At 44.6% G+C, this 65278-nt stretch overlaps 1 protein-coding gene across 1 annotated transcript; it reads right to left on the minus strand.

Annotated features, from left to right (window-relative positions):
- Positions 1-29221: 29221 nt before the first annotated feature.
- Positions 29222-60529, minus strand: LOC311136602 (protein Wnt-11-like). The gene is made up of 6 exons (XM_084170794.1): positions 60319-60529; positions 58637-58832; positions 54543-54787; positions 46866-47143; positions 41844-42136; positions 29222-30320 (listed from the first exon to the last, which is right to left on the minus strand). The coding sequence occupies exons 2-6, from the start codon at positions 58717-58719 to the stop codon at positions 30146-30148; spliced, it is 1074 nt and encodes a 357-aa protein (XP_084026920.1). The 5' UTR covers positions 58720-58832; positions 60319-60529; the 3' UTR covers positions 29222-30145.
- Positions 60530-65278: the final 4749 nt, after the last annotated feature.

Raw genomic sequence — 65278 nt, forward strand, 5'->3', positions numbered from 1 at the left:
GACATGTCCACCAACTGGTCGAAGGTTAGATTGGTGTCCCTGTAGGCCAACTCTCGTCGAACGTCCTCTCGCAGGCTGCACCGATGGTGGTCGATGAGGGCCCTCTCATTCCACCCCACATCCGCCGCTAGAGTCCGGAAGTCCAGGGCGAACTCCTGTGCGCTCCTCTTCCCTGTCGGAGGTGGAACAGACGCTCCCCCGCCGCTTTACCCTCTGGGGGATGATCGAAAACAGCCCTGAAGCGGCGGGAGAACTCCGCGTAGCTGATGGTGGCGGCGTCTATTCCCCTCCATTCGGCATTGGCCCACTCCAAAGCCTTGCCGGAGAGACAGGAGATGAGGGTGTAAACGCTCTCGTATCCCGAGGGCGCCGGGTGTATGGTTGCCAGGTAGAGTTCCACCTGAAGGAGGAACCCCTGACACCCGGCTGCGGTGCCATCATATGCCCTCGGGAGCGAGAGCCGAATCCCACTGGACTCCGGAGCTGGTATGATGGGGCTGGCCGATGGTGGTGGTAAGGTAGGAGGAGGTGTGGGCAGGCCTTCTCTTTCCCATCGGCGCAGAGTGTCCATGACGCCTTGCATGGCGGAGCCGAGTCGCTGGATCATGGCGTCCTGGCTGCTGACCCGATCCTCCAGTGACTCGGTCACCGCCGCTGCTCCTGCTGACTCCATAGGTGGTGTGTTATTCTGTCAAGGCGCTGATGTGGATGCGGTGGTGAAGTCAAACGCAGGACACAGAGGAATAAGTCAAGACGACTTTACTAATCACCTCTATAGGTACACACAAATAAACGACCTCAAAAACACAAGAGGCGAAACAAATACGCGAGTGCGTAAAATCACACGAAATGCCAAGGTACCGAACCTATACATACATGACAGGCGGACAATAACACACAAAATACAAACATAACATAGGGGAACTTATAGGTGACATAATCAATACAGAATACGAAACAGGTGCACTAACTAGACATGACAAAACAAACATCGAAAACATCAAGCGGTAGTAGCTAGTACTCCGGGGATGACGAACGCCGAAGCCTGCCCGAGCAAGGAGGAGGAGCAGCCTCGGCGGCATCCGTGACAATTACCTTCAGAAGTCACATAATTAGTTAGATTGCACACAGGTGGACTTTATTTAAGTGTCACATGATCTGTCACATGATGTCAGTATATATACACCTGTTCTGAAAGGCCCCAGAGTCTGCAACACCACTAAGCAAGGGGCATCACCAAGCAAGTGACACCATGAAGACCAAGGAGCTCTCCAAACAGGTCAGGGACAAAGTTGTGGAGAAGTACAGATCAGGGTTGGGTTATTAAAAAATATCCGAAACTTTAAACCAGGCAAGGAAGGCATTAATCAGAGAGGCAACAAAGAGACCAAAGATAACCCTGAAGGAGCTGCAAAGCTCCACAGCAGAGATTGGAGTATCTGTCCATAGGACCACTTTAAACCGTACACTCCACAGAGCTGGGCTTTACAGAAGAGTGGCCAGAAAAAAGACATTGCTTAAAGAAAACAATAAGCAAACAATTTTGGTGTTCGCCAAAAGGCATGTGGGAGACTCCACAAACATATGGAAGAAGGTACTCTGGTCAGATGAGACTAAAATTGAGCTTCTTGGCCATCAAGGAAAACAATATTTCTGGCGCAAACCCAACATCTCTCATCACCCCGAGAACACCATTCCCACAGTGAAGCATGGTGGTGGCAGCATCATGCTGTGGGGATGTTTTTCATCGGCAGGGACTGGGAAACTGGTCAGAATTGAAGAAATTATGGATGGTGCTAAATACAGGGAAATTCTTGAGGGAAACCTGTTTCAGTCTTCCAGAGATTTGAGACTGCCAAGCTTATAGAGACATACCCCAAGAGACTTGCAGCTGTAATTGCTGCAAAAGGTGGGGCCCCGTGTAGCGCAGTTGGTAGAGCATGGCGCTTGCAACACCAGGGTTGTAGGTTCGATTCCCACGGGGGGCCAGTATGAAAAATATATATGTATGCACTCACTAACTGTAAGTCGCTCTGGATAAGAGCGTCTGCTAAATGACTAAAATGTAAAATGTGGCTCTGCAAAGTATTGACTTTGGGGGGGGTGAATAGTTATGCACGCTCAAGATTTCTGTTTTTTTGTCGTATTTCTTGTTTGTTTCACAAAATACATTATTTTGCATCTTCAAAGTGGTAGGCATGTTGTGTAAATCAAATGATACAAACCCCCAAAAAATCAATTTTAATTCCAGGTTGTAAGGCAACAAAATAGGAAAAATGCCAAGGGGGGTGAATAATTTCATAAGCCACTGTATACTGGAGAAATAGAAGTGCAGTCAATGTAAGCAAGCTAATCTATGCTCCTTTAACTGTTAGCTCCAAGGGTATTGTCAGCAATAAACATATGCCCATAGAATTGAATTCCACTGTTTGCACTGAAACTGTCTGCCTTAGAAAGAAGCCAACTGTGGGCAGCCCAGTCAGTACCATTGGCTCAAATGTAAATGTCACTTACATGTCTACCTTCGATCAGCCTCTCAGAATAGTACTAAAAACATACAAGCAACCCAGAAAATGACAAAACATTTCTAGGGCTGTCCCCGACCAAAAAAAATCTTGGTCGACCAAGAGTCGTCTGTTCTTTCAACCAATCGATTGGTAGAAATCTGAAAACGTGTATTTTTCCATATATAGACACATCCTTTAAGCGAACTGTTTGATGAAATAATTAAGACACACACAAATGACTAGAGGGAGTCCGACGACAATTGATTTTATTGTGCCGGGCCTGGCTCAGACTTGTTGCACTGTGTTGGGAAAAAAAAGACAGCAAGTGACTGTGTGACTAGCACCCGTTGTCTCTCTCTCATCTGTGTTGCAGAGACCACCACAGAATATCAACAGTGTGTATCGCGCTGTCCGTGTTGCTGAAGCTGCAACATATAGTTGATGTCGGAAGTTTACATACACCTTAGCCAATTACATTTAAACTCAGTTTTTCACAATTCCTGACATTTAATCCTTGTAAAAATTCCCTGTCTTAGGTCAGTTAAAATCACCACTTTATTTTAAGAATGTGAAATGTCAGAATAATAGTAGAGAGAATGATTTATTTCAGCTTTTATTTCTTTCATCACATTCCCAGTGCGTCAGAAGTTTACATACACTCAAGTAGTATTTGGTAGCATTGCCTTTAAATTGTTTCACTTGGGTCAAATGTTTCGGGTAGCCTTCCACAAGCTTCCCACAATAAGTTGGGTGAATCTTGGCCCATTCCTCCTGACAGAGCTGGTGTAATTGAGTCAGGTTTGTAGGCCTCCTTGCTTGCACACACTTTTTCAGTTCTGCCCACACATTTTCTATAGGTCAGGGCTTTGTGATGGCCACTCCAATACCTTGACTTTGTTGTCCTTACGCCATTTTGCCACAACTTTGGAAGTATGCTTGGGGTCATTGCCCATTTGGAAGACCCATTTGCAACCAAGCTTTAACTTCCTGACTGATGTCTTGAGATGTTGCTTCAATATATCCACATAATTTTCCTTCCTCTATTTTGTGATGTGCACCAGTCCCTCCTGCAGCAAAGCACCCCCACAGCATTATGCTGCCACCCCCGTGCTTCACGGTTGGGATGGTGTTCTCCGGCTTGCAAGCTTCCCACTTTTTCCTCCAAACATAACGATGGTCATTATGGCCAAACAGTTCTATTTTTGTTTCATCAGACCAGAGGACATTTCTCCAAAAAGTACGATCTTTGTCCCCATGTGCAGTTGCAAACAGTAGTCTGGCTTTTTTATGGCGGTTTTGGAGCAGTGGCTTCTTCCTTGCTGAGCGGCCTTTCAGGTTATGTCGATATAGGACTTGTTTTACTGTGGATATAGATACTTTTGTACCTGTTTCCTCCAGCATCTTCACAAGGTCCTTTGCTGTTGTTCTGGGATTGATTTGCACTTTTCGCACCAAAGTACATTCATCTCTAGGAGACAGAACGCATCTCCTTCCTGAGCGGTATGACGGCTGCGTGGTCCCATCAATCAATCAATCAATTTTATTTTATATAGCCCTTCTTACATCAGCTAATATCTCGAAGTGCTGTACAGAAACCCAGCCTAAAACCCCAAACAGCTAGTAATCCATGGTGTTTATACTTGCATACTATTGTTTGTACAGATGAACGTAGTACCTTCAGGCATTTGGAAATTGCTCCCAAGGATTAACCAGATTTGTGGAGGTCTACAATGTTTTTTCTGAGGTCTTGGCTGATTTCTTTTGATTTTCCCATGATGTCAAGCAAAGAGGCATTGAGTTTGAAGGTAGGCCTTGAAATACATCCACAAGTACACCTCAAATTGACTCAAATGATGTCAATTAGCCTATCAGAAGCTTCTAAAGCCATGACATCATTTTCTGGAATTTTCCAAGCTGTTTAAAGGCACAGTCAACTTAGTGTATGTAAACTTCTGACCTACTGGAATTGTGATACAGTGAATTATAAGTAAAATAATCTGTCCGTAAACAATTGTTGGAAAAATGACTTGTGTCATGCACAAAGTAGATGTCCTAACCGACCTGCCAAAACTATAATTTGTTAACAAGAAATGTGTGGAGTGGTTGAAAAACGAGTTTTAATGACTCCAACCTAAGTATATGTAAACCTCCGACTTCAACTGTAATTCCAGCCATTTCTGACTGAAAAGTTGTTACCGAAATCCCTCATTTGTTTAGGAAAAACTTTCCCTATTCCCTCAACCCTTGCTCTCTTTACGTGGCACATGTATGCATCACATGCATGTGACCAATAAGGCCTGACCTATAGCATTTCATAATCACATCAATAAATTGGTTATAACAAACTCTGAACACAGTAACACATGTGACTGCAAAATGGATGCACAGGACTTGACAAATAAACTTGAAAAGGGGCAAAACGGGTTGCTCAGGAAGTAAAGGGGAAGTCAGATGTGTGGAATAAATTTGACTAGTGGAAAATACTGTAGATCAAGAAAAGGTAAGGAGCAACCGCTACCTGCATATTATGTGTACCAAACAGGTGCTGTTAGATTACAATATAATTTTTCTGACCTTTTGGAACAATATAAACAACACTAAATAAATTATAAGAGTACCAGAGAGTATTTTTGTAAAGCCTTTATTACAGCAAAGACTAAAAACAGTCGCATTCTGTCATGCCTACTCCCGCTATCCCACTCCGGTGCTCGACTTCCACCTGTCCTGGCAACCCACATTATGCACACCTGGCAACCATCATTGCGCACATCTGCTGCCCATCGTTACGCACACCTGGATTTCATAATCACCCTGATTACCCTCCCTTTATTTACGCCCTCAGTAGCCTCAGTCTTCAGGCAGTATTGGTTTTGTTTACGTTCAGTACACTACTCCTGTTTTGATTATCTTCATGTTTCTTATTATTAAACTCACCTTCTGCACCTGCTTCCTGACTCCCTGTGTATACGTTACACATTCATTCGTGAATGCAATTTCTGAAATGGAACGGTTTAGGCCTATTTATTGTTTACGCAAATTATTCAATGGTCGCTTTGTTATGCTTGATTGCAGTTAAATTGCAGTTAACATCATGAATGACTTGTATACTGTGTGATGACATGAACAAATCAATTATTGATTTATACAGTAGCCTATATAAGTAAGGAAATATAGGCCTAAATAAATTATGGTATTAAGACTAAACAGGATGCGCTCTTAGGCCTACAGCTCGATTGTGGTTACACAAGGCTGCTATACTAAGCCTACTAATGATAATTACATTCCTTATTATTATAATGATCATCATAATAATAATAGTATTAATAACAATAACAAGGAGATAAAGGAAAAAGGAGGGTTATTATTGTAAATACCTTATTTACATAACTATTCAGACCCTTTGCTATGAGACTGGAAATTGAGCTCAGGTGCATCCTGTTTCCATTGATCATCCTTGAGATGTTTCTACAACTTGATTAGAGTCCACCTGTGGTAAATTCAATTGATTGGACATGATTTGGAAAGGCACACACCTGTCTATATAAGGTCCCACAGTTGACAGTGCATGTCAGAGAAAAAACCAAGCCATGAGGTCGAAGGAATTGTCCGTAGAGCTCCGAGACAGGATTGTGTCGAGGCACAGATCTGAGAAAGGTACCAAAAAACCTCTGCAGCATTGAACATAGTGGCCTCCATCATTCTTAAATGGAAGAAGTTTGGATCCACCAAGACTCTTCCTAGAGTTGGCCGCCCGGCCAAACTGAGCAATCGGGGGAGAAGGGCCATGGTCAGGGAGGTGACCAAGAACCCAATGGTCACTCTGACAGAGCTCTAGAGTTCCTCTGTGGAGATGAGAGAACCTTCTAGAAGGACAACCATCTCTGTAGCACTCCACCAATCAGGCCTTTATGGTAGAGTGGCCAGACGGAAGCCACTCCTCAGTAAAAGGCACATGACAGTACGCTTGGAGTTTGCCAAAAGGCACCTAAAGACTGTCAGACCATGAGAAACAAGATTCTCTGGTCTGATGAAACCAAGATTGAACTCTTTGGCCTGAATGCCAAGCGTCACGTCTGAAGGAAACCTGGCACCATCCCTACGGTGAAGCATGGTGGTGGCAGCATCATGCTGTGGGGGTGTTTTTCAGAGGCAGGGACTGGGAGGCTAGTCAGGATCGAGGGAAAGATGAACGGAGCAAAGTACATAGAGATCCTTCATGAAAACCTGCTCCAGAGCACTCAGGACCTCAGACTGGGGCAAAGGTTCACCTTCCAACAGGACAACGACCCTGAGCACACAGCTAAGACAACGCAGGAGTAGCTTCGGGACAAGTCTTTGAATGTCCTTGAGTGGCCCAGCCAGAGCCTGGACTTGAACCTGATCGAACATCTCTGGAGAGACCTGAAAATAGCTGTGCAGCGACGCTCCCCATCCAACCTCACAGAGCTTGAGAGGATCTGCAGAGAAGAATGGGAGAAACTCCCCAAATACAGTTGTGACAAGCTTGTAGCGTCATACCCAAGAAGACTCAAAGCTGTAATAGCTGCCAAAGGTGCTTCAACAAAGTACTGAGTAAAGGGAATATTTATGTAAATGTGATATCAGTTTTATTTATTTTGGAAGGCTTATATTTAGCCTATGTATAATTTCACAAGCCCTGAATTCATTAGATTATTATTGACTGCTTGAAATGCAGTGTATTTGACCTTTAAATTGTACAACAAAGCTTATTTAGAAAAAACATAGTTAACACTTTACTTGACACCATAACCATATGTCATAACAGCTGACAACTTGTCATAACCTGTCATAATATGGTCATAACACTGTCATGACATATCTTTAGACCTATTGTGACATACACTACCGTTCAAAAGTTTGGGGTCACTTAGAAATGTCCTTGTTTTCCATGAAAACATACATGAAACGAGTTTGAATAGGAAATATAGCAAAATCTTCTTACGTACCATACGGTCAAGCTGCTCCCACAACAGCTCAATATGGTTGAGATCCAGTGACTGTGCTGGCCACTCCAGTATAGACAGAATACCATCTGACTGCTTCTTCCCTAAATAGTTATTGCATAGTTTGGATCTGTGCTTTGGGTCATTGTCCTGTTGTAGGAGGAAATTGGCTCCAATCAAGCGCCGTCCACAGGGTATGGCATGGCGTTGCAAAATGGAGTGATAGCCTTCCTTCTTCAAGATCCCTTTTACCCTGCACAAATCTCCCACTTTACCACCAACAAAGCACCCTCAGACCATCACATTGCCTCCACCATGCTTGACAGATGGCATCAAGCACTCCTCCAGCATCTTTTCATTTGGTCTGCGTCTCACAAATGTTCTTCTTTTTTGTGATCCGAACACCTCAGACTTCGATTTGTCTGTCCATAACACTTTTTTTCCAATCTTCCTCTGTCCAGTGTCTGTGTTATTTTGCCCATCTTAATCTTTTCTTTTTATTGGCCAGTCTGAGATATGGCTTTTTCTTTGCAACTCTGCCTAGAAGGTCAGCATCCCGGAGTTGCCTCTTCACTGTTGACGTTGAGACTGGTGTTTTGCGGGTACTATTTAATGAAGCTGCCAGTTGAGGACCTGTGAGGCATCTGTTCTGTGAAGGGAGTAGTGCACAGCGTTGTACGAGATCTTCAGTTTCTTGGCAATTTCGTGCATGGAATAGCCTTCATTTCTCAGAACAAGAACAAACTGACGAGTTTCAGAAGAAAGTTATTTGTTTCTGGCTATTTTGAGCCTGTAATCGAACCCACAATTGCTGATGCTCCAGATACTCAACTAGTCTCAAGAAGGCCAATTGTATTGCTTCTTTAATCAGCACAACAGTTTTCAGCTGTGCTAACATAATTGCAAAAGGGATTTCTAATGATCAATTAGCCTTTTAAAATGATAAACTTGGATTAGCAAACACAACGTGCCATTGGAACCCAGGACTGATGGTTGCTGATAATGGGCCTCTGTACGCCTATGTAGATATTCCATTAAAAATCAGCCGTTTCCAGTTACAATAGCCATTTACAACATTAACAATGTTTCCACTGTATTTCTGATCAAGTTGATGTTATTTTAATGGACAAAAAAAATGCTTTTCTTTTTCGAAAACAAGGACATTTCTAAGTGACCCCAAACTTTTGAACGGTAGTGTACATAAATACATGCATACATACAAACTTTTGACTGGTACTGTGTGTATGTATGTACAGTGTCTTGCGAAAGTATTCACCCCCCTTGGCATTATTCCTATTTTGTTGCCTTACAACTTTACAACTCTTTACAACTGCCTTACAACTCCGTTGTGTCCTCCTCCCAGAGTGCAAAGAACCTTGGCGTGACCCTGGACAACACCCTGTCGTTCTCCGCTAACATCAAAGCGGTGACCCGATCCTGTAGGTTCATGCTCTACAACATTCGAGAAGTACGACCCTACCTTACACAGGAAGCGGCACAGGTCCTAATCCAGGCACTTGTCATCTCCCGTCTGGATTACTGCAACTCGCTGTTGGCTGGGCTCCCTGCCTGTGCCATTAAACCCCTACAACTCATCCAGAATGTTGCAGCCCGTCTGGTGTTCAACCTTCTCAAGTTCTCTCACGTCACCCCGCTCCTCCATACACTCCACTGGCTTCCAGTTGAAGCTCGCATCTGCTACAAGACCATGGTGCTTGCCTACGGAGCAGTGAGGGGAACGGCACCTCCTTACCTTCAGGCTCTGATCAGTCCCTACACCCAAACGAGGGCATTGCGTTCTTCCACCTCTGGCCTGCTGGTCCCCCTACCTCTGCGGAAGCACAGTTCCCGCTCAGCCCAGTCAAAACTGTTCGCTGCTCTGGCACCCCAATGGTGGAACAAGCTCCCTCACGACGTCAGGACAGCGGAGATACTGACCACCTTCTGGAGACACTTGAAACCCTACCTCTTTAAGGAATACCTGGGACAGTATAAAAGTAATCCTTCTACCCCACCCAACCCCCACAACAACAACAACAACAACAACAAATATATATATATACAGTGGGGGAAAAAAGTATTTAGTCAGCCACCAATTGTGCAAGTTCTCCCACTTAAAAAGATGAGAGAGGCCTGTAATTTTCATCATTGGTACACGTCAACTATGACAGACAAAATGAGGGAAAAAAATCCAGAAAATCACATTGTAGGATTTTTTATGAATTTATTTGCAAATTATGGTGGAAAATAAGTATTTGGTCAATAACAAAAGTTTCTCAATACTTTGTTATATACCCTTTGTTGGCAATGACACAGGTCAAACGTTTTCTGTAAGTCTTCACAAGGTTTTCACACACTGTTGCTGGTATTTTGGCCCATTCCTCCATGCAGATCTCCTCTAGAGCAGTGATGTTTTGGGGCTGTCGCTGGGCAACACGGACTTTCAACTCCCTCCAAATATTTTCTATGGGGTTGAGATCTGGAGACTGGCTAGGCCACTCCAGGACCTTGAAATGCTTCTTACGAAGCCACTCCTTCGTTGCCCGGGCGGTGTGTTTGGGATCATTGTCATGCTGAAAGACCCAGCCACGTTTCATCTTCAATGCCCTTGCTGATGGAAGGAGGTTTTCACTCAAAATCTCATGATACATGGCCCCATTCATTCTTTCCTTTACACGGATCAGTCGTCCTGGTCCCTTTGCAGAAAAACAGCCCCAAAGCATGATGTTTCCACCCCCATGCTTCACAGTAGGTATGGTGTTCTTTGGATGCAACTCAGCATTCTTTGTCCTCCAAACACGACGAGTTGAGTTTTTACCAAAAAGTTCTATTTTGGTTTCATCTGACCATATGACATTCTCCCAATCCTCTTCTGGATCATCCAAATGCACTCTAGCAAACTGCAGACGGGCCTGGACATGTACTGGCTTAAGCAGGGGGACACATCTGGCACTGCAGGATTTGAGTCCCTGGCGGCGTAGTGTGTTACTGATGGTAGGCTTTGTTACTTTGGTCCCAGCTCTCTGCAGGTCATTCACTAGGTCCCCCCGTGTGGTTCTGGGATTTTTGCTCACCGTTCTTGTGATCATTTTGACCCCACGGGGTGAGATCTTGCGTGGAGCCCCAGATCGAGGGAAATTATCAGTGGTCTTGTATGTCTTCCATTTCCTAATAATTGCTCCCACAGTTGATTTCTTCAAACCAAGCTGCTTACCTATTGCATATTCAGTCTTCCCAGCCTGGTGCAGGTCTACAATTTTGTTTCTGGTGTCCTTTGACAGCTCTTTGGTCTTGGCCATAGTGGAGTTTGGAGTGTGACTGTTTGAGGTTGTGGACAGGTGTCTTTTATACTGATAACAAGTTCCAACAGGTGCCATTAATACAGGTAACGAGTGGAGGAAAGAGGAGCCTCTTAAAGAAGAAGTTACAGGTCTGTGAGAGCCAGAAATGTTGTTTGTTTGTAGGTGACCAAATACTTATTTACCACCATAATTTGCAAATAAATTCATTAAAAATCCTACAATGTGATTTTCTGGAGAAAAAAAATCTCAATTTGTCTGTCCTAGTTGACGTGTACCTATGATGAAATTTACAGGCCTCTCTCATATTTTTAAGTGGGAGAACTTGCACAATTGGTGGCTGACTAAATACTTTTTTTCCCCACTGTATATATTTTTAAATACAATAAAAAATCATGATATGTAGAAATATACTCTAAAAATAAATTGTAAAGCGGTTGTCCCACTGGCTATCATAAGGTGAATGCACCAATTTGTAAGTTGCTCTGGATAAGAGCGTCTGCTAAATGACGTAAATGTAAATGTAAATGTAAACAACCTGGAATTAAATTAGAGGGGGTTTGTATCATTTGATTTACACAACATGCCTACCACTTTGAAGATGCAAAATAATTTTTTGGGTGAAACAAACAAGAAATAAGACAAAAAAACAGAAAACTTGAGCGTGCATAACTATTCACCCCCCCCAAAGTCAATACTTTGTAGAGCCACCTTTTGCAGCAATTAGCTGTAGGTCAGCTGGTAGAGCACGGCGCTTGTAACGCCAAGGTAGTGGGTTCGATCCCCGGGACCACCCATACACAAAAAATGTATGCACGCATGACTGTAAGTTGCTTTGGATAAAAGTGTCTGCTAAATGGCATGTTATTATTATAAGTCTCTTGGGGTATGTCTCTATAAGCTTGGCACATCTAGCCACTGGGATTTTTGCCCATTCTTCAAGGCAAAACTGCTCCAGCTCCTTCAAGTTGGATGGGTTCCGCTGGTGTACAGCAATCTTTAAGTCATACCACAGATTCTCATTTGGATTGAGGTTTGGGCTTTGACTAGGCCTTTCCAAGACATTTAAATGTTTCCCCTTAAACCACTCGATTGTTGCTTTAGCAGTATGCTTAGGGTCATTGTTCTGCTGGAAGGTGAACCTCCGTCCCAGTCTCAAATCTCTGGAAGACTGAAACAGGTTTCCCTCAAGAATTTCCCTGTATTTAGCGCCATCCATCATTCCTTCAATTCTGACCAGTTTCCCAGTCCCTGCTGATGAAAAACATCCCCACAGCATGATGCTGCCACCACCATGCTTCACTGTGGGGATGGTGTTCTCGGGGTGGTGAGAGGTGATGGGTTTGTGCCAGACATAGCGTTTTCCTTGATGGCCAAAAAGCTAAATTTTAGTCTCAACTGAGCAGAGTACCTTCTTCCATATGTTTGGGGAGTCTCCCACATGCCTTTTGGCGAACACCAAACGTGTTTGCTTATTTTTTTCTTTAAGCAATGGCTTTTTTCTGGCCACTCTTCCGTAAAGCCCAGCTCTGTGGAGTGTACGGTTTAAAGTGGTCCTATGGACAGATACTCCAATCTCTGCTGTGGAGCTTTGCAGCTCCTTCAGGGTTATCTTTGGTCTCTTTGTTGCCTCTCTGATTAATGGCCTCCTTGCCTGGTCCGTGAGTTTTGGTGGGTGGCCCTCTCTTGGCAGGTTTGTTGTGGTGCCATATTCTTTCCATTTTTTTAATAATGGATTTAATGGTGCTCCGTGGGATGTTCAAAGTTTCTGATATTAGTCAGAAGAGCAAATGAAATGGTAGGAGGGACATCCCAGCTTCAAGTGGTTTCAGATTTCACATCCTACATCACTCAGAAAAAATACTACATGTCCGTGGGAACCCTAAAAAGGGGACCTTATAGCTAAGAGGTTTTAATGATTCAAACAGCTGACCAATCAGCCTGTTACTGGTGCTTAGCAAACTTTTGAAAACAAATGGTGTTTGACCAAACACAGTGTTATTTTACAGAAAACAAATTAACAACAGACTTTCAGCATGCTTATAGGGAAGGGCACTCAACATCCTCGGCACTGTACACAAATGACTGATGATTGGCTGAAAGAAATTGATATTGATTGTGGGAGCCGTTTTGTTAGATTTCAGTGCAGCTTTTGATATCATTGATCATAAACTATTGCTGAAAAAACGTAGGTGTTATGGATTTACATACTCTGCCTTATTATGGATTGAGAGTTACCTATCTAATAGAACACAGAGTGTTTTCTTTAATGGAAGCCTCTCTAATGCAAATTCGGTTGTGTGTGGTGTACCGCAGGGCAGCCAGCCCTTCGACTGACCTCGAATAAAGCCTGTGTGTCTATGTAGCTGACGACCCAACCATATACACGTCAGCTACGATAGTAAAATAAATAACTGACACCCTTAACATAGAGATCCAGTCACTTTTAGAGTGGGTAACTAAAAATTCAAAAGGCACTTGTACATCTGAGCTATCATTTTTGCAGGTGCATGGTAACAGTTGAATAAGATGAGAAAAAAAGAAGAAACTCGCACACTGCTCTTGATAATGAGGACGTCGACCCACTAAGCAAGTTTTCATAAATCATTGGGTACAGCGCAAGAAAAACGTCAGAGTAATCTGAAATGGGGGCATTAATTCATATTCACATTTACAACATAACATACATAGGCATTTCATCATTAAGACCTTTAGGAAATAATGTCTGGAGGGTGAAAATCCAAAAACATTCTGAGTATTATTTATATCACCTCCCCTGTCTGATATTTTAACTTTCTCTATGCCACAAAATCTAAAGGTAGAAATGTCATGTTTTAGGTCATTAAAATGTACTGCAACTGGATAATCCCTGTAGTTTCTCCTGATTTAATTTTTATGTTCACTAATTCTCTGTTTGAGAGAACGAGAGGTTTTACCTAGCCTACATAACACAGCCCACATGGACGTTTAATGATGTAGATAACATGGGTGGTGCAGCACGTAATAATGTCATTTATTTGGAACCGTTTTCCTGTATGTGGGTGGCAGAAATATTCACACTTCATCATATTGTTGCACTGTGCGCAACCTCTGCATTTATAACTACCATTCGGAACAAGGCGTAAAAGAGCCTGGATTATTTTCTTTTGTGGCTGGCAATTGGAATGGACCAATTTATCGCGTAAATTGCGACCTCTCCTATATAAAATAAGTGGTGGATTCTTCAATTCAGCTGGCAAAGCTGGGTCCGACGATAAAACATGCCAGTGTTTCTTGACAGCATCTCCCACTTTTCGCGAGTTCAAAGTATATGTGGCGGTAAACATTACAGATTGTTCTTTTGCTCTAGTGGGTCTTTTATGTAGTAGTTCATCTCGTGTTTTGTGTTTTCCCCAATGCCAAATTAAGAGCTTCAGCCACACATTGTGGAGAGTAGCCTCTTCTTAGAAACCAATTGCGCATCTCCGCTGCTTTTTCTAGATAGTCCTCTGTGGAGTGGCATATACGGCGCAGTCTGAAAAACTGGCTTCTTGGAAGTCCTCTTTTTAATGACTCAGGGTGGAAGCTTGTAATAGAGTATTTCTGTCCGTTTCTTTTCTATACAGAGTTGTAAACAGGGTTCCATTTGATTTCTCAATCCACATATCGAGGTAATGAACACATTTAGAGTGGGTAACTAGCAATAGGCTGGAGCTAAATAAAATAAAAACTAAAAGCATAGTTTTTGGGACAAATCACTCACTCAACCCTAAACCTCATCTATATCTAATACTGAATAATGTGGCAATTGAGCAAGTTGAGGAAACTAAACTGCTGGGTGTAACCCTAGATAGCAAGCTGTCATGGTCAAAACATATAGACTCAATGGTTGCTAAAATGGGAAGAGGTCTGTCCATGATAAGGCATTGCTCTGCTTTCTTGAAATTTAAATCAACCAGGCAGGTCCTACAGGCCCTAGTTTTGTCGCACCTGGACTACTGCCCAGTTGTTGTGGTCATGTGCTTCAACGAAGGACATAGGAACATTTCAGTTGGTCTAGAACAGAGCAGCACGTATTGCACTTAGACGTACCCAGAGGGCGAATGTCAGTGGTATGCATGTCAATCTCTCATGGCTCAAAGTTTAGGAGAGATTCACTGCATCACTATTGGTCTTTGTGCGAGGTGTTGATGGGATAAAGGTACCAAACTGTCTGTTCAAGCAGTTGGCGCACAGTTCTGACACTCATCGGTACCACACAAGACATGTAGCCAGAGGTCTCTTCACAGTCCCCAGGTCCAGAACAGAGGCTGGGAAATGCACAGTATTAAATTGAGCAATGATTACATGGAACTCTTTGCCACCCCACATAACTCAAGCTAGCAATAAAACCAGATTTAAAAACCAGATAAAAGAACACCTTAAGGCACAACGGGGACTGTGAAGAAACACAGACATTTTTATATATTTTGCATTGTATTTTGCATTGTATTATGTAGTGTTATGTATATTATGTATTTTATGTATTTTATTTGTTGTGTTTTGTTTCCTGTTTGGACCACAGGAAGAGTAATTGGGGGTCCTAATAAAATACAAAAAAACTAATGTCAAATCTTTTCAGCGTTCTGAGGGGAAAAAGGTGTTGTCGTGCCCTCTTCACGACTGTGTTGGTGTGTTTGGGCCATGATAGATCCTTAGTGATGTGGACACTGAGGAACTTGAAGCTCTCGACCCGCTCCACTACAGACCTGTAGTCCACGATCAGCTCCTTTGTCTTGCTGACATTGAGGGAGAGGTTGTTGTCCTGGCACCACCCTGCCAGGTCTCTGACCTCCTCCCTATAGGCTGTCTCATCATCGTCGGTGATCAGGCCTACCACCGTCGTGTCGTCGGCAAACTTAATGATGGTGTTGGAGTCATGTGCTGCCACGCGGTCGTGGGTGAACAGGGAGTACAAGAGGGGACTAAGTACGCACCCCTGAGGGGCCCCCATGTTGAGGGTCAGCGTGGCGGATGTGTTGTTGTCTTCCCTCACCAAATGGGGGTGTCCCATCAGGAATTCCAGGATCCAGTTGCAGAGGGAGATTTTCAGTCCAAGGGTTCTTAGCTTAGTGATGAGCTTGGAGGGCACTATGGTGTTGAATGTTGAGCTACAGTCAATGAACAGCATTCTCACATAGGTGTTCCTTTTGTCCAAGTGGGAAAGGGCAGTGTATAGCGCAATAGAGATTGCATCATCTGTGGATCTGTTGGGGCAGTATGTGGATTCAGGGTGTCTGGGATGATGGTGTTGATGTGAGCTATGACCAGCCTTTCAAAGCATTTCATGTCTACAGATTTCAGTGCTACGGGGCGATAGTCATTAAGACAGGTTACCTTGGCATTCTTGGGCACAGGTACTATGGTGGTCTGCTTGAAACACGTAGGTATTACAGACTGGATCAGGGAGAGGTTGAAAATGTCACTGAAGACACTTGCCAGCTGGTCAGCGCATGCTCTGACTACGTGTCCTGGTAATCCATCTGGCCGTGCGGCCTTGTGAATATTAACCTGTTTAAAGGGCTGCTATGGTGACCGCCACACCGGCAGTCAAGAGTCATGACCGCAGTCAAATTACACTTGACCGTAGTCACGGTAACTAGGCTTCTCCAAGCTCTGATGCTGCTGATGGTTATTAGTAGCCTACCAAACTTGCTAAATGCCTGGTACTCAGCACTCTATTGTCCCTCTAATCACTCTGACATCAATGCAAATGTTTTCGAAAATCAAATCAAACACTTCATGAGTGCTCATGTTGCGCAACATTTCTATAGGCTTTGCAATTGTGTGAGGAAACAGAGTTTTGATGGCCTCTATTAAAAAGAGGATCACAAACAGCTTTCTATAGGTTAGGCCTACTATATTTATTTATCAAATGTCCTAATATTAAGCACATTGCTTTTCTTTACAAGAGGAGTATAGCCTACCTGGCTGGCATAAAAAGGAACCACGGAAAAAGCGCCCTCCATTCGCTATTTAAGTGCATAGATGACATGTGTTTTCTTCCCCATACCCCTGTTCTGAGATAGGTCAAGTGAAGGGCATTGTCTAATAAGAATTGAAATATCTGAGAGAGCCATGTGAGTGAGAGATGCTTTCCCTTCTCCCGGTGGCAGCCGTGAGAAGTGAATTATAATAATTATATTCAAAGCCTAACACAACGAAATGGACAGTGCTTTCTAAGGTGATGTGTCACGGTCGTCGACAGATGAAGCGGACCAAGGCGCAGCGTGATAAGCGTACATACTTTATTTGTGTACACACACGAACCAAAACAATAAACCAAACGATACGTGAAGTCCTAGGTTATACACAAAACCCTACGGAACAAGATCCTACAAAACTAACATGCCAAAAGGCTGCCTAAGTATGGTCCCCAATCAGAGACAACGAGCTACAGCTAGGACTTCACGTATCGTTTGGTTTATTGTTTTGGTTCGTGTGTATACACAAATAAAGTATGTACGCTTATCACACTGCGCCTTGGTCCGCTTCATCTGTCGACGACCGTGACAGAAGATCCCACCATCAGAGGACCAAGCAGCGTGCCCAGGAGGAGAAGTTGGCGATGTCCCAGGTGGGCGAATGGTGGTCTTGGGAGGACATATTCGCGGGCAGAGGGCCATGGGCAAAAGTGAATGCCCAGGCAGGAGAGGAGAAACGGCGCCAACCGTGCCAACGACGGACACGCGAGAGGCAACCCCAAGTAATTTTTTTGGGGGGGCACACGGCGTGGACGACGGGGCTGCTGGAGGCAGCTACAGGGCGAATCGGCGGACTAGGAGAGGAGGCCACCAGGTTTGGGGGGCTGGAAGGGTGGTTGGCGGAGCCTAGAGGTAGAGCAGAGCCAACTCTCCGTACTCAGGCTAGGCAGCGTGAGACTGGGCAGGTTCCGTGTTATGCGGAGCCACGTACTGTGCCGTGAGTGTTCCGGCACAGTCCTGTACGTCCTGTGCTAGCACCACGCACGTGTCGTGCTAAGGTGGGCATGCAGCCAGGACGGAGTGTGCCGGCTCAACGCTCGTGGCCTCCAGTACCCCTCCTCGGTCCCGGATATCCTGCGCCAGTGCCACGTGCTGTAGTGCCAGTATGAGTGCACAGCCCTGTACGTCCTGTGCTGATGCCTCACACAGATTGTGTGGAAATAGGCATTCAGCCAGGACGGGTTGTGTCAGCTCTCCGCTCCAGACCTCCAGTCCGTCTCCACAGTCCAGCCCGGCCTGTTCCTGTCCCTCGCACCAAGCCTGTGGTGCGCGTCGCCAGCCCGGTCCGGCCTGTTCCTGTCCCTCGCACCAACCCAGTGGTGCGCGTCGCCAGCCCGGTCCGGCCCGTTCCTGCTCCCCGCACCAAGCCAGTGGTGCGCGTGGCCAGCCCGGTCCGGCCTGTTCCTGTCCCTCGCACCAAGCCTGTGGTGCGCGTCGCCAGCCCGGTCCGGCCCGTTCCTGCTCCCCGCACCAAGCCAGTGGTGCGCGTCGCCAGCCCGGTCCGGCCTGTTCCTGCTCCCCGCATCAAGCCAGTGATGCGCGTCGCCAGCCCGGTCCGGCCTGTTCCTGTCCCTCGCACCAAGCCTGTGGTGCGCGTCGCCAGCCCGGTCCGGCCTGTTCCTGTCCCTCACACCAAACCAGTGGTGCGCGTCGCCAGCCCGGTCCGGCCTGTTCCTGACCCTCGCACCAAGCCTGTGGTGCGCGTCGCCAGCCCGGTCCGGCCTGTTCCTGCTTCCCGCACCAAACCAGTGGTGCGCGTCGCCAGCCCGGTCCGGCCCGTTCCTGCTCCCCGCACCAAGCCAGTGGTGCGCGTCGCCAGCCCGGTCCAGCCTGTTCCTGCTCCCTGCACCAAGCCAGTGGTGCGCGTCGCCAGCCCGGTCCGGCCTGTTCCTGTCCCTCACACCAAACCAGTGGTGCGCGTCGCCAGCCCGGTCCGGCCTGTTCCTGTCCCTCGCACCAAGCCTGTGGTGCGCGTCGCCAGCCCGGTCCGGCCTGTTCCTGCTTCCCGCACCAAACCAGTGGTGCGCGTCGCCAGCCCGGTCCGGCCCGTTCCTGCTCCCCGCACCAAGCCAGTGGTGCGCGTCGCCAGCCCGGTCCAGCCTGTTCCTGCTCCCCGCACCAAGCCAGTGGTGCGCGTCGCCAGCCCGGTCCGGCCTGTTCCTGTCCCTCACACCAAACCAGTGGTGCGCGTCGCCAGCCCGTTCCGGCCTGTTCCTGTCCCTCGCACCAAGCCTGTGGTGCGCGTCGCCAGCCCGGTCCGGCCTGTTCCTGCTTCCCGCACCAAACCAGTGGTGCGCGTCGCCAGCCCGGTCCGGCCCGTTCCTGCTCCCCGCACCAAGCCAGTGGTGCGCGTCGCCAGCCCGGTCCAGCCTGTTCCTGCTCCCCGCACCAAGCCAGTGGTGCGCGTCGCCAGCCCGGTCCGGCCTGTTCCTGTCCCTCGCACCAAGCCTGTGGTGCGCGTCGCCAGCCCGGTCCGGCCTGTTCCTGCTCCCCGCACCAAGCCAGTGGTGCGCGTCGCCAGCCCGGTCCAGCCTGTTCCTGCTCCCCGCACCAAGCCAGTGGTGTGCGTCGCCAGCCCGGTCCGGCCCGTTCCTGCTCCCCGCACCAAGCCAGTGGTGCGCGTCGCCAGCCCGGTCCGGCCTGTTCCTGCTCCCCGCACCAAGCCTGTGGTGCGCGTCGTCAGCCCGGTCCGGCCTGTTCCTGCTCCCCGCACCAAGCCTGTGGTGCACGTCGTCAGTCCGGCACGGCTCGTGCCTGTTCCACCGGTGCCTGGTCCGGCCTGTTCCTGTCCCTCGCACCAAGCCTGTGGTGCGCGTCGCCAGCCCGGTCCGGCCTGTTCCTGCTCCCCGCACCAAGCCAGTGGTGCGCGTCGCCAGCCCGGTCCGGCCTGTTCCTGCTCCCCGCACCAAGCCTGTGGTGCGCGTCGCCAGCCCGGTCCGGCCTGTTCCTGCTCCCCGCACCAAGCCTGTGGTGCGCGTCGTCAGCCCGGTCCGGCCTGTTCCTGCTTCCCGCACCAAACCAGTGGTGCGCGTCGCCAGCCCGGTCCGGCCCGTTCCTGCTCCCCGCACCAAGCCAGTGGTGCGCGTCGCCAGCCCGGTCCAGCCTGTTCCTGCTCCCCGCACCAAGCCAGTGGTGCGCGTCGCCAGCCCGGTCCGGCCTGTTCCTGTCCCTCACACCAAACCAGTGGTGCGCGTCGCCAGCCCGGTCCGGCCTGTTCCTGTCCCTCGCACCAAGCCTGTGGTGCGCGTCGCCAGCCCGGTCCGGCCTGTTCCTGCTTCCCGCACCAAACCAGTGGTGCGCGTCGCCAGCCCGGTCCGGCCCGTTCCTGCTCCCCGCACCAAGCCAGTGGTGCGCGTCGCCAGCCCGGTCCAGCCTGTTCCTGCTCCCCGCACCAAGCCAGTGGTGCGCGTCGCCAGCCCGGTCCGGCCTGTTCCTGTCCCTCGCACCAAGCCTGTGGTGCGCGTCGCCAGCCCGGTCCGGCCTGTTCCTGCTCCCCGCACCAAGCCAGTGGTGCGCGTCGCCAGCCCGGTCCAGCCTGTTCCTGCTCCCCGCACCAAGCCAGTGGTGTGCGTCGCCAGCCCGGTCAGGCCCGTTCCTGCTCCCCGCACCAAGCCAGTGGTGCGCGTCGCCAGCCCGGTCCGGCCTGTTCCTGCTCCCCGCACCAAGCCTGTGGTGCGCGTCGTCAGCCCGGTCCGGCCTGTTCCTGCTCCCCGCACCAAGCCTGTGGTGCACGTCGTCAGTCCGGCACGGCTCGTGCCTGTTCCACCGGTGCCTGGTCCGGCACCGGTCAGCTGCTCCACTCCGGAGCCAGAGCAATCCGCTCCACCGGTGTCAGTCCAGCTCCGGCCAGCGGGGCCAGACCAGACCAGGGGCGCTACGGGGGGGGTAGAGAGAGAGTGGTGGTCACGCCCGGAGCCGGATCCGCCTCCGAGGCGGAATGCCCACCCGGCCCCTCCCCTGTTGTGTTTGGTTGGCGCGGTCGCAGTCCGCGCCTTTGGGGGGGGGGGGGGGGGGGTACTGTCACGCCCTGGCTCTGGGGACTCTTAAATGTTGAGCCAGGGTGTGGACTTGTTATGTTTAGTTTTCTATGGGTTTTCTTCTAGATCGTTTATTTCTATGTTGGCCAGGGTGGTTCCCAATCAGAGACAGCTGTAGCTCGTTGTCTCTGATTGGGGACCATACTTAGGCAGCCTGTGTTCACTAGTTTATTGTGGGATCTTGTTCCGTATGGTTTGTTGTTATTACCTAGGACTTCACGTATCGTTTTGTTGTTTTTGTTCGTGTTGTTTACACTTAATAAAAGTATGTTCGCCTATCACGCTGCGCCTTGGTCCGCTTCTCATAACGATCGTGACATGATGATTAATTCAAAACAAGCATATGCATATTAGAGGTTATGCATAGGCTTATGAGCCCAAGCCCGAAAAAAAAACCTGAATTAAAATTATGATTGTGCAGTTATACAACACATAGCCTACCAGCATATTACCCGAGGCATAGAAACGTGAAAGAAAACTGATTTAAGATGTAATTGGTACATAATTGGTCTAGCCTTTGAGTATGGACTGTATTATTATGCATACTGGATGGGCCATTCTAAATCGAAAGACAAGATTAAAATGAGAATAGTCTGATGGGTGAAAATATGATCACTTGATGAGAGAACAGCTGTGCAGCCTGAGGCAAGGAACAGAGCACACAGCCTTTTTTGGCTACTTTCTCAAATCATCAATAGCCTAGTCGCACCATGCAGCCCATATATGTTTTGATTTCTAAGACATTCTAAGGTTTGTAACATTCACAACTAAAGTTGCCAAATAATTCTAAATCTAGCATATAGGACCTGTTTCAAATGATCACTTTTACACTCAACATAGCCACTTCATATGTGCACTCGCTCCTTAATGGGAAAAATATCCTTTCTATTTTATTCAGCTAAGTTCAATTATATTCTTCTTACTATAAAATCATATAAAATAAAATAATGGTAAGGGACTTATAAGCATATCTTGTCAGCTAAATGAACAAGCCTACAGCCTATGGCATGGAGCATAGTCAGATAACTAACATACAGTAGGCCAACTCATATTCTGTTCTTCTGAAATACATTTTCTTCATATCATAATGTTTCTTTAGACTTGACTAAAATAAATAATGGATTTATTGTGATGGTGTATATTCAAGTGATTTTATTAGACTTTTTGAAATGTAGATGTTCCAAAATCACGCATCAGCGGCTGGAATGCATGGAGGCCTGGACATGCTAAATGTGTTTATGTTCATTGACGGTCAATTACCATGAGACCGGCAGTCTTTTGCATGACAATAACCGGCTGACAAAATGTAATGACCACCACAGCCTTAGGATAGCGTTATGGTCAAATTTGACAAATGCAGGGCGAGGGAGAGCTTTGTATGTGTCTCTGTGTGTGGAGTAAAGGTGCTCTAGAGTTTTTTCACCTCTAGTTGCACAGGTGACATGCTGGTAGAAATTAGGTAAAAAGGATTTCAGTTTTCCTGCATAAAAATCACTGGGCACTAGGAGCACCGCCTCTGGATGAGCATTTTCTTGTTTGCTTATGGCCCTATACAGCTTGTTGAGTACGGTCTTAGTGCCAGCATCAGTTTGTGGTGGTAAATAGACAGCTATGAAAAATATAGATATAGAACTCTCTTTTGGTAAATAGTATGGTCTACAGCTTATCATGAAGTATTCTAACTCAGGCGAGCAGAACCTCGAGACTTCCTTAATATTAGAGATCGCGCACCAGCTGTTGTTAACAAAGAGACACACACCACCCCCTTGAGCTTACCTGACGCTGCTGTTCTGTCCTGCCAATGCATAGAAAAACCAGGTAGAATATTATCCATGTCCTTGTTCAGCCAAGTTTCAGAGAAACATAGGATATTACAGTTCTTCAGGTTCTGTTGATAGGATAGTCTCGACCGGAGCTTGTCCAGTTTGTTCTCCAGTGATTGTACATTTGCCAATAGAACAGAGGGTAGAGGCATATTACAAAAAAAACACAATTTAATCAATTTTAGAATAAACAACAAAATAACAAAATGTGGAAAAAGCAGAGGGGTGTGAATACTTTCCAAATGCACTGTATCCCCCCCAAAAATGTTTTGATCCCGTATGCATTTATAAGACACTGATGTTCTCTTTGCATGGAGATTTACATTCCCTTTTCAAGTTTAATCATAGCACTGTCAAATAGAGGTATTATATAAGGAGGCAATATATCCTTGTCAATTCTAGTTAGCTTTGCGTAATGAAAATCTACAGCTGAATGCAATTGGAATAAGTATCTGAAGACATCAATTAACCTCTATGGGATCGGTGTCCCGTATACGGCACGGTTGAGCTAAGGTGCGCTAATGTGATTAGCATGACTGTTGTAAGTAACAGCAAACTTTCCAGGACATAGACATGTCTTATATAGGCAGAAAGCTTAAATTCCTGTTAATCTAACTGCACTGTCCAATTTACAGTAGCTATTACAGTGAAAAAATACCATGCTATTGTTTGAGGAGAGTGCACAACAACAAAAAACTTATCACGGCAATTGGTTTGATACATTCTCTGAAGGTAAATAATGTACTTACATTCAGTAATCTTGCTCTGATTTGTCATCCTGAGGTCCCAGAGATAAAATATAGCATAGTTTTGTTTGATAAAATCCATTTTTATATTCAAATGTAGGAACTGGGTTCTACAGTTTGAACCCTTGCTGTCTCAGGCTCCACACCCACCCCGCCCAGCCATCTAGATGTGTGAAAGTTAGTGTATAAGCTAATGATCCATCATGTATGACATTCCTGGGAGTGTGTAAACTTACATTTTGAATTACCATATCATTTTTGTATGTTCTCTATAGTTATGTACTTGAAAATGTATCAATTGACCAATTCGGCACATTTGGGCAGACTTGATTCAAACTGGTCCAGTCTTGCAATGCTTCACTGGATCAATCTGAAACTTTGCACACACACACTGCTGCCATCTAGTGGCCAAAATCTAAATTGTGCCTAAACTGCATTTGTGGCCTTTCTCTTGCATTTCAAAGGTGATGGAACAAAACAAAAAATAGAAAACGCATGTTTTTTTGTTTGTATTATCTTTTACCAGATCTAATGTGTTATATTCTCCTACATTAATTTCACATTTCCACAAACTTCAAAGTGTTTCCTTTCAAATGGTATCAAGAATATGCATATCCTTGCTTCAGGTCCTGAGCTACAGGCAGTTAGATTTGGGTATGTCATTTTAGGCGAAAACTGAAAAAAAGGTTCTGATCCTTAAGAGGTTCACATGAATGGTTGCCTTTTATCTAAAACACATGGCATGTTTCGTGTCTCCTATTACGGTAACTGTTTTTATACTTCTTTTAGTGCTGAGTCACTCTCAATAATGAGTGCTCTCTATGCCAAGAGTCTTGATCTTCAATAATATGAGAGCATCTGTACCGTATCTATGACGATGTCTGACTGACTTGATTTTGAGGGAAAGCGCCATAGAATTACCTGTAATTTTATTTTTCTGGAAAGCACCCGTAATTTATACATATTTCTCCACTCAACCACCTTCCATAACCTCCCTTCACCAGTTCCCCTGATCACCCATCTCACCCATCTTACAAGTTAGTCTTTATCTGGGATGTTGCTGCAGTGCATGCCTCTGCTATCTCCCAGGCAACATGCCTCAGGACACATTCTAACTGCCCCGGAGCGCCGGCCCAGGCACCTGCTCACAGCAAACAACAAAAACAGCATTTAACAGCACATTATGCTGGGCCCTATTTACAAAGGGCAGGAGGGTGGGGAGTGGCTCACAAAAGTCCATTTAAGGTACGGGTCAGTACATCTCAAAGCCTTTACCACTCCAGTCAAATTCTTTGTCTCCCTCATTCACAGCGAGTATCTAGACCAGAGGGCACACAAAGGCGATTGTCATTATATGGTCTCGGCTGACATTAACCCCCGAAGATTTTCACTGCTGTCCATTAAACTCTCCTTTACCCTCTCGATTACAGGCCAACTCCCACAGAGCCACCCTGGCTAAACAGATACTTTTGGAAAATACATGGAAACGTAAACGTCAGTGACAATTAGTTCCGGGTTGTTTTGTTATTTTTAGAGGACAATGATTTTTAGCGGCCTTGGACTATGGTGTTCTAAAGCTGCTGTATGTGGTGGTGTTAGGCTGAGCAACAAAGCTGCCTGGACATTCTGTTCACATTAGCTCACAGCTCCTCCTCTGCTTCTCTCTGTGCTTTGTGTGGAGAGAGAAAGAAAAAAGCCAGAATGCGCAACAAGTTTATTTGCATTCCTTTAGCTACTAGTGGTCCGCTCTAAAAATGGATAGAATTGACTATGCTTTCATGGCTTATCTGAATTGTTTCGGAAAGTGAAAGTGTTAGTTAAACCTTCTTTGTTTCTGTGCTTCTGTGAGATATTTCAACCTCATTGTTCAATCAGATGTTTTAGAGAGGTCAGAAAGAGGTCAGTGGAATTGTAGCATGCAGACAAAACTCAGAACTAAATTATTCTAAAGGCATTGTAGATCTCTGGTAGTAAATTTCAGTGAATGAATTTCAACAAGACTATTATCATAATAATTCAGTATTGTGTTCACGTTGTTGTTTTTTATATTGAGCATACATTTAGGGGATTTATAGACTTATACAAGTAAATATTTAATTACGTTGGTAAATGCTTCATGTCACTGTTAGTAAAGGGGCAATGTCTTTAGCTTTGTGTTCAAGAGGTCAAGTGGAGGCCCTGTGAAAGTTTGACATTTACTATTGTTGTCAAGAGTCACCATACGGCCATACACCGTCCCTTCACATCAAACCCACACACGCACTCTATGACAGCATGGCTTTGATGGCCTCATAAGCTCTTTGACAGCCATAGTTGTCAGATCCAGGGTTTGTAACCCTTGGCGTGTCACTGGCCCTTAGGTTTGGCCTGCTACATGGAGGGCAGCTTGTGTCTCCTCACTCATCAGGTTAGCCTCACTTATGTGTTGGCAGTGGCCCCACCGACAGACAACAGACGGCACACATGCACAAGTGCAAGCGCACGTGCACACACACACACACACATATCCTCCTTCCCCCTCCCATCCAGCTGCCAGCCTAGGGAATGCCACTGACTGAAGGGTCCTTGAGGCTGTCGACAGGCTAGGCTGTGTGGAGCGAGACCTCCACTCACCTGCACAGAGTGCTCCCCATTCTTTCCCTCAGACCTCTAACCTTTCAACCCCACCCTCCTCCTCCTCCAATCCCCATTTACCTCCCACACCTATTCCTCATCATGACAGATTGTGTCCATCCTCACACACTGGCACTGCATTTAGAAGGCTGACAGATAGGTTCACAGGACAGCCTTTGAAGGTCCTAAGTAGATAGTGTCCATTGTTGAACCCTTCTACACTTTTTCTATGTATGTACTACCTGTTGTTTTCATTGGCTGATGTAACACAGCATGAAAAGGGGGTTATGTATCCATGAGACTGGCTTGTATCTGGAATTCATTTTGCAGTGTATTTCTCATAATTCCTAAAATATAACTATTTTAATCAGTTAAAACATGCCTATCAACCAATTGTTAGCAGTAGTTGAAGGCTGCAAACAAAAACCAAGCTCATAAAAGGCCTCCAAACAGCTAATGTAACAATGATTGAAAAGTTTTAGAACACCTACTCATTCAAGGGTTTTTCTTTATTTTTACTATTTTCTACATTGTAGAATAATAGTGAAGACATCAAAACTATGTCTTCATTTTCAATGCCCTGGCTGAGGGAAGGAGGTTCTCACCCAAGATTTGACGGTACATGGCCCCGTCCATCGTCCCTTTGATGCGGTGAAGTTGTCCTGTCCCCTTAGCAGAAAAACACCCCCAAAGCATAATGTTTCCACCTCCATGTTTGACGGTGAAGATGGTGTTCTTGGGGTCATAGGCAGCATTCCTCCTCCTCCAAACACGGCGAGTTGAGTTGATGCCAAAGAGCTCGATTTTGGCCTCATCTGACCACAACACTTTCACCCAGTTCTCCTTTGAATCATTCAGATGTTAATTGGCAAACTTCAGACGGGCCTGTATATGTGCTTTCTTGAGCAGGGGGACCTTGCGGGCGCTGCAGGATTTCAGTCCTTCACGGCGTAGTGTGTTACCAATTGTTTTCTTGGTGACTATGGACCCAGCTGCCTTGAGATCATTGACAAGATCCTCCCGTGTAGTTCTGGGCTGATTCCTCACCGTTCTCATGAACATTGCAACTCCACGAGGTGAGATCTTTCATGGAGCCCCAGGCCGAGGGAGCTTGACAGGTCTTTTGTGTTTCTTCCATTTGCGAATAATCGCACCAACTGTTGTCACCTTCTCACCAAGCTGCTTGGCGATGGTCTTGTAGCCCATTCCAGCCTTGTGTAGGTCTACAATCTTGTCCCTGAAATCCTTGGAGAGCTCTTTGGTCTTGGCCATGGTGGAGAGTTTGGAATCTGATTGATTGATTGCTTCTGTGGACAGGTGTCTTTTATACAGGTAACAAGCTGATATTAGGAGCACTCCCTTTAAGAGTGTGCTCCTAATTTCAGCTCGTTACCTGTATAAAAGACACCTGGGAGCCAGAAATCTTTCTGATTGAGAGGGGGTCAAATACTTATTTCCCTCATTAAAATGCAAATCAATTTATAACATTTTTTACATGCGTTTTTCTGGATTTTTTTGTTGTTTTTCTGTCTCTCACTGTTCAAATAAACCTACCATTAAAATTATAGACTGATCATTTCTTTGTCAGTGGGCAAACGTACAAAATCAGCAGGGGATCAAATTCTTTTTTCCCTCACTGTATGCTCCGCTTGTGTAGGTTGGAGCCTCAATGTGTCCAAGCTCAGCATGGACCAAGATGCTTAGCTTCAAGCCCTCCATAGTTATTTCTGTCTGTTTAGAATCATGAAAACTACAAAGCAACACAAGGCTTGGTCAAAGGGTTATACTTCTGCCTTATAGTGTGCCAACTGCCAAGATCTGTTCCTTTGACTAACAACCTAACCCTTTGTATCAAAATAAATTAGAAGTATTTTTGTTGTCCCCCACAATGAAATCAGGGAGAGGATTGAAGTTCTGTCTCCGTCCATCTGTCATCTGTCCGTCCGTTCGTATGTTAGTCACACGCGATATCTCAGACAACACTGGCCCGATTTTAACGAAACTTGGGTGAATTATGCATTTTACCATAGAGATCCGGCATTTACAAAATTACACTGATTGGTCAGTGGCACTATAACAAGAGATTGAAAATGCAAACTCTGAAAGGTCACACCCCTCACCCCGTTTGACCTAAAGTCATGAAATTCGGTACATAGGTACCTCTCCTCACAACAAACAAATTTTCCTCAGTGATCCATAAGGTCTGCCATGATGGATTTTCCGCCATTTTGAATTTTGTGAAAAACATTTAAAACTTGACTCTTCTGGCACCGAATGACTGATCCGCATGAAACTTGATATGTGGCAATATGGACAAAGGTCTGTCAACGCAATATTTTCCAGACTAGTACCTGGGTGAATGATGTGTCTTGCCATAGAGCTCTGTCATTTACAAAATTACACTGATTGGCCCAAGGGGGAGCTGAATCATACACCCAGCAGTCATACGAGACAAAACTTACTTAACAAGCTGTCACCAAGCTCTCTCTCTCTCTTAAGACTGATTGGGAGGTCGTGTGGAGGGCTCTGTCCTTTTTCTTTTGCTTATTTCTTTCTAAAACATCGTTATTGTCCCCCATGATGAAATTGGAGGGGGGACTATGGATCTGTCGCCGTCCGTTCGTACGTTAGTCACACGCAATATCTCAGACACCAGCGTTTACAAAATTACACTAATAAGCCCAAGGGGGGCGCTATAGTAATCAACTGAAATTCCGAACTTAGAACAAGCATATCTCCTGCATCATTCGTGGGGCACAACATGTTTACTGTTGCCTTGTTTTTTAATAGGAGGTTTAGCCCAATCCAAGATCTCTCATCATCCAGATGAACGTTTGAGGGTTAGGCTAGAATCATAATGAATAGCCCATGTGACATCGAGGAATGTCCAAACAAACACTTGTAATCGAGAGGTTGATCCAATTGGCCTTCTGATTGAACACTAAAACACATTACAAATGTGCTAATTTATCTCACAGTCACAGGTCATTGTGTGAAATTGTTATTTTCTTAACACTTTGAGATGTTATTAATTACAGTAAAGCTTCGGTCGGAAGAAATATAGCTAGTCTATTTCAAAAACATCAGCTTGTGAGGTTATGTATTTCTCTTGCCAAGTTTCTTCTAAATTAGACCAAAAAAATTTGCCATGATGATGATGATGAGTTGTGGTCTTGGGAAAGGAAAAATGTGTAATTTCCATCTAAAGAGCTTGTTAACGATTCTTTAATTAGTTTATAAATATTTATTTCTTTAATTCAGCATACAAAAAGACAGTATGTACAGCCACACAAGAGTGGTTCATCATAATACGGCATTATAGGAGACCCATGTGTTCTGTTCACATGCTCTGAGTGTTAGGCTTTGGACTACCTGCATGTCAGACATTATAGGGATAATGTGCTGTTTCTAACAATGGGAGTTCTTTGTCCTTATCCTGAGGATGCACACAGAACTGTCTGTCTGCAGGTGAGTCCCCAGTCAAGCTCCAGTGCTCAAGTGTCCAGAGTTCAACACCAGTTACTAAAAAAGTTCCACGACTAAAAGTACTTTAAGTTCCCTTTGTGTGTTGAGCACCCTTTTCCTCACTTTCTCTTTCTCTGTTGAAAAAAGGACTACCATTTGAGGAAAAACACGATGGATCCTTCAGAACCCTTTGAATTCCGTGGAATGGTTCTGAAGTAAACAGTGAATGTCAACATCAGAACGAGGTTGGAAGTACACCCCCAACAGCAAACGAGGAGACTACCGTCCCTCTCCTCAAAAAACCCAAATCCAATATCATTTATTTTAATAAAAGTATACGAAAATAGACATTTGATATCCGAGTACGGCAAGTGTAATGCACATTTATGAAAGGAAAGAAAAAAGAAAAAACCCTCGAGGACGGTGGTCTTCACGTAAACCGATAGGCATTGTCACAACACCCATGTGTCTGCGTTCGTAAAATGGAAAACGTTTTAAGTCCAGCTTGTGAGTCAGAGTTTAATTAAAAATAATGAACAAAAATAAACAGTTTCTTGTCAAAATATACATGCTAAAGCTTAAGACAAAAGTAAGCCTTCTTGGTAACGTAGTGCTTTGGTTATCTGTGGCCCCAGCCCAGAGACGTGGGGCAGTTAGGTGGGTGGGTGGATGAAGTAGACAAAATGGACTCATTTGCAGACGTATCTCTCCACGATCCTCTCACACTTTTTACATGTGACATAGCAGCACCAGTGGTACTTGCAGTGGCAGCGCTCCACCAGCTTCTCTGTGTAGGGGTTGTAGCCACGCCCACAGCACATCATGTCACAGCTGTCGCTGCCGATGGACGTCTTGTTGCATTGCCTGGAATTAACAGACAGAAAGAAAGGGAGAAAAGTTACAACTATGTTTGAGAACTTTTTGCATTCCTAAATGACACTCATTCTGCTCCCAAACAAATGAAAGAAAAACAAACCATTCTACACATTGTGGTTTATGGAAAGCCCTCAAGGTCCCCAAAACATTTACACACACATAAACCCGGTCTCCCCAATAGATTCCCCCCTCAAACAACCCTGTTGACCTTAGAAGAGTTCCTCTCTCAAAGATCAACCCCAAAACGTATTGTCCAATGTTTTGGACAACTCCGAGACCATCTCAAGCCTCACAAAGGTCTCTAAAAGGGGGAGCTTGACGAATGCTTATTGTGCATTCACCCAAACATTTTCCCCTTGTGTTTTGTCTTAGGGCACCGAATGCTTCGCTTGGGACCCTTTCTTAAGCCTGGGGGCATCTTAAGTGAGCAGAGAATAGACCTATCATAAATCACAGTGAATACACACGGGAGCCCTCCCTCTATTTAACCCACTCTCGCTCCACATAATTGCATTGTTTTATAATACCAGAGTGTTAATGGCCAGCTTGGTGAGAGACAGAGACACTGAGAGGATGGCTGAAGCCTGCTGACAGAGAAGGGATGAGGAGGGAAGGGGTGGAGGGGCGGGAGGGAAGGTAGAGTCATTGGGAAAAGTAGGACAGACTCATTACAATAGTGGCCTTTGGGACAGGCCAATTAACAATAGCTCTACACAGATATGTTTTGTCAGGGAAAATCTGCCCTTTCAGTCTGGTGCCTGGTGTAAAGTTAATGGATCAAAAGGACATGACCATCTGTAAACTCCACATCGCTCTCACACAGCTGTGTCTCACAGTCAGAGCTACTAATCCAATTCTGAACTAAAACACATCCTTCGATGGTGCCGTCCCTCGTGAGACCCACAGCGCTTGTTGCCTTTGAGATACTGATCATCCCTCAGCTCTGGGGATGTTATTGAGATTTAACTTGTTATGCATTTCTTATTAATACAGAACACATTTTAACCCCACAATGAACGTTGCTACAAGACTCACAGTGGCACAAGTGTATATCACTGGACAGCTTTCTACAGAAGGAGGCTTCCAACATTTATATCCTTTACTAAGGAGGAGGCTACATATGTTTGCTGCTATTACACTCCAGGTATTATCAACGGGGTCAAAGCTATCCATGGCGAGGAGTAGTGAGATTAGAACTCACTTGAAGGGTAAACACAGATAAGGCCACCCTGAAGTGTGTACCATTGAACACGGCTCCGTCAGGGTCACCCAAAGTGCACTATCCCTTATGGAGTGGCTAGGGATCGTGGGAGTGAGGTGGATGGTGCTGAGGCCATGTGATGGGGAGGAGGTGGTGTGGGATGGAGCGGTTAAAACATCCCCCAGACCCCTGGGACCCTCTTGGAAACACACACCACACGGCACACATAGCCACGCAGACGGCCACCAACAATTGCAGGAGCCTGATGGTGCCTTGTGACTCAGCGTAAAGCACTGAATATATGCTATAGACCACGTGTGACGGGCCCCTTATCAGGTTGGGGACAATAGATGCATGGAGCACAGTGACTGCACCTGACACGGAGCATGTCTTCAGGTTATCTGTTAAGTGTCCTAAAGAGACATTTGCATGAATTGTTTTCAATGTTCCGCATTTCCAGCTACAAGAGCCCTAAACCCTATTCCTTATTGAAATTCGTCATACATCTTCTGCAGTCCAAAACCAAATAGCAGAGATTTAGCTACACTACTAAAATGAATATCCATGGCAAAAGATACAAAAGGCTGAAAATCCACTAGGCTGCCAAAGATGGCTAGCACATTTTTGTAGAAGGGGGGTGGTCAGACCTCTTTATATCTGGCCCTTACCTCAGACAAAGAAAATACCCCTTACTTCCCACTAAGTTCTCACAGTGGTCCGACCGACAACATGCAACATATATTTCCTAATAAAAACCTTCAGATGAATAGAGAGAGTCTTGTGTTATCTTTCGGGACCATTACCCATTTCCCCTCTGTGTCGTGCTCTCAAATCGATATCAGCTGAATGCACTCAGGCTCTAAGAATAACCACATTACTCACCCCTGTCTGATAGCAACACAAGGGCACCAGTCACAATGGGCATGTCAGTGACACGTGCTCAGACATACCACAGACAGGCCAATCTCAGGGACCACTTGCTTTATCAGGGATTCTCAAAACAAAATGGTGCCTGCCACCAGGGAGGGCAGCAGCTAATTAAATCAACATCCTGGACGAACTCCCTGCTTGAGAAAACAAACAGGATTGGTAATTTCCTAAATGTCAGCTGGATGGGCTGTGGAGCGGGAACCAGGCAGAGCCAGGCCAGCATACTGAGTATGTAGAGCTTTCACAAAAGAGAATCAATGTTTTTGTAAGGTCCTATATTCCAACGTGGATTCAGGGGTATACGTAACATAGTAAATGTATATTTGGGACACTCCAACTAGTATGATATGTTACATTTCGCATGGTATGTATTAATTTATGGATGTCCGTCATCCATTTCGTATGTATGTTACGAATTACAATTCGTATGATATGTTCCAAATTGCAATTCATACAATATGTTACGAATTGCAATTCTTACAATATGTTACGAATTTGCAAAACATATGATATGTTACAGATTCTAATTTGTTGTGGGTAACGTTAGCTAGGTGGCTAATGCTAACGTTAGCTAGATGGCTAACATTAGCTTGGCTAGGGTTTAGGGTTAGGGGTTAAGGTTAGGGTTAGGTTAGGGTTAATGTTAGGTTTAGGAGTTATGTTAAAGGGTTAATGTTAGGTTTAGGGAAAGGGTTAGCTAACATGCTAAGTAGTTGCAAAGTAGCTAAAAAGTAGTAAATAGTTGCAAACTTGTTAATTAGCTAAAATGCTAAAATTGTCCGTGATGAGATTCGAACATGCAACCTTTGGTTTGCTAGACATTCACGTTATACGTCTACCTATCCACCCTGACCAACCACCCTACTTTCGTTTTGCTTAAGTAACATTCTGTCTTATGTAACCATGCCAAACGTAACATATCATAGTCATTTGAGTGTCCCGGATTTACGTTAACTATGTTACGTCTAGTCTATAAGATCAGGCTGACTATTCCTCCACAATGCACCACCCATGACACTAGGGCTGTGGCGGTCACGAAATTTAGTCAGCCGGTGATTGTCAAGCAAGTAACTGTCGGTCTCACTGTAATTGACTGTTAATTAACATAAACACATTTTGCATCTCCTGGCTTCCACACATAGCCTACAAGCCACTGATGCAGACCTTTGGAACATCTACATTTAAAAAAGTCTAATAAATCCATGTAATATAGCCTACACCTTCACAATAAATCCATTATTTATTTTAGACAGGTCTAAAGAAACATGATATGAAGAAAATGTAGTCTATTTCAGAAGAACAGAATAGTGTACTCTGAGTTGTCCTTATATTAGGTCCTGATCTGGCTATGCCATATGGCTGTGGGCTACACTAGTTCATTTAGCAGACAAGATTTGCTTAGAATTCCATGGCATTATTTTATATTATTTTATAGTATGAAGAATACAATTGAACAAAGCTGAATAAAATATAAAGGATATTTTCTCCAAACGATTTGAGGGAGTGCGCACATGTGGCTATTCTGTGTTGAGCGGTTAACAAATAAATAGGTACTCCTATATGCTTAATTTAGAGTTGTTAATGTAACTTTAGTTGTTCTACAAACATTGGGCTATATGTTTTGATTTTTAATACATTGTAAGGCTGCGTGATGCGACTCTAATGATGATTTGAAAAAAGTTGCTTGAAAGGCATCAGCTCTGCTTTGTTTTTTGCGCAGGCTGTATGCACTTCATCAGTCTCCCATTCACAATTTGAGAAGCACTTGATAATGCCTTGAATTTCCCGGCGGCATCCCCTTTGTGTGGCCATAAAAATCCATGCCTTTTGCAGCCCTTCTCCCTGAGTGCTGCCTGCTCAGAAGCACCTCTCAGCTCACTCACACGGCTCTCCATCACGTGATCGGGTCTTTCTCACAGGCTACAAGTGAAGACAGACACATCGGGGACGCAACTGCGTGCGTCCTTATCCAATTCCGAGGTGCTTATTGAAGATATTGGAAGAACTGTGCACATTTACATTTCATCAGCCAACAAGATGAGTAGGCCTAACGAACAGCAAAAGCACTAGCCTATGTCAATCTACTATCCCCCATAGTACAAAAGTTGACCTATTCTATTCTGTGCGAGAAATACATACTCCAAACATAGTCTGGGACAGTTGTGGGATGCGATAGATCCCAAATTAATACAACCACTAGCATCAAATAAACTTTTTTACGTAATGAGGCTGACGCAACAGATCAGAACATTTAGCTTAAAATGTTGATAAACTATTAGGCTATTTCTTCACATTACAGTGAGGGAAAAAAGTATTTGATCCCCTGCTGATTTTGTACATTTGCCCACTGACAAAGAAATGATCAGTCTATAATTTTAATGGTACGTTTATTTGAACAGTGAGAGACAGAATAACAACAAAACACTCCAGAAAAACGCATGTCAAAAATGTTATAAATTGATTTGCATTTTAATGAGGGAAATAAGTATTTGACCCCCTCTCAATCAGAAAGATTTCTGGCTCCCAGGTGTCTTTTATACAGGTAACGAGCTGAGATTAGGAGCACACTCTTAAAGGGAGTGCTCCTAATCTCAGTTTGTTACCTGTATAAAAGACACCTGTCCACAGAAGCAATCAATCAATCAGATTCCAAACTCTCCACCATGGCCAAGACCAAAGAGCTCTCCAAGGATGTCAGGGAGAAGATTGTAGACCTACACAAGGCTGGAATGGGCTACAAGACCATCGGCAAGCAGCTTGATGAGAAGGTGACAACAGTTGGTGCGATTATTCGCAAATGGAAGAAACACAAAAGACCTGTCAATCTCCCTCTGCCTGGGGCTCCATGAAAGATCTCACCTCGTTGAGTTGCAATGATCATTAGAACGGTGAGGAATCAGCCCAGAACTACACAGGAGGATCTTGTCAATGATCTCAAGGCAGCTGGGACCATAGTCACCAAGAAAACAATTGGTAACACACTATGCCGTGAAGGACTGAAATCCTGCAGCGCCCGCAAGGTCCCCCTGCTCAAGAAAGCACATATACAGGCCCGTCTGAAGTTTGCCAATGAACATCTGAATGATTCAGAGGAGAACTGGGTGAAAGTGTTGTGGTCAGATGAGGCCAAAATGTTTTTCTGCTAAGGGGACAGGACAACTTCACCGCATCAAAGGGACGATGGACGGGGCCATGTACCGTCAAATCTTGGGTGAGAACCTCCTTTCCTCAGCCAGGGCATTGAAAATAGGTCGTGGATGGGTATTCCAGCATGACAATGACCCAAAACACACGGCCAAGGCAACAAAGGAGTGGCTCAAGAAGAAGCACATTAAGGTCCTGGATGGCCTAGCCAGTCTCCAGACCTTAATCCCATAGAAAATCTGTGGAGGGAGCTGAAGGTTCGAGTTGCCAAACGTCAGCCTTGAAACCTTAATGACTTGGAGAAGATCTGCAAAGAGGAGTGGAACAAAATCCCTCCTGAGATGTGTGCAAACCTGGTGGCCGACTACAAGAAACGTCTGACCTCTGTGATTGCCAACAAGAGTTTTTGCCACCAAGTACTAAGTCATGTTTTGCAGAGGGGTCAAATACTTATTTCCCTAATTAAAATGCAAATCAATTTATAACATTTTTGACATGCGTTTTTCTGGATATTTTAGTTGTTATCCTGTCTCTCACTGTTCAAATAAACCTACCATTAAAATTATAGACTGATCATGTCTTTGTCAGTGGGCAAACGTACAAAATCAGCAGGGGATCAAATACTTTTTTCCCTCACTGTATAAGCGCAGCAATGCGCACACGGCAGTAGGCTATAAGCGCAAATGTTCCATTAGCGGGAAAACACCATTATCAAAAGTGACCACAAATACGATTATGCATGTAATGCTTTATTATAAAGGTGCATTTTAATGGTGAAAATACTCTTGCCAGTTAGGCTCTACACCTATTGTAAAGCGGATTAATGTGCTTCATTTTAAGAAGTTATTTGCCCACTTTAGTTGTGATACAAACCTTATATACATATAGGCCTATGGGCTAGGTTACATGAGGTGTGCGACTATGATTTGAAAAAGTCACACAAAAAAGGCATTGTTTCTTGCATTAAGCTGGGCATCATTCACAAGTGATAATATATAATTCACAAGTGAGAGGCTAATATTGTCACCCATCAGACTATTCTTGATTTAATCTTTTCTTTACATATACTAAATAATATACACTGCTCAAAAAAATAAAGGGAACACTTAAACAACACAATGTAACTCCAAGTCAATCACACTTCTGTGAAATCAAACTGTCCACTTAGGAAGCAACACTGATTGACAATACATTTCACATGCTGTTGTGCAAATGGAATAGACAACAGGTGGAAATTATAGGCAATTAGCAAGACACCCGCAATAAAGGACTGGTTTTGCAGGTGGTGACCACAGACCACTTCTCAGTTCCTATGCTTCCTGGCTGATGTTTTGGTCACTGTTGAATGCTGGCGGTGCTTTCACTCTAGTGGTAGCATGAGACGGAGTCTACAACCCACACAAGTGGCTCAGGTAGTGCAGCTCATCCAGGATGGCACATCAATGCGAGCTGTGGCAAGAAGGTTTGCTGTGTCTGTCAGCATAGTGTCCAGAGCATGGAGGCGCTACCAGGAGACGTGGAGGAGGCCGTAGGAGGGCAACAACCCAGCAGCAGGACCGCTACCTCCGCCTTTGTGCAAGGAGGAGCAGGAGGAGCACTGCCAGAGCCCTGCAAAATGACCTCCAGCAGGCCACAAATGTGCATGTGTCTGCTCAAACGGTCAGAAACAGACTCCATGAGGGTGGTATGAGGGCCCGACGTCCACAGGTGGGGGTTGTGCTTACAGCCCAACACCGTGCAGGACGTTTGGCATTTGCCAGAGAACACCAAGATTGGCAAATTCGCCACTGGCGCCCTGTGCTCTTCACAGATGAAAGCAGGTTCACACTGAGCACATGTGACAGACGTGACAGAGTCTGGAGACGCCGTGGAGAACGTTCTGCTGCCTGCAACATCCTCCAGCATGACCGGTTTGGCGGTGGGTCAGTCATGGTGTGGGGTGGCATTTCTTTGGGGGGCCGCACAGCCCTCCATGTGCTCGCCAGAGGTAGCCTGACTGCCATTAGGTACCGAGATGAGATCCTCAGACCCCTTGTGAGACCATATGCTGGTGCGGTTGGCCCTGGGTTCCTCCTAATGCAAGACAATGCTAGACCTCATGTGGCTGGAGTGTGTCAGCAGTTCCTGCAAGAGGAAGGCATTGATGCTATGGACTGGCCCGCCCGTTCCCCAGACCTGAATCCAATTGAGCACATCTGGGACATCATGTCTCGCTCCATCCACCAACGCCACGTTGCACCACAGACTGTCCAGGAGTTGGCGGATGCTTTAGTCCAGGTCTGGGAGGAGATCCCTCAGGAGACCATCCGCCACCTCATCAGGAGCATGCCCAGGCATTGTAGGGAGGTCATACAGGCACATGGAGGCCACACACACTACTGAGCCTCATTTTGACTTGTTTTAAGGACATTACATCAAAGTTGGATCAGCCTGTAGTGTGGTTTTCCACTTTAAATTTGAAGGTGACTCCAAATCCAGACCTCCATGGGTTGATAAATTTGATTTCTATTGATAATATTTGTGTGATTTTGTTGTCAGTACATTCAACTATGTAAAGAAAAAAGTATTTAATAAGATTATTTCATTCATTCAGATCTAGGATGTGTTATTTTAGTGTTCCCTTTATTTTTTTGAGCAGTGTATATGTGAAATTCGTTTTGATTTACAATGGACCATTATCATGCACCTGTCTCGAAACAGGGGCATGGGAAAAAATAAATGTAATCTCTGCACTTAAATAGCGAATGGAGGACGCTTTTCCTGTGGTTCATTTTCATGCCAGCCAGGTAGGCTATACTCCTGTTGTAAAGATAAGCAATGTGCTTAATATTTGCTTAATATTAGGAAAGTTGAGAAATAAATATAGTAGGCCTAGCCTATAGAAAGCTGATGGGATCCTCCTCTTTTTAATAGAGGTCATCACTCTGTTTTCTCGCTCAATTGCATAGCCTATAGAAATGTTGCGCAACATGACCTCATGGGCTCTCATGAAGTGTTTGATTAGATTTTCGATTACATTTGCATTGATGTCAGAGTGATTAGAGGGACAATAGAGTGCTGAGTACCAGACAGTTAGCAAGTTTGGTAGGCTACTAATGACCATCAGCAGCATCAGAGCTTGGAGAAGCCTAATTACGGTGACTAAACGGTCACATGGAATTTGACTGCCTTCATGACTCGTGACCACCGGTGTGGCGGTAATACAGTCACCGCAACAGCCCTACATGACACCATGCTTTTATGAACATAAAGCACATAGTGCGCGCGCGCACACACTCTCTCACACACACACACACACACACAGTGAGTGTGGAAAGTGAGTGTGGAAGAGGTGAACATTGTTGTTGTTATTTATCAGGGGGTCTGACAATTTGGATGGAAAATTACTGAGGATAATAGTGGACGATATTGCCACTCCTATTTGCCATATCTTCAATCTAAGCCTACTCGAAAGTATGTGCCCTCAGGCCTGGAGGGAAGCAAAAGTAATTCCGCTACCAGAGAATAGTAAAGCCCCCTTTACTGGCTCAAATAGCAGACCAATCAGCCTGTTAGCAACCCTTAGTAAACTTTTGATAAAAATAGTTATGGTCCAGATACATTGCTATTTTACTATAAACAAATTGACAACAGACTTTCAGCACGGTTATAGGGAAGGACATTCAAAAAGCACGGCACTTACACAAATGACTGATTGGCTGAGAGAAATTAATGATAAAAAGTGAGAGTTGTTTTGTTAGACTTCAGTGCGGCTTTTGACATTATCGATCATAGTCTGCTGCTGGAGAAACGTATGTGTTATGGCTTTACACCCCCTGCTATATTGTGGATAAAGAGTTACCTGTCTAACAGAAAATTGAGGGTGTTCTTTAATGGAAGCCTCTCCAACATAATCCAGGTAGAATCAGGAATTCCCCAGGGCAGCTGTCTAGACCCCTTACATTTTTCAATCTTTACTAATGACATGCCACTGGCTTTGAGTAAAGCCAGTGTGTCTATGCATGCGGATGACTCAACACTATACACGGCAGCTACTACAGCGAGTGAAATCACTGCAACACTTAACAAAGAGCTGCAGTTAGTTTCAGAATGGGTGGCAAGGAATAAGTTAGTCCTAAATATTTGTAAAACTAAAAGCATTGTATTTGGAACAAATCATTCACTAAACCCTAAACCTCAACTAAATCTTGTAATAAATAATGTGGAAATTGAGCAAGTTGAGGTGATTAAACTGCTTGGAGTAACCCTGGATGTTAACTGTAATGGTCAAAACAGATGGGGAGAAGTCTGTCCATAATAAACGTCATTTTAACAACACTATCAATAACGCAGGTCCTACAGGCCCTACTTTTGTCGCACCTGGACTACTGTTCAGACGTGTGGTCAGGTGCCACAAAGAGGGACCTCAGAAAATTTAAATTGGCTCAGAACAGGGAACATACACATGGATTTTGTATTGTAGATATAGTGGGGAGAACAAGTATTTGATACACTGCCAATTTTGCAGGTTTTCCTACTTACAAAGCATGTAGAGGTCTGTAATTTTTATCATAGGTACACTTCAACTGTGAGAGATGGAATCTAAAACAAAAATCCAGAAAATCACATTGTATGATTTTTAAGTAATTCATTTGCATTTTATTGCATGACATAAGTATTTGATACATCAGAAAAGCAGAACTTAATATTTGGTACAGAAACCTTTGTTTGCAATAACAGAGATAATACGTTTCCTGTAGGTCTTGACCAGGTTTGCACACACTGCAGCAGGGATTTTGGCCCACTCCTCCATACAGACCTTCTCCAGATCCTTCAGGTTTTGGGGCTGTCGTTGGGCAATACGGACTTTCAGCTCCCTCCAAAGATGTTCTATTGGGTTCAGGTCTGGAGACTGGCTAGGCCACTCCAGGACCTTGAGATGCTTCTTACGGAGCCACTCCTTAGTTGCCCTGGCTGTGTGTTTCGGGTCGTTGTCATGCTGGAAGACCCAGCCATGACCCATCTTCAATGCTCTTACTGAGGGAAGGAGGTTGTTGGCCAAGATCTCGCGATACATGGCCCCATCCATCCTCCCCTCAATACGGTGCAGTCGTCCTCTCCCCTTTGCAGAAAAGCATCCCCAAATAATGATGTTTCCACCTCCATGCTTCACGGTTGGGATGCTGTTCTTGGGGTTGTACTCATCCTTCTTCTTCCTCCAAACACGGCGAGTGGAGTTTAGACCAAAAAGCTCTATTTTTGTCTCATCAGACCACATGACCTTCTCCCATTCCTCCTCTGGATCATCCAGATGGTCATTGGCAAACTTCAGAAGGGCCTGGACATGCGCTGGCTTGAGCAGGGGGACCTTGCGTGCGCTGCAGGATTTTAATCCATGACGGCGTAGTGTGTTACTAATGGTTTTCTTTGAGACTGTGGTCCCAGCTCTATTCAGGTCATTGACCAGGTCCTGCCGTGTAGTTCTGGGCTGATCCCTCACCTTCCTCATGATCATTGATGCCCCACGAGGTGAGATCTTGCATGGAGCCCCAGACCGAGGGTGATTGACCGTCATCTTGAACTTCTTCCATTTTCTAATAATTGCGCCAACAGTTGTTGCCTTCTCACCAAGCTGCTTGCCTATTGTCCTGTAGCCCATCCCAGCCTTGTGCAGGTCTACAATTTTATCCCATATGTCCTTACACAGCTCTCTAGTCTTGGCCATTGTGGAGAGGTTGGAGTCTGTTTGATTGAGTGTGTGGACAGGTGTCTTTTATACAGGTAACGAGTTCAAACAGGTGAAGTTAATACAGGTAATGAGTGGAGAACAGGAGGGCTTCTTAAAGAAAAACTAACAGGTCTGTGAGAGCCAGAATTCTTACTGGTTGGTAGGTGATCAAATACTTATGTCATGCAATAAAATGCAAATTAATTACTTAAAGATCATACAATGTGATTTTCTGGATTTTTGTTTTAGATTCCGTTGAAGTGTACCTATGATAAAAATTACAGACCTCTACATGCTTTGTAAGTAGGAAAACCTGCAAAATCGGCAGTGTATCAAATACTTGTTCTCCCCACTGTATGTGGTAGTAGAGTAGTGGCATGAGGGCACACACTTAATGTGTTATGAAAAGTGTTATGAAATGTAATGTCATGTAATATTTTAAATTTAATGTTGCTGGCAGCAGCTAATGGGGATCCTTAATAAATACAAATGCACACACACATACACACAGTTCCTGTAACAGTCTCACCTGTCCTGGGTGCCGACGGAACCCAGCTTGTCGTTCTTGGCACAGAAGTCCGGAGAGCTCTGCAGGTAGACCAGCTCGTTCTCTCTGACGGGCCTGATGTCGATGTCCTTGGGGACCAGCTGCTTGCGCGTACCCATGGGTCTGTGCACCACCTTGGTGGCTGACAAGTACTTGGTCTTCAGGTCCATGGCGATGTCCTTCAGGTCCTGCAGGCCTCTCCAGCAGGTCCGTATGGAGCAGGAGCCAGACACACCGTGACACTTACACTTCATCACCAGCGCATCTCTCAGCGCCTGGAAGAAAGATGGAGGACGTGAACGTAAAACACTGTTCCTATTGAGGCTAATGCTATAGCAGAAAATATGTCAAAGATTGCACAAAGGGATTGATTTACAGTAATAGGCCCTGACAAGAGCTATATACAGCATTCGGAAAGTATTCAGACCCCTTTACTTTTTCCATATTTTGTTACATTACAGCCTTATTCTAAAATTGATTAAAAAAATTAAAAAATCTCAGCAATCTACACACAATACCCCTGTGGTAAATTCAATTGATTGGACATGATTTGGAAAGGCACACACCTGTCTGTATAAGGTCCCACAGTTGACAGGGCATGTCAGAGCAAAAACCAAGCCATGAGGTCAAAGGAATTGGCCGTAGAGCTCCGAGACAAGATTGTGTCGAGGCACAGATCTGGGGAAGGGTACCAAAATATTTCTGCAGAATTGAAGGTCCCCAAAAACACAGTGGCCTCCATCATTCTTAAATGGAAGAAGTTTGGAAGCACAAAGACTCTTCCTAGAGCTGGCCGCCTGGCCAAACTGAGCAATCGGGGGAGAAGGGCTTTTGTCAGGGAGGTGACCAAGAACCCGATGGTCACTCTGACAGAGCTCCAGAGTTCCTCTGTGGAGATGGGAGAACCTTCCAGAAGGACAAACCACTCTGCAGCACTCCACCAATCAGGCCTTTATGGTAGAGTGGCCATACGGAAGCCACTCCTCAGTAAAAGGCACATGACAGCGCGCTTGGAGTTTGCCAAAAGACACATACAGGACTCTCAGACCATGAGAAACAAGATTCTCTGGTCTGATGAAACCAAGATTGAACTCTTTGGCCTGAATGCCAAGCGTCACATCTGGAGGAAACCTGGCACCATCCCTAGGGTGAAGCATGGTAGTGGCAGCATCATGCTGTGGGGATGTTTTGCAGCAGGGACTGGGGGACTAGTCAGGATCGAGGGAAAGATGAACGGAGCAAAGTACAGAGAGATCCTTGATGAAAACCTGCTCCAGTGCGCTCAGGACCTCAGACTGGGGCGAAGGTTCACCTTCCAACAGGAAGACAAGTCTCTGAATGTCCTTGAGTGGCCCAGCCAGAGCTAGGACTTGAACCCGATCGAACATCTCTGGAGAGCCCTGAAAATAGGTGTGCAGCGACGTTCCCCATCCAACCTGACAGAGCTTGAGAGGATCTGCAGAGAAGAATAGGAGAAACTCCCCAAATACAAGTGTGCCAAGCTTGTAGCGTCATACCCAAGCAGACTCGAGGCTGTAATCGCTGCCAAAGGTGCTTCAACAAAGTACTGAGTAAAGGGTCGGAATACTTACTGTATGTATTCTATTTTTAATACATTTGCACAAATTCAAAAAAATCTGTTTTTGCTTTGTCATGATGGGGTATTGTGTGTAGATTGATGAGGGGAAAAAACAATTTAATCAATTTTAGAATAAGGCTGTAACGTAACAAAATGTGGAAAAAGTAAAGGGGTCTGAATACTTTCAGAATGCACTGTATGCCCAAATAGTCATCCATATATCCATCTTTCAAGCCAAACTACTACTGCTACTCCTACTGCGACTACTACTACTACTACTAGCCTCAAGACTCGTGACCCGACGTTGACTTGAGACTGATGCCTTGAAATTATCTGGCTAGGTTTTGTAAAATGTTTTCACTCATTGTGTGGCACAGAGTCTCTGTGGATTACTCTCCACGTTTTGGGGGGTCGCGAGTATGAAACTGAATGGGAAAAATACATATTCTTCATACATATTTTAATAGGCTACATATAGCCTACCATTTGTATTTTATATATAGTGTATATACCTTTGCCTACTTGATCTGGTTTCTAATATAGGCCTACCCTACGGTATTATACCAAATTATTGTCTCAAAAACATCTAATCTGTGCTTCAGAACCAAAAAGTTGCAGGTCTTGATTGTTGACCAATGACCAGTCATCAGCATTGGCACGTAAAGACGAGCAAGTATATCCAGAGATTAGTGACCAGAAAGCACCTGCATTATTTTCTCCAGTTTTGCAAAAACTGAGTGGGCCTACATTTATATTATTTATCCATATAATATACAGTTTAGAAATCAACTACGGAGGCATCTTTGCCAGAACAATAGGCTACCTGGCGATTTCATTGATAATTTCATATTTCAGATAGGCCTAGTTTGGGTGGCTACTGGCTATATCATGTCTAAGGATAGCTGTAACATTGCACTGCCTTCAATATTATGGGATGAAAATGTAACATATTCTGGTGAATTAATTACGGTATTTGTGAGGAAGAAAAGGGCTACCCAGTTCAGTTGGCAACGAGCATTCGGCAGGCAGGCGACCCTCCAAAGTGATAGTGCTAAGCGTGCTGTGCAGACAGACAATGCTTTCCAGTCGATCCTGCAACCTCCGCTGCATACAGGTCGGCCGTATGTTTTTGCTTGCTCTGGACTCAAAGAAGTGACATGATATCCCTAGTTGTTATTGGCTGCTAACAGGAATGGCTGTAATGGCTGTAATGACAGGCTACATTTGCGCAGCGATTGTGTGCGCGTGTTAGCGTACAGTGAGCGAAAAAAGTATTTGATCCCCTGCTGATTTTGTACGTTTGCTCACTGACAAAGACATGATCAGTCTATAATTTTAATGGTAGGTTTATTTGAACAGTGAGAGACAGAATAACAACAAAAAAATCCAGAAAAATGCATGTCAAAAATGTTATAAATGTATTTGCATTATAATGAGGGAAATACGTATTTGACACCTCTGCAAAACATGACTTAGTACTTGGTGGCAAAACCCTTGTTGGCAATCACAGAGGTCAGACGTTTCTTGTAGTTGGCCACCAGGTTTGCACACATCTCAGGAGGGATTTTGTCCCACTCCTCTTTGCAGATCTTTTCCAAGTCATTAAGGTTTCGAGGCTGACGTTTGGCAACTCGAACCTTCAGTTCCCTCCACAGATTTTCTATGGGATTAAGGTCTGGAGACTGGCTAGGCCACTCCAGGACCTTAATGTGCTTCTTCTTGAGCCACTCCTTTGTTGCCTTGGCCGTGTGTTTTGGGTCATTGTCATGCTGGAATACCCATCCACGACCCATTTTTAATGCCCTGGCTGAGGGAAGGAGGTTCTCACGCAACATTTGACGGTACATGGCCCCGTCCATCGTCCCTTTGATGGGGTGAAGTTGTCCTGTCCCCTTAGCAGAAAAACACCCCCAAAGCATAATGTTTCCACCTCCATGTTTGACGGTGGGGATGGTATTCTTGGGGTCATAGGCAGCATTCCTCCTCCTCCAAACACGGCGAGTTGAGTTGATGGCAAAGAGCTCCATTTTGGTCTCATCTGACCACAACACTTTCACCCAGTTCTCCTCTGAATCATTCAGATGTTAATTGGCAAACTTCAGACGGGCCTGTATATGTGCTTTCTTGAGCAGGGGGACCTTGCAGGCGCTGCAGGATTTCAGTCCTTCACGGCATAGTGTGTTACCAATTGTTTTCTTGGTGACAATGGTCCCAGCTGCCTTGAGATCATTGACAAGATCCTCCCGTGTAGTTCTGGGCTGATTCCTCACCGTTCTCATGATCATTGCAACTCCACGAGGTGAGATCTTGCATGGAGCCCCAGGCCGAGGGAGATTGACAGTTATTTTGTGTTTCTTCCATTTGCGAATAATCGCACCAACTGTTGTCACCTTCTCACCAAGCTGCTTGGCGATGGTCTTGTAGCCCATTCCAGCCTTGTGTAGGTCTACAATCTTGTCCCTGACATCCTTGGAGATATCTTGGGTCTTGGCCATTGTGGAGAGTTTGGAATCTGATTGATTGATTGCTTCTGTGGACAGGTGTCTTTTATACAGGTAACAAACTGAGATTAGGAGAACTCCCTTTAAGAGTGTGCTCCTAATCTCAGCTCGTTACCTGTATAAAAGACACCTGGGAGCCAGAAATCTTTCTGATTGAGAGGGGGTCAAATACTTTTTTGACATGCATTTTTCTGGATTATTTTGTTGTTATTATGTCTCTCACTGTTCAAATAAACCTACCATTAAAATTATAGACTGATCATGTCTTTGTCAGTGGGCAAACATACAAAATCAGCAGAGGATCAAATACTTTTTTACCTCACTGTATGTGCATCAGGCATGTGTGTGTGTGTGTGGGTCGCAAGCTTTCAACCACTTCTTTTTGGGGCTTTTGGGTCAAAAAGTTTGAGAACCACTGAGCTAGCTAGGGAGAGAGGATTACCATAAATAAATATCTAGCTCCATAATTTGTTTGGTGATCAAGAATATTAACTTTTTACTTTGCAAGCTCACCAGCAATGGGGCATCAATCAACAATTACTAGCATAGGCCTAGCTACTGGTATTTTGGTGTGTCAAAACTGCTTGAAATGTATACATTTGGAATTAGTTGCAAAAATTTATTATAAAATAATCTAAATGTGTTATAGACAAAATAATGAAAAGGGCTATCTGGAAGCCTCAATAAACAGTCATTGCATGTATAGATTTTTTTAAAAACTTGACTTGAGACTTGACTTGAAAAAACTTAGATTTGACTCGAGACTCGGCTCGTTCTACTTGGGACTCGACTTGAGACTCGGACCTTGTGACTTGAGACTTGCTTGTGACTCGAATAATAGTGACTTGGTCCCACCTCTGAATACTACTACATAGAATGAACAGTAAGTCATCAGTGATCTGTGATAATAAGATGACTTTGTACCTGTCTCCCCACTTCACTGTTGTGCAGGTGCATCAGCTTGTTGGCGTGGGAGCCTGCCTTCTTCATCTTCATGGGGGCGTCAGAGAACTTGGAGCCCATGACCAGGCCGTAGTGCAGGTTGTCTGCACAGCCACCCCAGCGGTAGCCCGGCTCAGGGATCTCCCCGGGGATGGGGCCACACGAACACAGCCGCAGGTCCCCCGACGTGCACGCCTGCGCTATGGTGTGGCTGATGGCCGCCGCAGACAGGGCATACACGAATGCTGACTCCCTCGTGCCTGTTGGGAACAAGACAAGGCCTTTTGAGTGAGGGAAAAGACATCAGTGAGTATAATTTTTGTTTTCCATTCATCTAACCTTTATCTATTGTATCATCGAACAGTTTTCCAAGTGAAACCTCAGTAAGGGTAACATGAGAGAGTCACTAGACAGATATGGTTATACAGCCGGAGTGGATCATATGGATGTAATATAGGTGATGAAGTGTGTACACACAGAGGGCAGATATGTCAATGCTGGACGATGGAGGTAGGAGACAGGAAGAACCAGCCAGACCACAAAAACATCCCTGTATGAAGAAGACCACTAGTCTATAGTCGGCCAGGGGCTTCTTAAGACTGGTCTAACAGTTGACAGATGGAGCTTGTCTTTTCCTGAGTCGTATCATCGTGGAGCTATCTCCTTAAACCTTTGATTAGGAGCCAGCTCTTTGTTGTGTTTTTTTAATATATATATACAGTGGGGAGAACAAGTATTTGATACACTGCCGATTTTGCAGGTTTTCCTACTTACAAAGCATGTAGAGGTCTGCAATCTTTATCATAGGTACACTTCAACCGTGAGAGACGGAATCTAAAACAAAAATCCAGAAAATCACGTTGTATGATTTTTAAGTAATTAATTGGCATGTTATTGCATGACATAAGTATTTGATACATCAGAAAAGCAGAACTTCAGGTCCTTCAGGTTTCGGGGCTGTCGCTGGGCAATACGGACTTTCAGCTCACTCCAAAGATTTTCTATTGGGTTCAGGTCTGGAGACTGGCTAGGCCACTCCAGGACCTTGAGATGCTTCTTACGGAGCCACTCCTTAGTTGCCCTGGCTGTGTGTTTCGGGTCGTTGTCATGCTGGAAGACCCAGCCACGACCCATCTTCAATGCTCTTACTGAGGGAAGGAGGTTGTTGGCCAAGATCTCGCGATACATGGCCCCATCCATCCTCCCCTCAATACGGTGCAGTCGTCCTGTCCCCTTTGCAGAAAAGCATCCCCAAAGAATGATGTTCCCACCTCCATGCTTCACGGTTGGGATGCTATTCTTGGGGTTGTACTCATCCTTCTTCTTCCTCCAAACACGGCGAGTGGAGTTTAGACCAAAAAGCTCTATTTTTGTCTCATCAAACCACATGACCTTCTCCCATTCCTCCTCTGGATCATCCAGATGGTCACTGGCAAATTTCAGACGGGCCTGGACATGCGTTGGCTTGAGCAGGGGGACCATGCGTGCGCTGCAGGATTTTAATCCATGACGGCATAGTGTGTTACTAATGGTTTTCTTTGAGACTGTGGTCCCAGCTCTCTTCAGGTCATTGACCAGGTTCTGCCGTAGTTCTGGGCTGATCCCTCACCTTCCTCATGATCATTGATGCCCCACGAGGTGAGATCTTGCATGGAGCCCCAGACCGAGGGTGATTGACCGTCATCTTGAACTTCTTCCATTTTCTAATAATTGCGCCAACAGTTGTTGCCTTCTCACCAAGCTGCTTGCCTATTGTCCTGTAGCCCATCCCAGCCTTGTGCAGGTCTACAATTTTATCCCTGATGTCCTTACACAGCTCTCTGGTCTTGGCCATTGTGGAGAGGTTGGAGTCTGTTTGATTGAGTGTGTGGCAGGTGTCTTTTATACAGGTAACGAGTTCAAACAGGTGTAGTTAATACAGGTAATGAGTGGAGAACAGGAGGGCTTCTTAAAGAAAAACTAACAGGTCTGTGAGAGCTGGAATTCTTACTGGTTGGTAGGTGATCAAATACTTATGTCATGCAATAAAATGCAAATTAATTACTTAAAAATCATACAATGTGATTTTCTGGATTTTTGTTTTAGATTCCGTCTCTCACAGTTGAAGTGTACCTATGATAAAAATTACAGACCTCTACATGCTTTGTAAGTAGGAAAACCTGCAAAATCGGCAGTGTATCAAATACTTGTTCTCCCCACTGTATATCTTCACCCAAACTCAGTAAAACTGGAACTAACATTGGCTCTGTCTGGCTCAGCAAAGATCCTTTTGGCAATGGAAATAAACCCATCAAAGTAGAAGTCCAGAACACGGAAAGACTCTCAGACAAGTCATTGAAAGGAGTGTGCATTTAATGAGACGATGATCGAGCAAAATCTGTAGGCACGTACTGTATACATTACTAATGCTTTGTACTGGAGGGAGCAACTAAGAGCCTGCCTATTCATAAGACGTATGTTCAGTTGAGTTCGCTGATAATATTTAACATCTTGCATTACTATAGAAAACCAGATGCGTGTAGGTAATGTATCACGTAAAAGGAATTTAAAACTGAGAAGGATGAGATGCCACAAAAAAGATGTCTAGATCACTTCTAATAGTCACTGTCAAACTCAATACTATCTCTCACATGAAGAATGGAATATATTGTGCCACAAAAGTGAGTCAAGGCACTGTTAAGATATGAAGAAAACCACACCAAGTACTTGTAACATAAAGAGAAGGACTTTGTAGCACGGATATTAGGGAGGTGGGTGGCTAGGGTGATAGAGGACAATTTTCTTTCTTTCAAGGCGACACAAAGAAGAAGGGTAGCCTTTGCTTGGCACAGTCTGCTCTGCCCTCAGAGCACAAAAGACCACCAAGGACGATGATTAAGGCTTTAAACTCTCTTGTAAATGATCTCCTGCAACACTTGGATTAGCTTTTTGAATCCCACCAAGGACACAGAGTTTCTACTGTGCTGATAATTTGGTCTGAGATGATCACTCCTAGTGATCTATTGAAAAAAACGTATAGGTTGCACACCTAGCACAATGGATCTTACACCACCATTTCAATCAATCGATCTTCATGTAGTTTACTGCAGTGTGCTAGAGTTTTTCCCCCTTATTCTCCTCCTAGTTTTAACCACCATAAACAGTAGGGGAGACTGTGGTTTGTTGTCTCATGGGTTTTGGTATTTGGCATTTTATTAATATCCCCATTAGTTACTGCTAAAGCAGCAGCTACTCTTCCTGGGGTCCACACAAAACATAAAACATGACATAATACAGAACATTAATAGACATGAACAGCTCAAGGACAGAACTACATACATTTAAAAATAAGAATACACGCAGTCATACACTTATACTTTAACATTCCATGCATCATATACTCATAATCATCATCAATACTTCAGCCATTCATTTTTTCTCATACATTCTCTACTGCTACAATTGCTTTCTCTAAGCAGGCCCTAATACAGTTCCTTGCAAAAGTATTCATCCCCCTTGGCGTTTTTCCTATTTTGTTGCATTACAACCTGTAATTTAAATGGATTTTTCTTTGGATTTCATGTAATGGACATATACAAAATAATCCAAATTGGTGAAGTGAAATTCAAAAAATTACTTGATTCAAAAAATTCAAAAAAATTAATAACGGAAAAGTGGTGCGTGCATATGTATTCACCCCCTTTGCTATGAAGCCCCTAAATAAGATCTGGTGCAACCAATTACCTTCCGAAGTCACATAATTAGTTAAATAAAGTCCACCTGTGTGTAATCTAAGAGTCACATGATCTCAGTATATACAGTGGGGAGAACAAGTATTTGATACACTGCCGATTTTGCAGGTTTTCCTACTTACAAAGCATGTAGAGGTCTGTAATTTTTATCATAGGTACACTTTAACTGTGAGAGACGGAATCTAAAACAAAAATCCAGAAAATCACATTGTATGATTTTTAAGTAATTAATTTGCATTTTATTGCATGACATAAGTATTTGATCACCTACCAACCAGTAAGAATTCCGGCTCTCACAGACCTGTTAGTTTTTCTTTAAGAAGCCCTCCTGTTCTCCACTCATTACCTGTATTAACTGCACCTGTTTGAACTCGTTACCTGTATAAAAGACACCTGTCCACACACTCAGTCAAACAGACTCCAACCTCTCCACAATGGCCAAGACCAGAGATCTGTGTAAGGACATCAGGGATAAAATTGTAGACCTGCACAAGGCTGGGATGGGCTACAGGACAATAGGCAAGCAGCTTGGTGAGAAGGCAACAACTGTTGGCGCAATTATTAGAAAATGGAAGAGGTTCAAGATGACGGTCAATCACCCTCGGTCTGGGGCTCCATGCAAGATCTCACCTCGTGGGGCATCAATGATCATGAGGAAGGTGAGGGATCAGCCCAGAACTACACGGCAGGACCTGGTCAATGACCTGAAGAGAGCTGGGACCACAGTCTCAAAGAAAACCATTAGTAACACACTACGCCGTCATGGATTAAAATCCTGCAGCGCACGCAAGGTCCCCCTGCTCAAGCCAGCGCATGTCCAGGCCCATCTGAAGTTTGCCAATGACCATCTGGATGATCCAGAGGAGGAATGGGAGAAGGTCATGTGGTCTGATGAGACAGAAATAGAGCTTTTTGGTCTAAACTCCACTCGCCGTGTTTGGAGGAAGAAGAAGGATGAGTACAACCCCAAGAACACCATCCCAACCGTGAAGCATGGAGGTGGAAACATCATTCTTTGGGGGGATGCTTTTCTGCAAAGGGGACAGGACGACTGCACCGTATTGAGGAGAGGATGGATGGGGCCATGTATCGCGAGATCTTGGCCAACAACCTCCTTCCCTCAGTAAGAGCATTGAAGATGGTTCGTGGCTGGGTCTTCCAGCATTACAATGACCCGAAACACACAGCCAGGGCAACTAAGGAGTGGCTCCGTAAGAGGCATCTCAAGGTCCTGGAGTGGCCTAGCCAGTCTCCAGACCTGAACCCAATAGAAAATCTTTGGAGGGAGCTGAAAGTCCGTATTGCCCAGCGACAGCCCCGAAACCTGAAGGATCTGGAGAAGGCCTGTATGGAGGAGTGGGCCAAAATCCCTGCTGCAGTGTCTGCAAACCTGGTCAAGACCTACAAGAAACGTATGATCTCTGTAATTGCAATCAAAGGTTTCTGTACCAAATATTATGTTCTGCTTTTCTGATGTATCAAATACTTATGTTATGCAATAAAATGCAAATTAATTATTAAAAAATCATACAATGTGATTTTCAGGATTTTTGTTTTAGATTCCGTCTCTCACAGTTGAAGTGTACCTATGATAAAAATTACAGACCTCTACATGCTTTGTAAGTAGGAAAACCTGCAAAATCGGCAGTGTATCAAATACTTGTTCTCCCCACTGTATATACCTGTTATGAAAGGCCCCAGAGTCTGCAACACTACTAAGCAAGGGGCACCACCAAGCAAGCGGCACCATGAAGACCAAGGAGCTCTCCAAACAGGTCAGGGACAAAGTTCTGGAGAAGTACAGATCAGGGTTGGGTTATTAAAAAATATCTGAAACTTTGAACATCCCACAGAGCACCATTAAATCCATTATTAAAAGATTGATAGAATATGGCACCACAACAAACCAGCCAAGAGAGGGTCGCCCACCAAAACTCACGGACCAGGCAAGGAGGGCATTAATCAGAGCGGCAACAAAGAAACCAAAGATAACCCTGAAGGAGCTGCAATGCTCCACAGCGGAGATTGGAGTATCTGTCCATAGGACCACTTTAAGCCGTACACTCCACAGAGCTGGGTTTTACGGAAGAGTGGCCAGAAAAAAGCCATTGCTTAAAGAAAAAAAGAAGCAAACACGTTTGGTGTTCGACAAAAAGGCATGTGGGAGACTCCCCAAACGTATGGAAGAAGGTACTCTGGTCAGATGAGACTAAAATTGAGCTTTTTGGCCATCAAGGAAAACGCTATGTCTGGCGCAAACCCAGCACCTCTCATCACCCAGAGAACACCATCCCCACAGTGAAGCATGGTGGTGTCAGCATCATGCTGTGGGGATGTTTTTCTTCGGCAGGGACTGGGAAACTGGTCAGAATTGAAGGAATGATGGATGGCGCTAAATCCAGGGAAATTCTTGAGGGAAACCTGTTTCAGTCTTCCAGAGATTTGAGACTGGGACGGAGGTTCACCTTCCAGCAGGACAATGACCTTACGCATACTGCTAAAGCAACACTTGAGTGGTTTAATGGGAAACATTTAAATGTCTTGGAATGGCCTAGTCAAAGCCCAGACCTCAATCCAATTGAGAATCTGTGGTATGACTTAAAGATTGCTGTACACCAGCGGAACCCATCCAACTTGAAGGAGCGGGAGCAGTTTTGCCTTGAAGAATGGGCAAAAATCCCAGTGGCTAGATGTGCCAAGCTTATAGAGACATACCCCAAGAGACATGCAGCTGTAATTTCTTTAAAAGGTGGCTTTACAAAGTATTGACTTTGGGGGGGGGGGGGGGGGGGGGGTTGTGGGTGAATAGTTATGTACGCTCAAGGTTTCTGTTTTTTTGTCTTATTTCTTGTTTGTTTCACCCCAAAAATTATTTTGCATCTTCAAAGTGGTAGGCATGTTGTGTAAATCAAATGATGCAACCCCCCCCCAAAATCCATTTTAATTCCAGGTTGTAAGGCAACAAAATAGGAAAAATGCCAAGGGGGGTGAATAGTTTCGCAAGCCACTCTATCCTAATGTCACAGCACCAATGTTCTGTAAACACCAGAGAGAATCTTGGGTTGGTTGTTATTACTCCCAATTTAAATAGCACTGCGTTTCATATTTGTAAGGTTAACATGTGTGAATTCTTTAAAATAACTTATCCACCTGGTCAATTCATGTCAGCATGACAAACATTGAGGTGAGGGGAATTTGTGTTTTTCATAGGTGAGGGGGGATTTTCTTTACTTTTTTGTTTTAATTATGAGAGTATCCATGAACAATTATGTTTGTTGAAAAGAGGAAAGGGAGAGCTATATTTCAAACCTATTTTCTGAGATCTTAGGTCCAACCATATGGTAACTAGCATCTTTATTAGCATTAGGGTTGGTTGTCACTCAACTCCATTATAATAAATCCCAAGCTCTTTTGTGCTTGTGCTATAAAAAGCTCCCTTCGTTGCCGCTCTCTCACACACATATTTATTCCGTCACACACCCACACACGCACACATGCTTGTGCAAACACACGCATACACACACATTTACTCAAAATGTCACATGTTTTTCTCACAGCATAAAATGTTGAATTTGTTAGGAATATCTTTCGATCAAAGAAAGGCTATTTCTAAGACTCTGTATGCTATATTGCTTCATTTCCTGTTACAAACAAATAAGCTACTAGCAAACATTGTGACAACCAACAACGTACTGTGTGACATCCAATCCCGCGATAGGGCTGGTTGTCACAAGTGGACATAGTGTGTTTGAAGGCGTATAACTCCATGTTGGAATAAGATATGAGGGTCCCCATTTCAACCCAAGACCTTGGTCTTTCTCCTAATATTGAAAAGGCTTGTAAGATATACTGGTGCTGAGAAATACACACAAGAGTAAAATGTGTGATAACCAACCCGTCTCCCCTAGATTGTGACTAGTAGGCCTACCTCTGTCAAGGTCCGGACGATACCTCAAGGAGTCACTGGGGATATCAATAGAGGAACAGTTCCAACGCATGTCAGCGAAGGTCTTCTGGCAGGTCTTCTTGACCTCGCGGGCTGCAGCGATGATGGTCTGCATGAGCTCCAGGTTGCTCCGACACAGTTGGGCTTGTGATGACACCAGGCCGGGCAGCAGCTTGCAGTGCTGGGTCTGGTTGATGTGTAAGGACGTGGGTGTGTGTGATAGGGCCCTGGAACAGAAACAGATGTAATTATAAGTACTTAATTATGATGGCTTCAACTCAGAGGTTTCTATACTGCAAAAATGTAATCATCAAAATTCCAAGATGAAAATATTTTAAGTTTATGATTTGAAATATGACATTATTTTATGAATGCAAAAGCCGATGCCATTGCTGAAAGTCATTTTCTCACTTCTAACATACATTAACTTTTTAGGCCCATATGTCACGATCGTCGTTAAGAGAGGAGGACCAAGGCGCAGCGTGATGAACGAACATGTTTATTTATCATTAGCGATAAACACGGACAGTAAACAAAAACAACAAACGACTCGTAACGTCCTAGGTAACATAGACCAACACGGAACAAGAACCCACAAACACAAAGGGAAAAACAGACAGTTTAAATATGGCTCCCAATCAGAGACAACCAGCCAACAGCTGACACTCGTTGCCTCTGATTGGGAGTCACTCAGGCCAACATAGAAATAAACAAACTAGAACTCCCAACATAGAAATACACCACATAGAAAGAACACACCCTGGCTCAACATATAGAGTCCCAGAGCCAGGGTGTTACAGTACCCCCCCCTAAAGGCGCGGACTGCGACCGCGCCTCAACTAGAGCAAAACAGGGGAGGGCTGGGTGGGCATTCCTCCTCGGCGGCGGTTCTGGCTCCGGCCTTTCCCACCACCCTCCAATAAACCCCCCATAGCGCCCCTGGTCCGGTCTGGCCCCGCTGGCTGGAGCTGAACTGGACGTAGCAGGAGCGGTTAGCTGTGGTTGTGCTGGACTGACGACGCGCACCCCTGGCTTGGTGCGTGGAGCCGGAACGGGCCGGACCGGGCTGATGACTCGCACCCCTGGCTTGGTGCGTGGAGTAGGAACGGGCCGAACCGGGCTGACGATGCGCACCCCTGGCTTGGTGCGTGGAGTAGGAACGGGCCGGACCGGGCTGACGATGCGCACCCCTGGCTTGGTGCGTGGAGCCGGAACGGGCCGGACCGGGCTGACGACTCGCACCCCTGGCTTGGTGCGTGGAGTAGGAACGGGCCGGACCGGGCTGACGATGCGCACCCCTGGCTTGGTGCGTGGAGTAGGAACAGGCCGGACCGGGCTGGCGACGCACACCGTAGGCTTGGTGCGAGGAGCAGGGACAGGCCGGACCGGGCTGGCGACGCACACCGTAGGCTTGGTGCGTGGAGCAGGAACAGGCCGGACCGGGCTGGCGACGCACACCGTAGGCTTGGTGCGTGGAGCAGGGACAGGCCGGACCGGGCTGGCGACGCACACCGTAGGCTTGGTGCGAGGAGCAGGGACAGGCCGGACCGGGCTGGCGACGCACACCGTAGGCTTGGTGCGTGGAGCAGGGACAGGCCAGGCCGGGCTGTGGAGACGGATAGGAGACCTGGAGTGAAGAGCTGCCACAACCCGTCCTGGCTGAATGCCTACCTTCACACACTCTGTGTGAGGCATCAGCACAGGACGTACAGGGCTGTGTACCCGTACTGGCATAACAGCACGTGACACTGGCGCAGGATATCCGGGACCGAGGAGAGGCACTGGAGACCACGAGCGCTGAGCCGGCACACTCCGTCCTGGCTGCATGCCCACCTTCGCACAACACGTGCGGGGTGCTCGCACAGGACGTACCGGACTATGCCGGACCACTCGTGGCACAGTACGCAGCTCCGCATACCCCGGAACCTGACCAGTCTCATGCTGCCATGCCTGAGTACGGGGAGTTGGCTCTGCTCTCCATCCAGGCTCCGCCAACCTGCCTTCTGGCCCCCCAAACCCGGTGAACTCCTCTCCAAATCGCCCTGTGGCAGCCTCCTGCTGCCCAGCCGCCCATGCCGTGTGCCCCCCCCCAAAAAATGTTTGGGGTTGCCTCTCGTCCGTCCGACGATGACACTGCTGACGCCGCTGCTCCTCTCTCGCCAGGGCCTTAATCCTAGCCCATGGCCCTTTGCCCCCGAGCATGTCCTCCCAGGACCACGATTTGCCCACCTGGGCCATCGCCAACCTCTCCATCTCCTTTCCCGGCGCTTCCTCCCATGTCCAGTCTGCCTGCTCCTGGACACGCTGCTTGGTCCTTGTATGGTGGGTTCTTCTCCTCGATCGTCGTTAAGAGAGGAGGACCAAGGCACAGCGTGATGAACGAACATGTTTATTTATCATTAGCGATAAACACGGACAGTAAACAAAAACAACAAACGACTCGTAACGTCCTAGGTAACATAGACCAACACGGAACAAGAACCCACAAACACAAAGGGAAAAACAGACAGTTTAAATATGGCTCCCAATCAGAGACAACCAGCCAACAGCTGACACTCGTTGCCTCTGATTGGGAGTCACTCAGGCCAACATAGAAATAAACAAACTAGAACTCCCAACATAGAAATACACCACATAGAAAGAACACACCCTGGCTCAACATATAGAGTCCCAGAGCCAGGGTGTTACACCATAACTATAGTTATGCCATATACTGAACTATTGTGCCTCACACATGTTTTGAACCAATCAACTGTTGGAACTTTTTTAAATGTTGGCATTCGTACCACTTGACTTGGAAGATACCAAAATACCAAAGAGAGGATGCCAATGGAAATCTCTCAAGAAGTCACGAACAGGTAAAACATAACAGACCACAGCTTGGCATAAGACTACTCTCCTGATTTACTTCAGCAGAGGTTCCAGAACATGCCAAATGATTAATTCATCATAGGCAAAAAGCCTGACCCAGATCTAACTGACAGCACTACATCTATCCATCTATCATCATTTACATTCTTCATTGTTAAAGGATTGCATTCTACCGAGACTTTAGTTTGACATAAATCATCTGATTACGGAAATCTAAAAGGGTGGCACACATACTTGATTTGCACTTAGACAGAACAGAAGATTAGTTAATAGAAAAACCACCAGAGAACCTGGTCAGTCAGTCAGTCAGTGTCTGATCTCTGCTTTCTATGTCTTGCTGCAGCACTGCGAGGGAGAGAGAGTTCCGTGAGAACCAGCCAGTGCCTCCTGCACTTTGGCCTGTTTCGGATTAGGAGCTAGAGGAGCGGCCACTCCATGCCCAACGATAAGTTGTGACAGACTCCGCTGTGCTCATGGTAACCCAGAGCTCACAGGTGTTTATGGCCCCATCTGGTTCACATCCAGGCCCCGTAGCAATATCAAGGTTGGGAGAGACCCTTTCTACTATAGGATTTAGCACAATGTCATGCAATCTCCATCTCACTCTCTCTGAGGCACATTTACTGTTCGACTGTTATAGCCTATAGAAATCTTACAACAACTCACTCATAGGTTTCAGATGCTACAGATGGTAAATAACCATCCCAAATCATGTGCAGGCCTAAAATGTCCATCAATCTATGAACGGAATAGAAATATGTACCAAAATCAATAAGGAATTTGTATATCTAAGGGGAAAACTTCCAAATTATGTCACTCTTGGTTATAATGATGTTTAACACACAAGCTGCCTGTTGCTTTCGAGTACTCTGTTCCAACAGATTCACTTTTTACCCCATAATTCCCGTTCAAATCTTCTCATTAACATTCATCATGAGACAAATGGAGAACCTGGACTGACATAATGCACAGCCTTTCTTTTAGTTTACCAACAGAAAATGTGGCAAATGTTCATCCTCAGATGGACAATAAAGTTAAATTATATTCTATTTTTCTGCAGGTTTAGATTAAATACAGTAGGAAACAAGAAGGACTTGGAGAGCCCCAGCTTCTGTTTTACTGCCTATGCACAATATAGGCCACAATAAACAGTAAAGCAAAAGGAAAAATGCACACACATAAAATACAAAATAAAAGGTCCTTACAGCCATTTGATGCCGGAGCAGATCTGGGACAGCAGCAGAATGGTAAGCAGACAGAGTGGGAGGGTGTTAGGCGTTTTCTTCATAATGATAATGTTCCAACTTAGAGATGACAGTAATGCAGGTGGCTGTTGGCTTTTAGGCTCTTATAGGTGCAATCACAAGTCAACTGCCATGGCACCGTCTCTCCCTCTTTCCCCTGTTTGGTGGAATAGAAATATACACCATTAAAAGAACACTCCACACTATTCAAAACAAAATGGCAAAAGATAATTTTATAATCTATGCTATAATGGTTTTGTTCACTGCCACATTTCATATGTATAGTGGAAAAGTAATAGAGAAATCTAAAACCCTATTTCAAGAAATTGATTAATTGTGGAACTCTTGTGCACATCCTTCCCACTGTGCAACAACACTCACTGCAGGGGCTATTGAGCCTGAATTTCATAAACTAGCAGCACATCAACTTTTCTGAGTATGCTCATAAATTCAAATTATACATTTGGGAAACACTAATCATATGTTACAGAAACCCTTGCGAAAGTTGATAGATTCTCACAAATTCTCACAATTGAGTTACAATATATAAAAAAATCCATTACAGGGCATTACCTCCATCAGATAGGGCTTTTTATTGTCATGTGATGATAAGGAACAGAACTTTAATTCTATACCTCAAACAAAACACTAATCTCACTGATTATAGTGATATTTAAAGTGGAAATAATAGTTGCTTAAATATGTCTCATCACCACAAATAATAAGACAGTATAATAGCACTATTATTTCAATTTATTTTCACCCTGTTACAAATCTTCCTAAGCATCTCTAACCATGTGTGTAATACAAACCTATAGCCTAATTTATAGACCTTTTGCGAATTGTGATCTAAATTGGGTACGCTGTACAGGAGAGCTACATCAGACCCTTTGGACATTTCAGCTACAGCGCATGTGGTATAACGGTTAGCAAGTAATCAACTATCAGCAAGCAATCCGTTTAGATAAGAAAATCCGATTTTACATTAATAACATTTCTTCAACACTTAAACATTTAAAGACATTTAACATTTCTTTACAAAACCTTAAAGTTGTGGTAGTTCCATTTGTCCCGATCTCCCATTTTATATAAGGTGCATTGGGTTTATGCGAGGGAAACCGCTCTGTGCATGCAGAGGTTACATTGGGATTTTGTGTGGGGTGGAACTGTCAACTAAATTAATAGTTTTCCCTATGATCACCTTCAACAAATATCTATTAAATTCCCTTTGTATACTATAGCCATATCAGCCACTCAACCTAAACAGTGGAACTTTATTCCACATCGTTCTCTTTCAATTTCCCCTCTATCTGCATGTTTGAAGCTGTCTCCTTGTTATTATAGCCTTCTACCTCTATTCAGTCGCAGTGGGAACAAGAGGAAAATAAAGTTACACTTTAAATGTAGTTTGAGGCACGTTCAACGTAATAAGATAGCCTACACTCGAGTCTTTATTCGAAAATATCTTGGATATTATCTATCCAAACTAAAATCACGAGTAAAACTATAAGATATAGCCTAATCTTTAAATATCCTAACTCGTGTTCAACCAATTAAAAGCTTTAAAACTCTGAAAATAAGCATGTCATCGATAACTTTAGACTTTGATAGCCATGTCATGAAACTAGACCATTGCTCCTCACCTTTAATGATGATTCGTGTCAGTATAAATTCCGTGTAATATCCTTTTGAATTCAATATCCTCCACAAATTCGTATAAATCCACAATTTCGCAATTCAAATGAATCCAAAGAAGAGGTAAGCATCGTTTACTCCCCAGCAACAGTGGCTATCTCTTCTCTCTCGCAGCTTATTCAGCGTTGTGTGTCTCGCGCTGCGGAATGTGTCGGACTCATGGCAGTGGGGCAGCCTCAACTCATAAGTACTCCTGCGCGGCTTTGATCTCACTGGTGATGTCAGGCTTAATTAGCATAACAAAGCGGGTTGAATTTGGACTTCCAAGGCGAGAGGTAACATACCCACCCTGTCATTGTCCAATCTTGTTCTACATGTTAGACAATTTTAACCAATTGTGTTATAGTTTATGTTATATATTTTCGCAGTTTTATTTTCTAGGTTGCCCCCAACACTAATGTTCACAAAAATGATGATAATTGGCTAATACATCATGGAAACCACGAATAGTTTCACGTTTTAATGTCAAATACACAAGTACAGTGAAATGCCTTTCTTGCAAACTCAAAACCCAACAATGCAATAATCAATAACAATGTAATACTAGAAAACAAACACATAAGAAATAAGAAGAAATATGAAAAACACAATAAGTAAGTAAGCATACTGCAGGGTCTGTTCCAATACCATATTTACAATGTGCAGGGATACTGCAGTGATGGAGGTAGATAATGTATGTACAGGGGTAAGGTGTGCGTGGGTGTAGAGTCAGTATAAATGTATGTGCATGTTATGTGTGAGTGAGAAGATGTTGGAGTGAGTGTGAGTGTGAGTGTGTAGGGCCCTGTGAGTGTGCTAGGTTAACTCAGATAGTCATTGTAGCTATTTTGTTAGCTATTTGTCCGTCTTATTTCTGGGGGATAGAAGCTGTTCAAGAGCCTGTTGGTGCCAGACTTGATGCACCGGTATCGCTTTCCGTGCAGAAGCAGAGAGAATAGTCTATGTCTTGGGTGGTCGGATTCTTTAACGATTTTCTGGTCCTTCCTAACACACCGCCTTATAAGATGTCCTGGATGGCAAGTAGCTCGGCCTAATAGGCCCAATAATATATTATTATTATTATGCAATTACCTTAATGGGCCTATTGTTTTATTATCAGCATCATCAATGTAATAAAAAAACTGACATTTAATTTAAACTCAATGTGGACAATTTGAATATGCTGAGTTTTCTTAAATATATTCGATAATAATAAACAAAAACATAGGCATAGGAAAATGTTTAACGCACATAATGATTCCACCATGGTCACCTTGTTAATAATTTTACAACAAGGCAGGTAACTATTTCCTTATAATTTCTTTGTTTTAATATTAGTGAATGTTCCCATGCATCGCCAAATGCATTTTGTATAAACCAATCACCTGGCTTTCTTTGCTCACTTCGCCTCCTGCAGAGAATTCCGTAACGCTCAGTGCTCTCCCCTCAGTAAAACAACCACACACCCAAGCTCTGTAATAACCATGCAATTAAGACACGTTCATTAAGACTGTTTTCCCACTGTTAACACGGTTCCAGTGTGTTGTTGTCTGACTGAGACGGAACTCCGTCGGTAATTTGAGCGGGTGTTTTGCCTTTTTATTTTATGGGGACAAACTTAATGAGAGAAAGGAGCACACAACAATGTAGGCAACAATTCCATTTCAGAAAGCATAGACCTATAGGACCATTACCTATGAGTGTAATGTATGTGCATTGGATTACTAGTGTAAAAATGCATATGACAGAACAAAAAGTAGGATGGCATTTTATTTTACTGGCTTAGCCAGCCCAGAATGATATTCAATCAGTTATAAATGAAAATGTAGAAAGAAAACGTTTATTAATTTGGGAAATGTTTCATGAACAGTCCTACTGTAATGTTATGTTTTGGAACACTTTGCCAGTATAGGCCTAAAACAAACTTGAAACCCTGATGCAGTCTTTGCAAAAACAAAAGACAAACTGGAAAAGCTATTTAGTGATATATTAAAACAACACCACAATTCATCAGATTTTACAATGCTGGGCTAGGAACATAAATCAACTGTAATAGCAGGTAGCTTAGTGGTTAAGAGTGTTGTGCCAGTAAACGAAAGGTTGCTGGTTCTAATCCCCGAGCCGACTAGGTGAAAGATCTGTCGATGTGCCCTTGAGCAAAGCACTTGGCATACTATACACATTTTAGAAAGATATCTGAATATGTATAAACATTTACATTTCAGAGCTAAGGCATTGAAAGGTGATGAACGTTTTCACAATAACTGAAAGTGCCCTTGAGCAAAGCACAGTGTCTGCTAAATGACTAAAATGTAATGTAATATTCATGTAAAACATTTTCTTACCTTTAATGACAGTTCAACATTCATTGTCCAATGACAGCCTTTTTCTTCTGTTTGGAAATTGTATGATAGCAGAAATTATATGTCCACTAAATATAACTGGTTTAAAAACTATCCAGGGAGGCTCCAGTTGCTAACTGGTGGAATACACGGATTAGAAATAGAATCATGACATTATACAAAAATATGATGGGTATTCAGCGTAAAGGAAATTATATTGTCAACGGAAACTAGTAACACTATCACAGCCACTCTTTCTCCCACCATGTGTTTTTACTCAACAGGGGTCCTCTACCAAACAGTATTATTTTTCTGGTCGGGTATCATGAAACTTGCTTGAAACGCAATTATGGGAATGCCAAATTAGCACGCACGCACGCACGCACGCACGCACGCACACACACACACGTCCACCAACTCCACCAACTCCACCACCACCACCAGTAAGATCCAGTGTAGAGTGGGCTGGGCTCCAGACTGGCCTGCAGGCATGGTTTAAACCACTGACCTTGCTACCCTCCCCGCGCCCAACATGCTAGCAGATCCTCTACTGGCTGCTCCAGAGGGAAGGATTAAGAGCTGTCACAGTTTCTTACTGCCGGTTTGATCATGTGGGGTAGACACATTTACGAACCAGGACATGCCAACTTCCCCTCTGCACAGGGGGATTCTGTGGCCCAAATCTCTTTGGAAAACATGGTACAATCCAAGGTTGTTATTTGACAGTAACATGTGTCTAGGGAATGCTTGGAGTTTGAGTTAACCTTTTGCTGCAGTGGGCTAAATCAGGGTCACACAGAGGGTTTCTTGGTAGTCTTAAACAAATCCTATTTGTAGTGTGCCATGTTTCTGGTTCCGGCGGAGTGGGTGAAAGGTGTTTTATGGTAGTAAACTGTGAATGGACATGGGTTGTACTGTGTGTGGGGAAGGAGGGGGCTGCAGCAGAGCTTACTGTAGCTGGAGCACTATAGCACAGTCTCAGGGTTGTCCGTTTTACACAGAGGCTCTCCATTCCTGTCTGAGCCAGGATCAACACACAGGCCTTTGATCTCCCATCTCACCTTTCAACCAACACACAGGGGAAAGGAAACCTTTTGGCTGTTCTGACTGGACAGCAAAGCCACATGACTTTATAAAAATGAAAAACCTCATAGTTGTTTTACCCGATAACAGCCAAACCTTCATCAAAACTTTGTTAGATTTAGCACGTGCAATTATTCTCTGTATATGTACAACAAACTCACAATGCCTTGTTCTACCCCACAGAAAGAGCCTGAAGAGGTCTGAATATAGTTCTTAAACGTTTGGGAGGGAAACATGCTTAAACGTTCAGGAGGAATGGCTCTTCCAGCTCACAATGATGTCCCATTGTCTCCCCAATCTCAAGAGTACCAGAGGTATATCAAGAGGAGATAAGACCACTCACCTTTCGCCTCCTGGGATACAGGCCTGAATAGGCCCTGAGTCACAGCTACCCAGCAACTACCCCCTGAAAAGACTAACCTGTCTGGCATCCATTCAACCCTTTCCCTTTATTCCTCTATCCCTCCTGTTCCGTGTTTCTAAGCACCACCACCAGACTGGCAAGTTTCATCATGGTGTTGCAACTTGTTTTAGCGCTCACATACTCCCATCTACAGGCACAGAAGATTGTTGTTACTTCAATCAAGTAACTAATGTGAATGCCATTGCATTATTGTGAGAAAGATCTGAAAGTTGATAAAGTTGAAGTCGGAAGTTTACATAGACTTAGGTTGGAGTCATTAAAACTTGTTTTTCAACCACTCCACAAATTTCTTGTTAACAAACTATAGTTTTGGCAAGTTGGTTAGGACATCTACAGTGGGGAAAAAAAGTATTTAGTCAGCCACCAATTGTGCAAGTTCTCCCACTTAAAAAGATGAGAGAGGCCTGTAATTTTCATCATAGGTACACGTCAACTATGACAGACAAAATGAGGAATAAAAATCCAGAAAATCACATTGTAGGATTTTTAATGAATTTATTTGCAAATTATGGTGGAAAATAAGTATTTGGTCACCTACAAACAAGCAGGATTTCTGGCTCTCACAGACCTGTAACTTCTTTTTTAAGAGGCTCCTCTGTCCTCCACTCGTTACCTGTATTAATGGCACCTGTTTGAACTTGTTATCAGTATAAAAGACACCTGTCCACAACCTCAAACAGTCACACTCCAAACTCCACTATGGCCAAGACCAAAGAGCTGTCAAAGGACACCAGAAACAAAATTGTAGACCTGCACCAGGCTGGGAAGACTGAATCTGCAATAGGTAAGCAGCTTGGTTTGAAGAAATCAACTGTGGGAGCAATTATTAGGAAATGGAAGACATACAAGACCACTGATAATCTCCCTCAATCTGGGGCTCCACGCAAGATCTCACCCCGTGGGGTCAAAATGATCACAAGAACGGTGAGCAAAAATCCCAGAACCACACGGGGGGACCTAGTGAATGACCTGCAGAGAGCTGGGACCAAAGTAACAAAGCCTACCATCAGTAACACACTACGCCGCCAGGGACTCAAATCCTGCAGTGCCAGACGTGTCCCCCTGCTTAAGCCAGTACAT

This window comes from Coregonus lavaretus (assembly GCF_964263955.1).
Source record: "Coregonus lavaretus genome assembly, chromosome: 10".
Taxonomy (NCBI): Eukaryota; Metazoa; Chordata; class Actinopteri; order Salmoniformes; family Salmonidae; genus Coregonus; species Coregonus lavaretus.

Excerpts from the sequence above, each read along its gene's own strand:
- LOC311136602 (XM_084170794.1), bottom strand. The coding sequence starts at position 58,719 with ATGAAGAAAACGCCTAACACCCTCCCACTCTGTCTGCTTACCATTCTG. Across the intron at positions 54,788-58,636 it reads TGCTCCGGCATCAAATGGCT|GGCCCTATCACACACACCCA; the intron begins GTAAGGACCTTT and ends TTTCTGTTCCAG. Across the intron at positions 47,144-54,542 it reads TCGTCCGGACCTTGACAGAG|GCACGAGGGAGTCAGCATTC; the intron begins GTAGGCCTACTA and ends TGTTCCCAACAG.